Source organism: Mchenga conophoros, linkage group LG10 (assembly GCF_057382185.1).
Source record: "Mchenga conophoros isolate Kocher_MC1m ecotype Shallow Benthic linkage group LG10, M_conophoros_male_GT1.1, whole genome shotgun sequence".
Lineage (NCBI taxonomy): Eukaryota > Metazoa > Chordata > Actinopteri > Cichliformes > Cichlidae > Mchenga > Mchenga conophoros.
In genome coordinates, this window is record NC_140535.1 from 21,522,969 (window position 1) to 21,594,504 (window position 71,536).

Sequence of the window (71,536 nt, forward strand, 5' to 3'; positions counted from 1 at the left end):
TAGGTAACCCACGCATATCACTACATGCATGACCTTGATAAGGGGAACAAGCAGCCTTGAGAAGAACAGATTCTACCGACAACAATCTGGGAGAGCTGCACTCCCATCATATAACCACACACATTGTATAACCATGCTTGCACAGCACAATTACACTTTGTCACCAGATATAGTAATTTCTCATAGGTAATACAGCAACAAGCTTTATGAATATTCATGTGTGTAACCAATAAAAACAACCTGCAGAGGGAAAGCAAGTTGAAGTGGGTTGGAGACAACTGCTTCCCTCTCGCGAGTGGAAACTTGAGCTCTGTGTGACCTCGTTCCTGAGTGAGTTTCTGTTTATCCAGCAGTATCAGGGGTAAAGCTCTGACACCTGTGATATACACTATAGTGCCAGAAGTATTCATTCACCCATCTTAATCATTGAATCCAGGTGTTCAAATCACTTCCTTGGCCACAGGTGAATAACATCAGACACCAGGGCATGCAGACTGCTTCTACAAACATTTCAGGAAGATTGGATTGCTCTCAGTGAATTCCATAGTAGTAAAATGCTAGGATACCACCTGTGCAACAATCCATTCACAAAATTTCCTCACTACTAAATCTTCCACAGACAACTGTTAGTGGTATGATCGCAATCTCAAAGCAATTGGAATCGACAGCAACTTAGCCATGAAGCGGCAGTACTTTAACTCCTGCTCAGATTGCTGCATTTGGGCTCAAATGAGACTCAGGCTGAATACAGTTTTCCTGGCTTTATTGTTAAGCAGGAATTAGTTTACTGGAAGCAGATAAGTGGCTTAATTGAAAGGTCTCTCAGCAGAATTGCAACAAGGAGATCTGCCAGAGAAGAGAGGGGATAGTAGGAGTGGCCAAGGTGAGTATGAAAGGTAATATTTGTGATTTGGTTCTGGAGTCTTAGTTGCTGGCTTCTTGGATTGGTATCCTAAGGTGTGACTGGCTGGCAGGTGGAATTCCAGAGCTGCAGCGAGTACAACGGTAAAGAGTGGACTTGAGTGAATTAATAGAAAGTATTTTTCATTTACAGGTACAGAGAACCAAGACCTGGGAGACCATGTTTTACAGCCAGGTTTCAGACAGATAACCTGGGTACAGATGGCACAAACAGGAAAGAAACTGCCAAACATGCCATCATGACATGATCTTTGCTTTCAAAGTGCTCTCATTTGGTCATAGATGTGCAAACATAAAGAAGCACACTTCTCATTTATCATGTTCAAGAGAATGTTTTTCACTCAGATGAAATTATGATAAATGGACAAACTGTTCTGTTAGTAGTGTTTTATTCATAAGCTTTAGGTTTTAGGATTTTTAATCACTATGGCCTTTAGAAAATTAATGTGTGTTGCCCTGCACCCTCTGCTGCTAACATACATATTTGAAATTAGTTTGGATTTTGATCACACATTTTTGTATTGTGACTAGATCTTACCATCAGTTCATCACCACTTACTGACTTTTGTCCAGGTACTGAATTTCTTTTCATATTTTCAAACAACTTTAGTATTCATTTCTAATGTGAGGAAGATTGATACCCTTAAATATGATACAAAAACATGACTTATATCTTGCTGCAAGTTTATAATAGCTTTATTATAGTCCCCAAAATTTAGGTATCAAAACAATTTGTTAGATTGATGAAATGTTCCTTATTTTTTGGATGTTTGTCACACTTAAATGTTTCAGATCATCAAACAAATTTAAATATTAGTCAAAGATACCACAAGTAAACACAAAATGTAGTTTTTAATGGAAGGTGTTTATTATTAAGGGGTAAAAAAAATCCAAACCTACCTACATGGCCCTGTGTGGAAAAGCAATAAACTGACTGTGGTGTATCACATCTTTGGAAAGCTGTTCTTCTAACCACACCCAGGCCTGATTACTGCCACACCTGTTTCCAATCAAGAAATCACTCAAATAGGACCCGCCTGATAAAGCAGAGTAGATTGAAAGATTCTCAAAAGCCAGACATCAAGCTGTGATCCAAGGAAAATTAGGAACAAATAAGAAACAAAGTAAATGAGTCTGGAAACGGTTATAAAGCCATCTCTAAAGCTGTGAGACTCCTACTCTGTGGACTGACTAGACAAAAGTTTTTGGAACGTGCGTGTCCCATTACATCTGGCGTAAAAGTAACACAGCATTTCAGAAAAGGAACATCAAACAAAGAGTAAAATATGGTGGTGGTAGTATGATGATCTGGGACTGTTTTGCTGCCTCAGGACCTGCAGATGGATGGACCTGATGGTGGAAATGCAAAGGCTGCAAACCTGTAGACCAGGAGTTGTTTCTCCTACTGTTTAATTTATTTTTACTGCCAGTTTGATTAAGGGTGTGCAAAACTGTTGGTTAGGTTTAGAAGATTTTAGTTTGTCTCAAAATACAGGGATTATTAACACAAAACAGTCATGTCTTGGATTATTCTCACCTTCAAATCATCAAGTGTTGCTATACTGTTTCATTACATAAACATCTTTCCATTGTCTTAATTTTTTTTGCTAATATTTGATTGCTGTAATTATGACACTGACAATTTGTCAGTTTCTTTTAAATGCCTTTTTAATTTCATTTTAGCATGGTTTAGCTTTCTGTTTTAACTCGTTTCCAATAAACAAAATAACATAATGCACAGATAATTTCCACACCTGCATCATCAGATCTAGCAAACTTTCATTTATTGTATCACACAGCCTTAGCTGCTTTGAAAGCGCTTCCTCACGCTTAAATTGCTGTGTATATGCCTGACTCATAATCTATGAGAAGACAGATCAGACAGGACAGTCACACTGTTGTATTATCATTGTTATGAAATAATATACACAAAATAACTTGGTTACAAATCAGTGACAAAACTCATGAAACTGTAACATTTTGTCACTTCAAATTAAACATAACCCAACATTTTTTGATGTGAAATCATTCTTTAACACTGGATTTGAATCTCATTATAGAAAAATAAAAGACTAAATTACAAACACCCGCTCTCCCCCCAATAACAGATATCAAGCAAATGTGACGTTAATTGAGGACTTACAGCACAAATAAATAAGGTAAAAACAGAAAAAACAAAGCACTTAAGAACACTTCAAAGGAAAATACCATTTACACAATACCAAGGTTAGTGTAACGACCCCATGTTGAGCCCATAATTTAATCTCTCTGATAGGCTGGTCAAATAAACAAACACGATCAATGAGTACATCCAGCCGCTGCTTTTTTTCAGAATATAAAAGAAGTCTAAAGATCGCTGCATTAGTCTTCTACATGCGTATTATTATTAAACCTAATTTAAACGCTGTTAGATACCATACTGCATCTTTGGTGGTGGTGACGGTGAAGGCGTGGGTTTGTTTAACACTAACCCTGAGAAGTGTGTGATGTGGGGGGAAAAAAAAAAAGCCATCCATCTGCCACTCTGTCAAGGAATTAAGAGAAAGATATCAAAGTCACCCTAATACTAAGATCAAAAAGCACAACGACACCAAATAAAATCTTAGTGTCTTAAAGTGTAACAGCAAAAAATAAAATAACATAAAATTAAGGCACATCAGCAGTAAAGTACAAAATATAAAACCTTGAAATGGCAGAGCTCAAGATTTTACAGCATTTCTATTAAACAATACAGGCTCCTGTGTGATGATTTCATTGAAGGCATTTCACAAACCAAGTAAAAGAAACACGTAGGACCACCAAAGGAGTCTCCTGACTTGTAATGCGGCTCAAAGTCTCTTCTGTACATAAATTTATATTTCTGTCCATTTCTGTGTGCTTCAGGTACACTCGGGCAGATTTTTCTTTTCTTAAGTACTTAGAAGTAGGGCTGGGCCATATCATACCGTTCACGGTAATACCGGTGTAATTTTGGGCAACGATAGGAAAATGAAATATCGCGATAGAATATGGGTAAAACGCGCATGCGCAGTGCCTTTGTTTACATACGCACATGGCGGCGACGCAGAATGAGAAGAGCGAAAGTGGATCGTTAAATGAAACGGATGAACCAGAATTGGTTTGTAAAAATGCTGCAACTTCAGTGGTGTGGGACTGGTTTGGCTTTCATCCGTCAGATACACAACAAAGCACTATTTGCGGTAGAGCATGCTAGCGGGCCGTCGTTATTACCGTGTTGTTTGGAAAATACGGCACACTTAAAATCAATCCTTTGATTTTTCTGAAAATCGACAGCGCCCCTCATAATCCTGTGTGCCTTATGTATGAATTCTGGCTGTGTTTACTGACCTCGAAACGATTTTATGTGGTACACGGCGCTCAAAAATCTGTCAAATGTTTTAGTACGACTTTGCTAAGCTATGAACCCGCACTGCTTGATGGATTGTCGGAGCATTACGGCTATCGTAGGCAGGAGCCTCGCGGAGTGATACGTACTGTGTTTCAACATAATATTACCGTATTGTGTGTGTATAACCTCTTTTTAAGTTTTGTGGATATTATACATGGTTATGTTGCCGATATGTCGGCCAATTTCCACTGGAAATGCCTTTTGGTTAAACTGTCAGCAAGGAATTTGCATTTGCACTGTTACATTTTTATATAACTTTAATGATACTAACCCCATGTTTGCCTACTGGTGGTGGTCAGAGGGCCCGGTGGCGCCAGTGTCCGGCAGCCTCGCCTCTGTCAGTGCGCCCCAGCGCAGCTGTGGCTACAATGTAGCTTGCCATCGCCAGTGTGTGAATGTGTGTGTGAATGGGTGAATGACTGAATGTAGTGTGAAGCGCTTTGGGGTCCTTAGGGACTAGAAAAGCGCTATACAAATGCAGGCCATTTACCATTTAATGCACATAAAAAGCTGCTTGTTTAAGTGAAAATACATTATTAATGCAAAAAAACCCCATCAAAGTTGTGGAGTTGTAAAGTGTTTTGTCTAGTGTCAATTATATCGTCAGTTATATCGTTATCGCAAATTTTCAAATGTATATCGTGATAAATATTTTTGGTCATATTGCCCTGCTCTACTTAGAAGTACCTAATAAGAACACATACAACAACAGTAGCCAAATATCATTCTCAGTTCAACTCTAATTTATTACATTAATAAAAACCTTTCCATTTTTTCCTCTTTAGCTAATATAACTTAATGTTAATAACAGCGACTGAACATTAAGTTAGCCTAAAGTCAGATTACTGATGTCGACATATCAAATTAAACATGTTTAAAAGACTAAAATAATGTGAAACAACTTTTCACTTGTGGAAAGTTTTTCTCTGTTGCCTTTGTTTTGGCATTTCTTTCACTAAAACATCAACAAAAGTGGACACAAGTCTGGCATTTTATGCATGAATAGGTCAGCGATCTTTGTCAGCTCTCCTGAGCCAGACAGTAGGAGCAGAGAAGCATCCACTGGCAGCACCACCATGTATATATGTTCATGCCTTTTAAAACCAGGCATTTTAAGCAAGAGGAGGATCTGAGTGAGTGAGAAACCAGACGCACTACATCCTCGTATGACGGTATTTTGTCAGTCAGAAGGAAACCACACTGTAAATCACATGCATTTTATCATCTGTTACACTCTAAATGGGGACGTTATTTATAAAGCACAAAACAACCTTAGAAGCTAGAGTGAGACCATAACTTCATCACCAAAGTGTTTAGGTAATAAAATAAGATGAGCAGCAAGATTGTTTTTCATAGATTTCTATATATTGGGGCCAGAGCCTTTCGTTTACATACAGTCTACGTTCAGAGTGTTACTGAACAACAGTTGGTAAATCTGAACTCTAACCCATGCCTGAAGAATATCTTGCTTCTGTGGAAGGAACCCTGTTTACGACATTCATCGCAGCTGACATCACAACTGATCTGAACTTTGCCAACGTTGCAGCGTAATTTCTTTTTTAACACAATCCCAGTCTTAAAGTATTTTAAGGCACAAATGGATATCTCGACATTAAGCAGGCATAGTTCTGTATTTGACCACATTACAGCTAAGTATTCATTAAAACCAAACAAAAAGCATGAAATAAAAACTCCTCAGCAACATATCTTGAAGAAGCGCTCATCCAATAATGCACTCTTTCTAGATGCTGACATGCTGCAGGTGTTGCAGGTGGCAAAACTTAATCTAACAGTCTGCGCAGGAAGCCACACAAGTGTTAGTTAGTTCATTTCAAAGTCTTTCCAAAGAACATAGAGTTTCTGTCTGTTAGCTTCAGTCAGGTAAACGTTAACCAAACAGGCTGAGGAAGCAGAGCGTCACAGCAACTGCTCCCTCAATTTTAAAGGGCCAGGATCACACTTCTTCAAAGAAGGCCATCTGAGACATGTATGCAGAGTTTCTCTGCAAAACAAGAGAAGCATGAGCAATCATGGAGTAATCAGTAATTCTAAAAATACAAATGCAAACATTTTCAAGTATTTCATATTTGCCACATAAATGCTTTTGGCATTACAAAGTATTTACAACAGTAACTATTTACCAAGTCTGCTGATCCGGTATATCCTTAATTTAACTGAATCATCAGTATACGGCTGCATATTACATTCTGCTATCTTCAGGGCTAACTCGGTGAAACAGAAATGCGAGAATTCGAAGTGCAACGGTTTGTGTTACATGTTAAGATGCAATTTGAAATCATTTTCTTCTATGTGGTAAAATATTGACATAACAAAAGCAATTCCTTTGAAGATGTTTTCACATTAGTATAGTCAAAGGATTGAATTAAATATGAAAGAAAGCCAGGACGATGGATAACCTTTGAGTACAGTACCACTCCACTTTAAACCTTATTTGTCATCATTATAACATTTTCTTTAATCTAGACTTTTCTTAAATTCGTGTTCGAGAGATATTGTGGTGCTCTGGTTGTCCTTTGGATAATGAGATCTGAAATTCCAGCAGTGATTCAAGCTCAACAGGACAAACAGTAATTACCAGTGATGCAGTGAGTACACAGGCCAAATAAAAACTGAATTCAACTGAACTGATTGTGGTGGACTGCGTGTTTCTTGTAAACCTAGTTTATGCTGAAGAGTTTTTAAATTAGAACATTTATAAATGTGCTACAAATGAAAACAATCAATGACCTTAGGAGAGAATATAAGATAAAAATAAATGATAAACACAATCTGCTTTTTGCATGTTAATGTTAATCTAGAATTTTTGAAATTTTAAGAAATATTACCCCAAAAAATTACATTTTGCACTTAAACTGTCCAAAATTTCATTTTGAATGAAAAGGTTATGTTTGGATATCAGATGTTTGTTCACAACCTGATTAACCTCCTAGGACCTGGCATCCACATATGTGGGCATCACGTTTTGGGTTATTTAGACCAAAATACTCAATTTTGCTCTACAAGGGCCTGGTATCCACTTACAAGGACATTATACTGCTACTGTTCTATCAAATTTTTAAACGAATATCCTCATATGTGGCTCTCATTTTTCTTAAAAACAAAAATAAGGTAAAAAAAAAAAAAAAAAATCTGGTAATTCTTTGTTTTTACATTCATCAGGTCCCAATCAGCACAAATATCAAAGAAATTCAAAATGCATGCTGTGGAAGAGTTTGGGTCTTAGGATCATTAGTGGGCGTGAGCTGCAGTTACTGGTTTGGTTATACTAACACTCTGACACATAACTAAGCATCAATAAAACTAATGACATTACATGAATGGCTCATACGTACGTTGCTGTGAGCTATGTAGACGGGCTCTGGGATGTACCCCCTCGCCTCACTGTGCAGGTTGTAGAGGCTGGCCTGTTGCTGCTGCTGCTCCTCCAGCTTCAGAGACTCGATCTCAGACTTGAGCTCCTTCAGCTGGTCCTGAAGATGTTTGCTCTTCTCCATGTACTCCAGCCTGTATTTATGCATGCCACAGTATCATCAACAAACAGCCAAACTGTCACTCTAAAGTGCCGTTGCAGGGGATTTAAACCCCGGCTTACCTCTCTCTCTCAATCTCCATAGAGAGCCGTTTCATGTCAGAGTCCTTGAAGTCGAGGCGTGCAGGTGGTGACTCGCAGGCAAAGTCGGCTGCTTCAGGAGGAGCAGGAGGAGCAGGGGGAGCAGAATAAGCTGCTATGAGCTGGAAGACAAGCACACAGATGTCATTTAAGTATAAATATTCACAAAGGTAAAGCACATTACACTTTTAAAATCTGGGGTCACATGAGGGCAAAAACCAAAATAATTCACTGAATTATCATTATCAGAACATTCAGTTTTGTGTGTAATACCACTGCTATTTGAAATCCCTCATTTTGAGGAATAACACATAAAAGCATACAGCTTTCTCTATCTAACTTGGTTACTAACAAAGTCCATTTATAGTGAATGATATAAAACACATTAATGTTTTGTGGGTTTTTTCTCGTCAATTATCCACACTAATAAATATAAATCTGCAATACTAGTAACACCCACAGATTTCGCACCTCTTCTCTTGCCATTAAAAACATTCTGGGAGACATGAAATCGCTAACTTCAAGAAATAAATGAGGGAAGTTATAGAACAATGATAATCCTCCCTAAAAAAATAACTTTGAAGATCTCAAATTGATGGTCCATATTAAGCTCATAAATTACCTAGAGCAGCTAATCAATGGCCTTTGCAGCGTAATAACACGGAGATCAGAGCTTTTATAATGAAAACAAACTCCTTCAATCTACAAAAGAAATCCAGGCATCACAGAGATCAGAGAAGCAGTAGTGTGATCAACGTACAGGGTAGGTTGTTTTGGTGATCTCCAGCAGCTTCTGCTTGGCTCTCCTCTCAGCATCCTTTGCCTCAGTCAGGTCCTGTTTCAGGTGATCAGCTTCCTTCAACCTGGAATCAAAGATTTAGTCAGTTCAACTAAGAGTAAAGTAAATACATGTGATTATTATCAGAGCAGTACTTTTTTCTTTTCTTTTTACAACTTATTCTGAAACAAAAGGAACACAAATGAAGCATTATAGGCTTCTTATCAAAGACACGAAGATCATCATGTGTCTCTCGATGACATGACAATTGGGGGGCTTTTATCCTCCTATCGAAGTGATTTGCAGACCTATTTATGCATAGCACAGTTAGCACATTTATATATAGCAGTTTAGGTTTAGGTTGAGTTTAGGTGATTTCAGTAATTAAGTTTAAGGGATCATGTGCCTTTGAGTTTAACAATGCATGTTTAAACCCAGCCTTAATGTTATAACAGAATCAAGATAATGACAGAGCAACAGACCCAGTTTTTCTAACACATTCATTTTAGAAGTGAACCCCAATGCTGTTGGTGGTTGAGGAGGAATGCTGGGTTTTGAGAGGGAAGAAAACTGGATGGAATCAAAAGCATATCTCGGGTTTCCTGCATCTTTTTTTTTACTCATTTTGAAAATAGAATAAGTGGAAAACTCTTTTTAAAATTACCACCACATGCCAGCTTCGGCTAAATCTTTGCAGGTTTATGTGAAATATTTTTAGAGGACTTTTATTAATAGTGTTTCATTTATTTAGTTACCAGTTGAAATAAAAACTCAAATGATTTCAGACCTCCGCTCAGACTGCTCCACCAGTTTTACAGCCAGCTGCTCCGCCTCCCTCATCTTCTGCTCCATGAGCCTCTTCTCCTCCTTGGTCTTCATGGCTGTGACCTCTAACCTCTGCCTCTCTTGCTCAGCTTCTGCAGCTTTGTGGGCCAACAGCTTCGCTTCTTCCTCAGCAATCTGAGCTTTCTCTGCCAGCAGGTCTGCTGTCTCCTCAGATCGCAGCTGGACAAAATTTATTTAACATTTAATCCAAATTTTTACAAAGTTGCATAAGATAAACTCTGAAAATCCAACAGTTATCTCAGGTAAATGACAATATTCTCACCAGTGCCTCATTAGCCAGTCGTGCCTCATCCTGCAGCTGGAACAGCCGTCTTTCCATTTCCTCTTTTGCCCGTTCCGCTTCCTCCCTCATCTGTTTCTCCCGTGCCAGGATCTGGCGCTCCATCTACATGGCGGACCATTTAAAGTTTGTTAACCACAATAAAAGATTTATGATGGATCACTGTGAGCATCCTATCTAATGTGATGTTCCAGTGGAGTTGAGACCACAGACCTTCTTGCGGGCCTTTTCCTCTTTGGCTTGAGCTTTCATCTGCTGCACTTCAATTGAGTCCACCTTCCTCCTCCTCATAAACAAATCATGATTCCCAATGCACAACTGCAGGATCTAAGGAGTCAGGTGAAACATAATCAGCACAAACTTACGACATACAACATTTAACCTTTAAGTAGATGACATCACAAACACAGAGGCAAACCAACCAGCTTGTTGACACGCAGCTGAGATGAGTAGAACTTGAAAACATCTTTCTTCTTGTCCAGAGGTTTGATTGTGAACTGGAACAACATGAAAACAGAAAAACAAAACGAAACATGCAGATTAACCGAGAGCACAGTTTACAACAGATCAATATGAAAGAAAATATGACACTGAAAGAAAGCAGTTTCCAATATACAGCTGTAAGGCTGTAATAATATAACAAAAAGGCAGTTCAAAATCAAAACCAAATGTCACACAGGCACGTTTGTTAACATACAACTTAAGATGTACATGGAAAATGTTACAAAAATATAAATAAGAAAAGTTAATTATCTGCATATATTAAATAACAATGCCCCTTAAATAAAATGTTATTTTCTTGCATACCAAAGACTCACATTTGTGCAATCAAGAAAATGCAACGCTTGCATGCAAAAGTATGAAATGGAATAAAATGAGGAAAATTTTATCCTTTTTTCTAGCCAGTGAGTTTCTTTGTAAAAACTGGGAATAATTATAAAGATATATACATATAGATATAGATATATAAAAAACAACAACAACAAAACAGAGCAAGATGCCCTGTGACAGGTTACATTGTTAAGCTGTAACTGAAAAGCTTTTCATAAGGGTGTCTGGTAGCTGACACACAAAGATCATTTTTGGCCAGGCAGTTCATTGCTGGATAGCCAACTTTATGTTCCTTCCACCATTTGAGAGAATCAGCATCACAGTCTATGTTACAAGAAGCTTGCCAGTGATCTTTTCTTTTTAGTCGAATGTGCTACGGCTGCTCATCCGAGTATAATTTTAATGAAACATAAACAACATTGTCTCATCCCGCATCCTTTTTAATATGTCTTAAAAACTCAATATATTGTCCAGACTTACACTCAGCTAGTATTTAACGAGTGTTTCCAGGAAATCTGGTATATTTGCACAAACTATGGTTGAAAAGAAAAGGAAAATATTAAAATTAAGTGAATGTCTCTATTTAAAAAAATAAATAAATCATGATGTGATATTATAGAAATCTGTTCACTACTTTTATTACAAATTATAGCAGTAAGGAAGCTGACTAAATATTAACTGATAATTTATGGCAAAGGGGTGGGATTAAATAAGCGTTTACTTCTTCCCACTCCGTTTCAACATGTAAATTAATCAGAACGGTAGCTATATTGAAATGTATTGATTTTTTTTGTATATATTTTTTTTCTTTCTTATTTTCTTTTCTAAATGTACCTGTATATTGTTTACATGTTTGAAATAAATTACGAATCAAAGTGTCTGTTAGGACCCAAAACAAATTGCAAGAGGGTTTCTAGTGCAGCAAACCTTGTAACGGAATTCATATAGTAACAGCCAGCAACCCATGGAGGTTGCTGGCTGTTACTCACTGTTGATCACTTTCACTGTTACTGAATCTGTACTCACCAACTCTTCCCTAGGCCAGAATGACTGGATGACATTAAAATGTTGAAAATACAAATTTGTTGGAATAGGACCAAAGATGTGGAATACAATCCAAGCGTGCCCATGAATGCTGCATTTATGTTTTTAATGGATTCTCAGATACACAGACACAGTAATACAAAACAGCCATTTAAAAATACCCACAAGTGTTTCAATTCAGGTGGCAGGAACGTAATGAGAGGCAAAAAAATTGCAGACAAAATATATCAATCTAAGAGTATTTTAAGCATATTATTTTGGATGTGAGCATTATGCCCAGTTTGTCTGCAGGACAGCCCACTCCTTGCCCTTACCTCCTTTTCACTATAGGAGATATTACGGATGCCGCTCCAAGGAAAGGACTTGTTAGGGGCGAGTTTGCTGTTGGGGCTGTAGATGTGAAGACCCTGGGCATCAACTCCAAGTAGGAGGTTTGTGTCCCTCTTATTTTGCTGCCAATATATGTAGAAACACAAATGTTAACCCAAGAGACAGCAAAGTTAAATGTCAGATTCAAAAATGTGAAATCAAGTCATACTAATTCACACTCACAGTAATTTCAAAGTAGCTGACACCATACATCTCAAGATCCTGAGCAATCTTTAGGTATTCCATCTCAGCTTCATCTCTATATGGACGATGTGAAAATAAGAAAGGGGATCACACAATGATACACCGATTACACTTAAACTACATGATCTCGTGCAATCTTTTGCTAAAGGTGTTAATAAGTCTTCACATGCTGGTCTTCAGCAGCCCCCTGGGTCAGCTGTACCTGGCGAGGCCTCTGTGCTCGGCATACCAAGCTGTGATCTTCTCCTCCCACATGTCTGCTGTCATTTGGTACTGCATCACAACCTGGGATAAAGACACAGGATCACAGGGAAAATGTTAATACACTGAATGCACAGATGGTGTCTGACAAACTCGGCCAGAAATGACTGCTAACAAAAGAAAATAATTCTGGGAAGCACCAGTTTTCATAGGTCAAATCTGCACAGAGACCTGTATACTTACTGTTTTTGGCAAAAGCTCATCTTGTGCCAGGAAGCCTGGTTTATGGAAGTTTGTATCAAAGTCTCCATACTGAAAGGGAAACAACAGTAAACAACAAATCAAACATTAATGACACACAGAGGAAAATATTTATTCAGAGTTTGGTTGAATAACATAGGTCATTAGGATCTGTGCAGTAAATAAGTTGCCCTTTATCAAATTTTAGCCCTTTTGTATCTCATGAATGCACTGCTCTTCATGCTGTCCACATAACTAATCTGCATTATATTGATTTTGTTTCATATTTGCATGATGGTCTCCAGCAGCAAATGTACTCCAGGAAACTAATTATTTTCAGATAAAAGAAGGCCGAGCAACTGCTGGTTTAGTGAGAATTTGACCCTCCAAATTTTCTTACCTTAGCTTGGACGGCATATGATGCCAACAGAACTGAAGCTTCAGGGGAGCAGAATATCTCTTCATCTAATATCTGTTTTTTTACCTAAACAAGAGTTTGACAACATGTGTGAACATGTACTGAGCTACATAAAAGCTTCTTAGACGTGAGGTAAATGCTACACACAGGTCGAGTTAAAATTCAAAATAACCTAAAGGAAAGAAATTCACCTAAAGGTTTCACCACAAAGTTATCAGAGTACCTGTAAGAAGAAGAGGTGTTGAGTTATTTCTTGAACCAGCTCTTCTTCTACTTTTTCCGGGAAAAATTTAGCAAGGAAATTAAATGTTATGGGAGAGTCCTTAGGAACCTCCTGGTCCAAGACCTTGATGAAAGATGAAAAGGAAAAGTTATTATATTGTGTTTATACAACCATTCAAAAAAAGTTGGGGTATTGGGCAGAATACAGTGATCTGCAGATCCTATAAAGCCATATATGTTTTACAGAAGAACATAGAAAACATCATGTTCCATTCCACGGAAAACAAATTTCTCAACTCATTTAGAATTTCTCTCTTCCAGCATGAAGAAATATTTGCACGCTGAAATACAACGCTGACTGATCTAGCCAATATAAATGTCTTATTTAAGCAACCTGTATAACCTTCCAAATATCCAGGTGACCTCTTTTTCCGGGAAAGCCTTCCATAATTCCATACTTCATAGTAGAGTCCAGGTACTGCCTGGCTGCAGTTCACCAGCTGAAATCATTTGGTACTCCATGGTACAAAAAAATACGAAAAAGCTAGAATATTAACTAGAATATTAACTCTGACAAGAACGGGACAACATTCATCTCCCAGAAATCCAGCAGCGGCTCTCTTCCTGTTCCAGATTTTTACAGGCTGGTATTAAAAGAATAGTGCATGCTTCACAGTGGTAAACATGACCCTGTCCCAACTTTCCTAAAATGGGACATTTTTGCCGTTCAAAGATTTTATATGCATTTATAGTCTATTGTGAATAACATGTGGCTCTATGAGGTCTGTAAATTATTGCGCCATGTTTTTATTGACATTTTACACTCTTTTTTTTTTTTAATTGGGGGTTTATTTGTTTATTTTTGGATCTCAGAGCCAATCTCCTTAGAATTATTCCTTCACTTACCCGCTTGTCTGGTTTTAGCCAGGCATAGGTATCCTTTACTGTGTACCTAAGTCCAAAAAACCAGGTCTCCCTCAAACCAACAGTTCGACATACCAGGTCAAAGAGGTCTTTACCTTTCCACTTGACCTGAAAAGAAAAGAGTTAGAAAGATATGAGCAAGTGAAAATGCTCAAAGCAAGGGTATTTGCAGCTGGAGCCCTTTAACTGTCCTGTCTCAATATAAAGAAAAATGTAAGAATAATTATTATAAGAATGTTTCAATCCTGGTGTACTGGCAGGGCTCCCTGCAGTGTGTTATAGTGTAGGTGGGACACATCCCCAAGAATCTAATGTATCCTGTGAAATGTAATCTTTCACAGGACAAAAATGAGCTGTGGTTTAAAAAGATAACATATCAATGTTTGTGGGGGGAAAGCAGCGGTATTATTTCACACAGCAGAGGCCCCACATGAGTATAGCCATTGTTGACTGTCATTTACTTGCTCAATCAATCACAAGATAACGTGTGTCAGGATCTATAACTGCTGCTGATAAACTATCTCCTGGGTAAACCCACACATGAGGTTGCATGACATGCGTCTTAGATTACAGCAGTGCCCTTCACGTTTAAAACCAGTGAAAGGCCTCGTACAATTTTGCCCGATTTAACTTTTGCAAGGTGTGATGCATGGACTTTTCAAGCAATTCTTTACTGTTAATCTGGGGGTTCATTTTAAATGAGCCAAAGATTATATATAAAAATGTAATCACAGTTAATTATTATACTTCGACATATCATACAGGCTCGCATATATCCATACCTCGCAGCTAAACTCCATTTCAGCATCCATAGTGATAACTTTGACTTTAAAAGTCTTTGGCTGCTTCTTCTTTAATCCCAGGATAGACATTTTGAAGACGTTTCGGTCAAAAAGCTGTGGAAAAAAATTAACACAACAGATTATAGAGCTACAAATTACATTTAACAAGTGATACGATGAACCAACTCATGACTACATCATCAAGTAGCACGTTTTTAATGTAATTTACGGTGTTAAGCGCATGGAAGGAACTGCTTCTTGATCATGTTCTCTTTAGCATCCAAACGATAATTTAGTTTTTCCAGCGGTTTTAGAGATACGAAAAAAATTAATCAAAACAACATGCATTAAAAGGTTAGATGGGGCCATTACCGCTTAATAAAGTTTGAAACTTCTGGTGTCCAACAACTCTGAGAAGAGGCAGGGCTTTTGTGTGGGGAGAGCAATGCTAGGCTAACATTTACTACAACAAACAGCAGTTAGCTTCCCAGCTATGCCACGAAAACCGAGCAAAAAAAGTTGTAGAAAGAGCGAAACTTTTGAGAAACTCCCATGATGAAATACATCTAATTAAGCGAAATTCAGATGTTAAAGCTGATTCAAATAACACTTGGGAACAACTGTGCTAACTCTCTCGGTTTTAGGTGGGTTAGCTTTCTGTTAAAATCTAGGACGACTTTCCAGAAGATTTTTGTTTTGATTCCCAAACACTCTACAGGTGGGAACACGAATAGCAACTGTGGATAACGCTACTGCGCATGAGCAAGCGTGAGTTCAAAGGCCTCCTTCGGTGGTTGTTGGGAAATACTGGTTCCAGGCGTGGTGTGTGGCCGTGAATGCAGCAGCTAGCAAAGATCACATACTATAAAATAAAATGTATAGGAAAGAAAATAATCTGAAAGAATGTAAACGCCTCTTTATGGCGGAAAAAGAGCAGAGAAAGCTGCCTCTTTACCTGAAAGACTTTACTGAGGGAATAGCGTGCCCGCCCTTTTATACAGTCATTGGTTGCTTCCTGGTGTTGCTGCACAGGCTCTCGGTGTCCCCGATTCAGTTTGCAGCAGTAATCCTGTCTTTATTGTTGGAGTGTGAACGGAGAAAGAAGAAAGATCCAGGGAGACGACCGCTGGTAAACTGGCGCCCTGTCTCTGTATCTTGACACGTATACATATATGTATGTATGCAGCAGATTGTGTCTTCTGCAAGCCGAAAGAGCCCGTGTTATTTACTACATTGCAGAAGTTATAATAATACAATAAAAAATAATGATAATAATGTGCAGCTGTTGTGTTAATTGATTAATGATTCAGTCTGTTCAGACAAACGTATGCTGGTTTTAGTTTCCAAAATTGTTCATTTTTGCTCTTTAATTAGGCTAATGTGAAAGTAGTCAACAGATCTGTTGAGTAGACGAACAAATTAAATTTATGATGACTGACAGAGCAATTAAAATCTCAAAACCAAAAGTTAAATTTGCTAGAAAATGAACCAAAGAATGTACGCTGCCTATATATTAAGACTTTATCTTACATTACTGGTTGTAATGATTTTGCTTGACTATGTTTGTTTCTTCTCAGCAGGTGTGTATATAATGTCAGCTGTGGCTAACACATTTGAAAATGTGAAAGCAGTTATTCTATCAGCCCATAAAAACACAACATCAACGGACAAGGTCTCCTTTTACAACTCCTGGGCAGAGAACTATGATCAGGTGAGATAACCTTACCTTTTATATTTTACTAATACTTGCTGATTTTTATTATTAGCCACATCACTGCCTATATGGCTTGTTTTTCTATTCTAGTTCCTTGTAGTTTACATGCTTAAATGTTATCTGTATTGTTATAATTTTAGGCACTAGTGTTACATTTGTCACTCTGTTGTTTTGTATGGTATAACCTTTAGTCTACTGTAATTTTTTAGCAATGTTTGACACGTACTAATCTTTTGGATGGATATCTAATGGATAATAGTGAAAATATTGGTACTTTTTTCCAGGTCAATAAAAGAAATTGTTAGCACAGTGCAATTTTATTATAAGAAGAATATGCATCTGAAAATACAATGTTGTGAAATTTATCGTTACATATGTAATATAAAGTAAAAGAGTACAAATTACAGTTCTATAGGATTTATCTGATGGAACAATGTTATGTATGTGTTTCATACATAATTAATGGGTAACTGTTCATGTTTTTGAGTAGGATGTGGCTGTCCTGGATTACCGTGCACCAACTCTGGCAGCAAACTGCATCTCTTCCCATTTCAGTGGAGATCGTGAAGGTGCCGTCGTATTGGATGTGGCCTGTGGTACAGGACTGGTGGCCACACAGGTAAAATAGAAAAAGAACACATGGCCTCAGGGAGAAACTGTAAATCTGCAGTCTTAATGAAGTGATTTGCAATTTAATATCTGACAAATCCTTTTTTGAAAACATTGTTGATATTTGATCTTTTTCAGTCTTAATAAATGTCTAGAAATTTCTTATAATGTAGTGACCTTTTCTTTCTTGATTCTACAACTTAATAACTATGTGTCTGATAACAACCTAAACATGTTGCACAGTTGAAGAAACTTGGATTTGGAAAGTTTGTGGGGGTAGATGGAAGCAAAGCTATGTTGGAGTTGGCAAGACAGAGCGGTTTGTACCAGGATTTGAAGCAGATCATGCTGGGAGAGGAGCCACTGCCTATCCAGTGGGGTATTTAAAGCTTTATTATTATTTTATCCAAGTCATTAATTACTGTGTAATTAAATTTTCGGTTCTCAGGTAAGATGCTTTTAATTAGTGCTTGTGTGTCTCTATTTTTCAGAGCTATTTTAAAATTATCGCATTTCAAGTGATTGTTTTCACGTTTTTTTATTGTTATGAAATCTAAAATCATAATTTTAAAAAGTAAAAGAATTACTGTTATTGTCATATGATATTATTTATCTTTATATTTTATACAACACTTACCTGTTATTGCTTTCCTATGTCATTGTCATTCTCTGTACTCATATTAGGAAATTGTCCTTATTTCTGCTCAAGGTAATTTTTATATGTTGTTAAATTATAAATTTAATTGGCTCAAGAGTTGGCAGTTCATCCTGTAATCGGAAGGTTGCCGGTTCGAGCCCCGGCTCTGACAGTCTCGGTCGTTGTGTCCTTGGGCAAGACACTTCACCCGTTGCCTACTGGTGGTGGTCAGAGGGCCCAGTGGCACCAGTGTCCGGCAGCCTCGCTTCTGTCAGTGCGCCCCAGGGCAGCTGTGGCTACAATATAGCTTGTCATCACCAGTGTGTAAATGTGTGTGAATGGGTGGATGACTGAATGTAGTGTAAAGCGCTTTGGGGTCCATAGGGACTAAGTAAAGCGCTATACAAATACAGGCCACTTACCATTTATAAGGACATGCTTTCATGTTAAAAGATTATGCCCATGTTTTAAGTCCAAGCCTTATCCTTAAAGCACTAATTCCCCTTTTCTACCTTTTGCAGTAGATTCGTTTGATGTGGTTGTGATTGTTGGAGGACTAAGTTTTGGTCATGTCCCTCCTGCTGTGGTCAGAGATCTGTGCAAGTCCACCAAACCAGGTGTGAATATGTTTTTGTTGTTGTTGTTCCAGTGCTGTCTCACCTACAGTTTCCCATCACTTTACTGAAGATGAGCTCTCATCACTTACTGCACTATCATCTCTTTCCACCAGGTGGCTACATTTGCATGACTACCAGAAGTAACCAGGACAATCTGGAGTACAAAGGCTTTCTTGACTCTGAGCTCAGGCAGATGGAGAACGAGGGGCTTTGGACTTGTGTGGAGGTCACAGAGGTGGAAAACTGGGAGAGAGCTGTGTCGGAGCACGAGGATGGCTACATATCTGGCGCTGTATATCTCTACAAGAAACTATAATTATACATATATCACAAAAGTGTATGGTGGTTTAAAATCACACCAGCAAAGGTGCAAAATAGACTTATTAGAGAAGAAACAAAAACTGGATAAAATTGACGTAAGATTAAAAAGGAAGGCTTGATTTTTGCATTTGCAGAATTAAGTAGGCTCAAAGATGGAAAGCTGCTTTCAACCAAATGAGTATCTTGCAACTGAGTAACAGGTTTTTCCTTATTGAAAGTAAATGAACCATTTTCTAAATAAGTGGTTGTATAACTTGCGTCTGTAACTGTGTCTCTTGTGCATTAATATCTGCCATCCACTAATAAGTGAGTTTATGAGGTTACATTTTCTAATTCAGTGATTCAGTTGGCTCAGATGTTAGGTTATCCCCTTTGTGCTTAAAACTTTATTAACTTTATTTGCTATTTGTTTTAAATTTTAAAACTAATCAAGTCGATGAGAAATTGGACAATTATGCTTCTGTACACCACCACAGTGGATTTTATGTTAAGCAACCAAGATGAAGTGTAGATGTTTTACCAATGACATACAACCAGTGTTCATATCCTTGTGAGACCCAGCCTATCCATCTGTTCCATTCCATTCATCCAGTAGTGGACACAAATCACAAAAAAAGTTAAACTAAACCTTTTTTTTCCTCTTTTCCTCCTTTCTTTTTTATCCTCCTCCTCTGGAGGATAAAACATGGATTCTTCAGACCTGATTCTTAGTCTAGAAAGCTAGAAAGACTTAATTTCATTCACCCAAGGACTAACAATATATTTAAATGTTCTTTTCAAATGTTACATTGTATTAGACTAAAGACAAACAAAAGAATGCAATAAAAATGTAAGTGTGAGCCTAGAGTGTATGAATTGTCTATAGAGCAAAAAAAAAAAGACATGCAGGCATCCATCACACACAGAGAGAAGGGGCAGGTAGAAGGTGGGGGAGCCAGAGACGAAGAAAAGGACAACAGGTGGCAGTGTAAGCAAGCTCGAACCATACCGCATTTTGTGAAGGACAAAACAGCAATGTGTATGAAATGTTTAAAAAAAAAAAAAAAAAAAACACGTTTAAAGTGTCACTCAGTATTCCTGCTGGTCCATTTATGCAGAAAATTTCACATCTTTGTCTCTGATATAGCAGTGCTGCTCTGCATGCACTATCTGCGTGCACTATCCATCTGTAGGCTCTGGCTGGATGACTGCTTATCAGTCACCCATTTTGTTATTGGTCATATTTCTCTCTGGGTTTATCGCAGTGCATTATGAGCTGAAGAGATCTTTGGAATAAAAAGCAAATAACATATAAGTCATTTGCTACCTTTTGCCCTAATAGTAAGTCCTAATTTTGCTCTTTCTCTTGGGTGTGTGGATGTTTAATTGTTCGACAATGTCAAGGCTGTGAAATTGTCTGCTGGCTGTCAGGTTTTGCATGATGCAAAGTTGATTTAAGGTCAGTTTACATATGTAGATTATCTTGTTTTCAATCACACTTTCCTTCACCTCTGCAGAATTTTGTGATGTGGTTAAGATTTCTTGAGCTCTTAGTTTTAGTCACATTTCTGTTGCTGTCATGAGAAAGCTGTGCAATGCCAACAGACCTGGTAAAATCCAGTTTAGCCACTTTTTGTTTTTTGTTTTAATCATACTGAATTTTCAGCACTTTCATGCAAATGTTGCTTGAGGGAAAATCTGTAATACAAAATATGATCACTCCTAATCATGTTTCCTGCTTTCTGCAGAAAAAGGTTACCAGGTTACCTTCCGTTACCACCAGATAGATACATTTGCATGGCCTACTGAAATCACCATGACGATCGTCAATGCAAAACCATGTGAGCTGAAGCTGAGGAGTAAGAAGAGCTCTGGGAAGGCAAGAGGATGGGTGCTTATCTGGTGATGTGTAGAGTAGTGCAATGCTTTTGTAGTACAGTGTAGATTATACAAGTGAAGTCATATCAGGTCTTAAAACATGCTTTAAGACATGCTTGCAACAGGCATAACCTTAGAGAAAGCTTTTGTACATGACACAACATGACAGATGCATATTTCTATTTAAGGAACTGCATTTTGGGCAGCTCAAAATATCACTAAGTAATTAAAACAACATGCATGATCACATGATACGAGCATGATTCACTGAAACTAAATGTTGAATCCTCAACAAACACACAATGCTTCCTCTTTTAACACTGCACACCTGCCTGTAACTTTACCTTCTGCCAAACCAGTTTGTCCTGTGGCTTTTAATTGCCAGGAACAGTACTGAGAGTCCAGGGGGATTCTAAAAGGCCCTTTTCCACCTCGTGCCTCACATTATGTAAAAATTAGCTGGATACTTTTCAGATCAGCTCACAGTCATTTATTGAACAGCAAATGCAAAAGTATCAGTCAACATAGTGCAATGACATTTCACTGTGCCAAATGGCATGATCATTAAAATAACAAAATAACAAAACTTTGTATTTTCAATAATTGAATTTCTTCATAGAGATATTCACCAAAGAGCGCATTCAATAATGTAATGCTTTCAATTAATGTATAATATATAATGTGTATGTGTCTAATAAAATATGTGTCTACTCGAAGGTAAAACCCTGCTGCCCATTTTAAACGAGAACTTTAAAAGTCTGAGGTAAACATAAAAAAAAAATATATATATATATATCTGGTAGCAAATTAATGTTTCACATTTACAGTAACAGAGTTTAAATAGGAATTTGTTAGAAGTTAATTTGTCGCATTCTTCACACATTTCTTTGGCATGTTGATAAATGTACTCCTGAACTTTTCTATCTCATCCTTTAAAAAGGAAGCATCATGGAGTATATTTATACCCAAATAAAGTCAGTACACACTCACAAACAAAGAAAAGGCAACTTATAAATAGCAGTATAGTAAACTGTCTTTTGTGCCAACATAAGTACACATATTTAATTATATGTAATTATATTATAAGTATGTCTTTGGTGGATTTGAGGATAAATCTTCCCCGTCACTCTTAACTGATAAGGTGTCCATTTCTGCTTCTTTCAGCTGAGACTTTGTAGATGGTACATCACTGTGTTTCGATTTTGTCGAGTCTGCCTTTTTCAGTTGTGACTTTGTTGAAGGTTCCCATGATTTCTCTGACTCCTCTTTTGAGCCCTGCTCAGACATATACTGATAGGATGGAGGCCTTGGGTACTGCTGGGGCTTTGAAGTCACTCCCTCATAGCCATGAGGCCTGGGGTAGTCCACTCCAACAGGCAGTGACTTTGCTGATGGCGCCCTGCTGCGATGAGAACCCCCCAGGTTGGACCCGTTGTAGGAGCGAACCACCTGGTAACGCACAGACGTCCTCTTCTCTGTGTCATGGGCTTTTATGGGGCGTGCGGAGCTGATGAATAAACCGCCTCCCAGAACAAGCAAAACAGATGCTCCCCAGCCAATGTAAAGACAGGCACCAATCTCCCTCTTCTGAGCATCACTGTAGGCACTGTAGAAGTTCTTCACTAAAGCCCCAGCCACCCAAGATGTAGGAATCAAACAGAACAGACCTGCAGCCATCAACATTGCTCCTGCCACAACAGCCACCTTGCCCTTTGCCCCATTTCCAGTTTCATCCAAGAAGCGGGTGCACTTTCCTCCAACAAAGGCCATAATAAGTCCTGCTGCACCTACAGTGATTGAAATGACAGTGAGAGCTCTGGCAGCCTGCATGTCACCACTGAGGGCAAGGAGGGACTCGTAAGGTTTACACTGCATCTGACCTGTGCTTTGGACCACGCAGGCCATCCAAATACCCTCCCAGAAAATCTGGGAGGTGACGATGGAGGTGCCCACAAAGGACGAGACCCTCCACATTGGCAGTAAGCAGATGACAATGACCCCTGCCCAACCGAGGAGGCAGAGGCCACTAGCAAACATCTGCATCCCCATCGAGGCCATAATGTAGGTCTGGAGAAAAAAAAATCTTTTTTGTAAAATCCTTGCAGAGTTTTAAAAGGTGACTTGCTGCGTTTCTTGATTTCTGCTGAGTCTCTTTTGCATTTGCTTGTCTTTTCCTCTGGTTGCTCTTCTCTTGTATCTTTCTGTGAGTGTTTCTTTGTCAGTCCTTCTCAACATGTGCGTACTGTGCGTACTTTTTCTTGCTACTGTTGCAGTGTTGTAAACTATGTATGTCAGGAGAGCCTAGTCTGTTGCAGTTGTTGTCCTGCCTACAGTTTTTTGCTACTGGGATCGAGGCGTGTCTTACTTAAGCCTCACTTCATTTGTTTACAGCATATGTCCCTCCCCTTTTGTACCATGCCTTTCTGCCTCTTCCTTCTTTACTTTTTACTTAAGCACCTGAGAGCATTCGTTCTTTTTTGTCACCTGAGCAGATGCCTATGTGGTACTGAACAGGTGTAGACAGTGCCACACCTACTCTGTAGAAAAAATAAAGGACTGGAAGTTGACAGAGAGAGAGAGAGAGAGAGAGAGAAAGAAAATGAATAGGCAATGACATCACCCTCGCTCATTATCTTTGCCTCATGAGAACATTTTGTAAACAACAGCTATGAAGTAGGCAGAAGAGACAGGTATAAACCAACGCCTACCAATGGTCTGTTCTGATGTTAATCTGTCACATACAATACCTCTGCGAAAATGTTGCATTTGATTACCAGGTGATTTAATTTGATTAAGAACTTAATACATGTGTTAGGTCAGAGGCCTCTTCACGCAGCTAATGTATTTGAATAATGTGCGCATGCAGAGTATGTGAAACAGAAGGAGGGTGGAAAGTTTCCTGGGAGAGGACAGGACAGAAGTTTCACTTGAATAGCACACAGTGCAGAAAAACCTGTTCGAAATATGCAAAACCCCCGTACCACACAAGAGAACACACACTTATGTAAACTTGTGTGGCAGAAAATGAAACCTTTTTATCAAGCTCGAAATCATTTTTAATCTCTATGACTTATAAAGGTTAGACTTTACAGGGGCTATAAATTATTTTCGGAATTAATTTTATGGTTAAGCCTGATACAACACAGTGCATTTAATTTGAAATCTTTTTAAGGTTTACCTATTTGAACAGAGATATTTTGTGTAGATAAGCTCATGTATTGTAATTTGTACCACTGTGAATGACTTTTCCCCCCTTGTTTCCTCAGAAACAGAAACTATGCACGGTTTTAATGATTAAGCTGATTCAGGAAAACACATTTGAACATTCTTTGAGTCTAACTGTCCTGGCCTTGCCAGTCCCCTAGACATCATAGAGGACGCGGGTAAGAGCTTGATGATGCCCAAGCTAATGTACATTATGGACAACACCTTTCACCCCCTGCATACAACTGTGGAGTCCCTGTGCAGCTCCTTCAGCAGTAGATTGTTACTACCGTGGTGTAAGATGAAGAGCTATCACAGGTGCTTCAACAGAGCGCACAATACCCACACAGGATACGTACTTTTTAAGTGTATTACATGTGTATTACTATCGGTCCCACTGCACATTATGTACATATAAAAAATTGGGGTATATGTTACTGTATATACTACATATCTACATAGTATAGTAGTTTTTGCAAATTTGCAAATTAAAAAAAAAAATTCTAGTATATTTTTAATTCACTTTTTCTTTCTGTCCCTTGTGCTACTGTAACAAGGAAATTTCCTTCGTGTGGGACTAAATAAAGTCTCTTCCTATGTATAATTAGCTCAACTTTATATCTACTGTCTGAGACAATAAGGATTTTAAAGGAACTGAAACACTGGTTTAATGTGCGTTCACTAAAAATGCTACACATTTTTTTTTTTTATGTTTTTTAACATCAGATACAAAGAGCCAAGTTTTCAGTGCTGTATTTAAGAATATTTTTTATCCTGATTTTGGTGTTTAATTCAGAAATCCACAAAACTAAATAAAGAAATGAACACATACTAAATAGCATTACATAAATGCTAGCATCCAGTGTCTGTTTTTCAGGCTCTTTGATGAGAAGGAAATGTCCCAAAACCAGTTTGTAAAGATTCTTTCAAGGACACTCGCAAAACCAGATCTTCTGTTTTAATTTCTTTACTGTTTGTCACTAGTGTGACTCATCTTATGATGAAATTAAAAAAAAAAAAACACAAGCAATGTCACATGCACATTTAATACAATTTTATTGACATACAGTCATCCATAATACATATATATATGTATATATATATATATATATATATATATATATATATATATATATATGTATCCATCAGTATTCCACTAGTTTAACAGAGAAAGCAGTCAAAAAATGAGGTCTAGAGTTACAAGGGTGTTAATACGGATTTACAATGGTTTTAATTAAACAAGCATCAGATTTCAGACATAACCCTGAAAGAAAGTATCCCATATTGATATAAAAAAGAACAGAAAATAAAAATGTAAAAAAATCTCTGGTGGTAGAAAACATAAAAACAACAGATATATTCAAAAACAGGCTGAAAATACTGTATGTGTGTATATTTTGAAGAAAAAAAGCTTAAGTTACACAGTCTCACTCTAAACATTTCGACTTATTTTAATCACAGACATTGTAATTCTAAAAGGTGGACTCTTTAAGATATCCAGCAGAATGCTCGCTATCTAAACATATTCCTTATGACTATCAATAGAGCGAGCCTTGGAGTACCTAACGTCATAATCAGTGGCATTGTTGGGGGGACAAGAGCTACAGAGCAGGCCCCCTCCCAGGATCAGAACCCCTGCAGTTCCCCAGCCGATGTACAGAGATGCTCCCAGCTCTCTCTTCTGTGCAGCAATCAGGGTAGGGTTGTAGAAATCACGAATGACGGTGTTAGCGGTCCAGCAGACTGGAATAAGCACCAAGAGGCCGGCAATGATGAAGACAATTCCAGCAGCTACTGCCACTCTGCTCTTTTGCACTTCGTCTTCGACAAAATTTGTGCACTTGCCTCCAACCACCGCAAGCAGAATCCCAAAAACTCCAGCGATGATGGCGATGACAGTGAGTGCTCTGGCAGCCTGCAGGTCTTGAGCTAATTCTAGCATAGAATCATAGACCTTGCACTGCATCTGGCCTGTACTCTGGGTCACACAGTTCATCCACAGACCCTCCCAGATGACCTGAGAAGTGACGATGTTGGCACCAATGAAAGCGGTGACTCGCCATTGTGGGAGTCCACAGGTGATGATCGACCCAAGAAAGCCGATGACTCCCAAAAATAAACCAACAAGCTGTCCACAACCAGCAACCATGTTGATCCTGTCAAAGAAAAAAGATTGAGCGTCCTTGAGAGCTTTGTGTGTGAAACAAAAGTTCAGCAGGTAGTTGTTTCAGCTGATCACTCAGAGAAGAAGCTGACTGTGAGTTCCTTGCTCAGTGGTTAAAATTTTAAAGGAGGTGACAGAGGAGGTGTTTTTCTAGTGCTGTATGCAAGGTCAAACAGGTTTGTGAAGAAATGTCACCCAACCAGCTTTTTTCAACACTTGTAGAAAAGATAGCAGTTTCATGTGCATAACAAAGGCCAATATAATGGGAAAAAAACACCAAAAAACACCAAAACGAGTTACACAGAAATACAGACTGCCACCAATGTCATCAATTTATTATTTTCTGTGAAACAATAAAATGAATATTTTGAACTGGCATATTTATGAGAACACTATTCACTTGGGTGATACTAAATACCAAACAGGGATTTACCAAATGAACAATGCTAGAAAAATGATGCACATGACTTTCAGAGTGAGCTCATTGTCAACCGATACCTGTAGCTCATAGGTTAATAGATGTCAATAGATGTAGGTGTTTCTACACTGAAACTGTCTGTTCTTGTGACTGAGTGAGATGAAAAATTGCATTTATCGAGCTCAGCTGTGCTTTAAAGAGTGCTTTAAAGTGTATCTATGAATCACACACACTTACAGCCGAATCCCTTAGGGTTGCCATACAAGGTCCTGACCTCCTTAGGTTGGAGGACCCAAAACACCCCCAAAAAACAAATGTCATACAGTACCAAATCTACATTTGTGGAAAGAAAATTAGAAGCTTTTGATTTCCCTTTATGGAATTGTATGAAAAATAGACTTGCTAATTAGTAAGGAAAAATAGATGGTTTGAATGCCATTTCATTCTTTTCTTTTTTTTCTTAATACATTTATAATATAATATTTTGTCATGAAATCAATATCCTTAGTATCCTTATTTTCCTATTATATTGTTTTATGTACTTTAATAATGAAGGCTTGTGGAGCAAGGCCACTATTGACTCACAAAGTGCTCACCCAGACTAAAAAACAGGAAGTTTTAGTGCACAGGCATATTAATAGATAAAGACACAGAAAAGAGAAACTTTCCATATAAGCAATGTTTGAAACAGTGTGTGACGTGTGTCACGTCTGAAGTACAGAAATAATACCATATAAGACAAATGTTGAGCTAAAAATGTTAGAGCTCTTGCAACTGGCGTTTGAGCTGTGCAGGGGTCTCTCTTCCGGAAGATGATTGAATAAAAAGAAATATAAATGTTTTAACACACTATGAGTCAGTTTTCTCTGTTCTATCATGGGGACAAAAGAATCTGGGTTAATATTTGGTGTTTCCGCTCGGTTCGTCATGCAACAGAGAGAACAAATGTGGCCGAAGGTTGGATCTGATATGAGGCGAACAGGAGACCAGTCTAAAAAGATTTAAAGGTAGGCACAAACCTGTTAAATAAGCAAATTTGTGCAAATGGGCTGAATTATAAATTATCTGGTCGCTGAGTAGGTGATCTTAACTATCAAATTGGCTCAGTAGTGGTAAAACTGAATTCTTGAGAATAAAGTAAAATTTTGAAGTAATGAAAAGCTTTGACGTAAGAATAATGAAACTTTGAGAAAAAGACAGTACTGAGATAAAAGTAACATGAGATGTTATGAGGAAATAAGAGAGAAAAGAGACCAATGTGTGATTAAAGAATAAGAGAATATAAGAGTTATTGGTCAGTTTATGGTTCAACAAGCGTTAGTCATGGAGTTGAAGAACTTCCCCCTTTGTAAAGACGTTTACTAAGATTTTACTCAGGTGTCGCTGCTGAGATTTGTGGCCTCAGGATCAGAAGATCATTTTAAGATACACTTATTTGTGAGTAAAAAGAGTAATTTTGGACGAGGAAGCCCGACAGAAAACACCTGGTTCTGTCAGGATGTTTAAGTGACACAGAATTTCAGAAAATCGAGTCAGAAATGGTTTTGTGGCTCTTGGTAAACTGATTTTGAAGGAAAATCAGTGTTTATTGTGCTGAAGTAACAGATCCAGTGCAGTCTGAAGGGAAGAATCAGCTGTACAATTCTGAGTGTGCAGCGTTGTTGATATTAACCCAACTATGAACATGTGGATGAACATCACAATGGACATTTACAGAATGCAGAAAATGACAGCAGATGTGAACTACAAGAGGGACCTGTTTGTATCACGATGGAAGAAATGGAAAAAACGCAGGCCAGTTTTTGCTTTTGCTTTAGATTTTGACTTTGTTAACTACTAGAAGACTAGAGGAAATATTAGTTACATTAATGGAAACAAAAACGCACTCCCTACATTTATTTATTTACTTTTCTTTCCTTTTTCTTTTTCCTTATGTATTTTTTATTTATTTGTTTGTTGTTTCCTGTTTTGCTTCTTTTTCTTTTCTTCTTCTTCTTTCATTCTTATTGTATGGATATTTCAGTTGTTTAAATATAGACAAAAAAGAAAAAATATATGTACTGACAGATAGCTGAAGTTGATGGTATTATATAGTGATTCCAAAAATGTCAATAAAAAAATAAAAAATAACAGATCTGGCGTGGTCTGAGGAAAAGAAATAAATCGGTGAATGGTTGATATACTTACATGAATTTTGGTGGATCTGCTGAGGTCCAGAAGAATAATCAATGCGGACTGTGTTGGTTTGGATGTTGATAAATGATCCAGGAAGAATTGCACTGGGTCTGTGTGTGTGTTGTTGCTGAGTAACAACATGTGCAGTTAAAAATTGGGCGCTGTTCCTTCCTCTTTTTAGTTTCAAAACACGAAGGGTTTTGGTTTCATTTTAAGGTTGGATTATGAATTACTGTGTGAGGAACGGTTTCACTTTTGACTAGGGAAATAATATGCTTACTTTTGGGTCTATGAAAATTGAATTACAGTGGGAAGGGGATCTTCTGAAGGCGCAGGTTGTTTGCTACTGTGAGACAGTGGAGAGAACTTACGAAGTTACCTTCTTTCACCAAGTAAGAGTGGAAGATCTCGTAACATTCTGGTGGAGATGCCGGGGTAAAAAGAGTGAGCTCGGACGAGGAAGTCCGAGAAAAAGACACCTTGAGTTGAGCAATGTGTTTAACTGACTCAGGATTTTAGAGAATCGAGTCAGTTGTGGTCTTGAGTTTTAATGGTAAATTAAATTTGAAGGAATTGATTTTAAAGGAAAATCAATGTTTACCATGTTGAAGTAATTCTGAAGATATTACTAGATGTGCTGTGACACAAGTGAAGAATCAGTTGTGTACATGAGGATACACAATTGTGTTGATATTGATGGATCGGCTGCGGTCCATCTGATAAGTTAATGCTGGGTGCACTGAGACAAGAAACTGTTTTTAAATCATCACTGGCAGCAGTGATATGTGCTGAAGATTACTGGACCCGTTGAGGTCCATTTGATGAAGTTCTTGGGCAGATAAATGACAGAAACAGTTTTCAAGTGTGCAGAGAATTTAAAAAAAACCCCGAACTTGCAGGTTCTCCGTAGTCGGCGCACTGTGTGGACTTATATCAGAGTTATAAGACCAAAGGTTACACACACAGTTCTTGGGTGTGAGTTACTTCCTCTTTTAATTTTAAACTGTGACACAGGTGTTCATTGAACTAGAACTTCAGCAGTGAATGAGACAGGATTTAGATTAGGTCTAGTTCTGGTAAAGTAAAAGATTATGTTCAAAGTTTTATGCCCTGGAGGCCAAGAGTTGTATATAGAGAAGAACATGACTTAGAAAAAGACATTTAAGGTCACATTTTGTCTAAGATGGGGAGAATTGTCCCATATGAGTTTATTTCTCTTCTCTTTTAAGAGGACATACGCACTTAACTGGGTGCGGTCTACTTCCTCTTTCTGATTCTAAAAAGCATGTTTGATAAAATACTCTTAGGAAAGCGTATTTTGAGTGATTCTAAGTGTGTGAATGTTGTGAGTACTGGATTTGAGTGATTCTGTGTGATTTGTACAAAATAATAAATAAGTAATAATAACACTACGTAGGTTCATAGCAGAGTGCGGGAAAAAGAGTCTGAGAGAAGAGAGTGTGTGTGTGTGCGTCAAACAGCAAGTCTGAATATAGCTTGTGAGCTGGTGAGAGACGTTGCAACATGAAAACAGAGGAATTAGAGACTGAATGTCTTAAGAAAAAGTAATAAAATGATATTAATTACATGTTTTAGTGTGTCAATACAGGTGGACTCTTCTCAACCTAAACACATGGGTACAGCGGCAAAAGGATAGATTAACAGAATTGGGATGAGAAACAGGCCAGGCTTTGGCTTAAAATTTTTACAGTTTGATCTCTCAAACCATTCTGAATTGAGCTGTTAGGAGAAGATCTCTGTCTGTTTTTATGCTTATATCTTATATCTTACCCTGGGTGTGTTTAATAAAATTAAAAGTGTTGCGCACACACATAAAGAGCATTGAGATTAAGTAAATAAAGATTAAGTAAGGGTAATATAAAGACTAGAGCCCAGAACATGATATGGTGAAACAACTTTGAATGATAAAAGGAACATTAGATGAACACAGTAGATTAGCGGGTTGTGTAGCAGAGAGAGGCTTTTTGTTTTCTATCCTTTACAGGTGAAAATTTCATGACCACAGCGACCACAGGGGTCGCGAGAATCCTGGAAGCCCGAGAACGAATGGAACCAACCAGAGAAAGGAGAAGAACAGAGCACAAAGACACCTAGTTGTTTACATTGCAAAGAAGATCAAAAGCTTGTTAGACACAGGTTATAATGGGAGCATGAAAGTAATGAGAGGGACTTTAGGAATAGTTGCAGGATTTTTAAATCAAATTCAAATTCAAATTTTATTTGTCACGTACACAGTCATACACAGTACGATATGTAGTGAAATGCTTGGACAACTGCTCGTGACCTAAAGAAAACAAAAAAGGAAAAGGCTATGAATAAGATAGGAAATAAATATGAAAAATTAAAAAGGGTAAATTTAACTAGGAAGGAATAGAATATAAATTAAGGTTAAAAATGAAATAACTGTACAACACACTGGGAAAGAATAAGATAAAATATATAAATTAAATTGAAAATAAAATAACTGTACAACAAAATACACAATACACAATATAGAACTATATAAGAATGTATGAACAAAATACACAAGAAGTATAAATAAATATATACACAATAACAGCAGCATATACACAATAATAGCAGCAGTGATTTAAGTGATGAAGTGAAAACAATGTCCAGAATGTCCAGTGTGTGTGTAAGAACTATATGTGTGGGTCAGTACTGTGTGGTGGTGTGATTGTGATTGAGAGACCGTATCGCCTTCGGGAAGAAGCTCCTCCTCAGTCTCTCTGTGTTGGTCTTCAGGGAGCGGAATCGCTTTCCTGACCTCAACAGAGAGAACAGTCTGTTGTTGGGATGGCTGAGGTCCTTCACGATCTTCCTGGCCTTAGTCCAGCACCGCCTGCTGTAGATTGAGTGCAGGTCAGGGAGCTTGGAGCGGATGGTGCGCTCAGCTGACCGCACAACCCTCTGTAGAGCTCGTCTGTCCTGCATGGTGCTGTTCCCAAACCAGGGTAAGATGTTTCCCGTCAGGATGCTCTCTATGGTGCACGAGTAAAAGTTCCTGAGCACCTTGGAGGGCAGTTGGAAGTCTCTCAAGCGTCTGAGGTGGTAGAGACGCTGACGGGCCTTTTTCACCACGGAGTTGATGTGACAGGACCATGACAGGTCCTGCGTGATGTGAACTCCGAGGTATTTGAAGCTGTCCACTCTCTCCACTGGGCATTCGTTGATGACGGGGGTCTGGTAGTTCCTCTCCTGCTTAGTGCTGAAGTCCACTATCAGCTCCTTTGTCTTACTGACGTTTAGAAGGAGGTTGTTCCTCTGGCACCAGTTCTCCAGATTCCTAATCTCCTTCAGGTAGGCCGTCTCGTTGTTATCAGAGATCAGGCCCACCACGACGGTGTCGTCAGCAAACTTGATGATGGTGGTGGAGCTGGTAGTGGCCACGCAGTCATATGTGTACAGAGAGTACAGCAGGGGGCTCAGAACACACCCCTGGGGGGCTCCAGTGCTGAGAGTGGTGGAGGCTGAGACATGTCCGCCCATCCTTACTGCCTGTGGTCTGTCAGTTAGGAAGTTGGAGATCCACTGACACATAGATGGGCTGAGTCCCAGATGCTCCAGCTTGGTGGTGAGTGTGGAGGGAATTATGGTGTTAAATGCAGAGCTGTAGTCTATGAAGAGCATTTTAACATAATTCCCCCTTCTAGTGTCCAAGTGAGTGAGTGATGTGTGGAGGAGATGAGAGATGGCATCGTCTGTGGAACGATTTGGACGGTAAGCGAACTGTAGTGGGTCCAGTGTGTCTGGTAGTGAAGAAATGATGAAGTCTCTGACCAGGCGTTCAAAGCACTTCATCACTACTGAGGTGAGGGCTACAGGGCGATAGTCATTGAGAGAAGCAGGGTGGGGTTTCTTCGGGACAGGAACAATGATGGACTCTTTGAAGCATGTGGGGATCACCGACTGAGATAAAGAGATGTTGAATATCTCAGTGAACACAGGAGCTAGCTGGTATGCGCAGTCTCTTAGGATACGACCTGGGATGCCGTCTGGTCCTGCTGCTTTCCTGGTGTTCACTCTCTTGAAGGCTCTCCTTACTTCATGCTCGGAGATGACGAGCACGTTTCCGGTGCTGGCAGTATCTTCCTGTCTGCAGCCGTTAGCGCCGCTAGCATTAGCATCGTTGGAGTCCTTAGCTGCAGCCTCGAAGCGAGCATAGAAAGTGTTCAGCTCGTCTGCCAGAGTCACGGCCGCGTTCGTCATACCGGTTGTTGGTGCTTTATAGTCCGTTATTGTCCTTAGTCCCCGCCACAGGCTCCTAGAGTCACTCTGTTGGAGTTGTGACTCTAGTTTCCTCCCGTAGCGCTGCTTCGCCTCTTTCACCGCCCTCCGCACGTTATATGATGCGGCTTTGTACGGGTTCATGTCCCCCGTCGTGAGTCCCGTGTTGTAGGCAGCGGTGCGGGATCTCAGAGCGTCGCGGATGGTTTTATCCACCCACGGCTTCTGGTTGGGAAACGTTGTGATAGTCTTTGTCTCCACGGTATCATCCGCTAGTTTCCCGATGAATCCCACAACCGCTTCCGTAAACACGTTGACATCATCGTCGGAGCTGTTTCTGAACATGCCCCAGTCTGCGTCATCGAGTGCGTCCTGTAACGCGGCCACTGATTGATCCGTCCAGCGCGCGACCTTCCTCTGAACCGGAACTTCCTGTTTCAGCCTTTGTTTGTATTTTGGCATGAGGAAGATGGCGGCGTGATCAGATTTGCCAAACGGAGGGCGGGATTGTGCCTTGTAGCCGTCCTTGACCGTAGTGTAGCAGTGGTCCAGTGTCCTTTCACCCCTGGTGGGGCAGGTGATGTGTTGATAAAAGTTCGGCGCTGCGCGTTTGAGGTTGGCGCTATTAAAGTCCCCCGTCACAATAAGCGCAGCGTCCCGGTGTTGTGTCTGGTGCTGTGTGAGTGCCTCATGCAGCTCGCATAAGGCGGTGACCGTGTCCGCTTGTGGTGGAATATAAACGGCACTTATAATGACCGATGTAAATTCCCGAGGTAGATAAAAAGGACGACACATGATGGACAGTAGTTCCAGATTTGGTGTGCAGGAGCGTGTGAGAGGAACAACGTTCGCACTGTTGCACCAGTTGTTGTTCACCATTAAACACACGCCGCCTCCCCTTGACTTCCCCGAGTCCCGTGTCCTGTCCATGCGGTGAACCGAGAAGAACTCGGCCGGCTGGATGGCGTGGTCCGGCACCGCTGGGTTCAGCCATGTCTCGGTGAAGCAGAGGAGATTGCAGTCCCGAATGTCTCTCTGGAACTTTATCCTGGCCCTGAGGTCGTCAAGCTTGTTCTCCAGTGACTGGACGTTGGCGAGCAGGATGCTAGGCAGAGGTGTGCGGTGTGCACGAGCTCTCAGCCTGTTCCTGACGCCGGCTCGCTTCCCTCTAGGCCGCCGCTTCCCTTTGTTCTCCCTCAAGATCTCACTCGGCCAGCTCGGATCCGGTGTTAAAAACTTCGAATTGTGAGTACATTGTATACCAATAGAAACAAGAGTGTCACTGTCATACCTAATGTACCCAATGGTGATGATTTTGCCGATTTAGAAACTAAGAAAACTAACTTAAAAAGCAAAGACAAAGAAAAAGTGGTCGGAGCAGTCGTGACGGCAGCCGACCTCACCGGCGCCATCTTTATCTTTATCTTTTATGTTATGTAAATTGCCCAAACACAGTGTTCAGGCTGGATATGTGCTACCCGTTAAAGCGGGCGAAGAAACCAGGCCTAAGTTTTAAAGATGAAATAACTCTATAGAGGATGTTTCCAAAGGTTGACAAAATAATCTAGGACCTTTTACCAGAAAAGCTAATTGTATCTTTTGGAGTTTACAGTGTGCACTGAGGGAAGTCAGGAGTGGTTTTAAACTAGTTGAAAAGGGGGTGTAGGAAGTAGATTTAGGGCAGCTCACAGCCCGGCGTAAATGTAAGGTGCTGTCACACAGCTTGATTTATTTGTTTGATTTATTTTTATGACAAAAATAATAAGGAAACATTGAAAACATACAACCCGTTGAGGGGACAGATAGGGTTGGGCAATTGAAAGGTTTTGTTTTATTTAGCATAATTTCTTTTGTTATATTTTAGCTTTTAACATGGAACACGCCTCTCTGGAGCTTCTCTCCTGATGCTACCCCGCCAAAAACCCATCTCCATGGAGACTGTGTCAGCTCCCAAACAGACAAATACAAACTAAAAGCGAGCAAACAAACAAACAAACCATCACAGCTCTTCACAACTTAAACATAAACAATCACAAAGAAAGATCAATACATACATCTGAACTAAAGAGTAAAACAGTGAAATGTGGATTATTAAATATTAGGTTTCTCTCCTCAAAGTCTCTGTTATCTCACCCCAACCGGTCGCAGCAGATGGCCCCGCCCCTCCCTGAGCCTGGTTCTGCCGGAGGTTTCTTCCTGTTAAAAGGGAGTTTTTCCTTCCCGCTATCGCCAAAGTGCTTGCTCACAGGGGGTCATATGATTGTTGGGTTTTTCTCTATACCTATTAAGCGCCTTGAGGCGACTTTTGTTGTGATTTGGCGCTATATAAATAAAATTGAATTGGATTGAATTGAAGTAAACTTAATGGGATAAATTACAAAGGAGCTGAAAGGTCAAATAAAATGCAATTTAAGAAAACAACAGCAAATAGAAAAAAAACGATGCAATAGAATAGAAAACACAACTTAACCGAATAGAATATCATAGAAATTGTAAAAAACAATCTCACAAAACACAATAGCTGTTAGTCATCATATTGGAAGAGTAGAGAAACCATTTGATGTGAATGAACTTGCTGCTTGTGGAATCGAAACGTCTGACCCCACAAATGATCCCTTGCACCACATATGCAGGTTACATGTATTGACAAATGAGAGCTTGTCTTTTGCAATTTAGCTTTCTGAAGTAGCTTTCTATGTATTTCCTCTAGGCCAAATTATTAAGCGCTATAAATATATCTCCTATCATCTCTATGCTGACGACATCCAACTATACTGTTCCTTCAAAATGTCTCAGTTTTATAAATTGTCTAATTTAAGTAATTGTCTGACAGAAATCAACAAATGGTTATATGACAATTTTCTCCAACTAAACTCTGATAAAACAGAAACTCTAATTATTGCTCCAGACCATATGGTCCCAGAAATTAGACAGCATATCAGCTTCTTAGACCCTTACGTAAAATCAAGCCTTAGAAATCTCGGTGTCTTATTTGACAGCTCGATGTCGCTCGAGCAGCATTCTAAGCAGCTAGTCCGAAACTGTTTTTATCATTTACGGAATATTTCTAAACTCAGACTAATGGTATCAAAGCTTGAACTTGAGATGATTATTCATGCTTTTATTTCTTCTCGTTTAGACTATTGTAATGGCCTTTTTACTTGTTTTAACAAATCAGCCTTAAATCGTCTTCAGACTGTGCAGAATGCTGCAGCACGTCTCTTAACAGGCACCAAGAGAAGATCGCATATCACTCCAGTCTTGGCCTCCCTTCACTGGTTGCCCGTAAATTTTAGGTTTCAGTTTAAAATTTTAGTTCTAACCTTTAGGGCCCTGCATGGTCAGGCTCCTCAATATTTATCTGACCTGCTGAAATCACATACATCTTCTCGGGCTTTAAGGTCATTAGATCAGAGACTGCTGGTGGTACCACGCACTCGTTTTAAAACTCGTGGTGATCGGGCCTTTCAGACTGTGGCACCACGGTTGTGGAATTCTCTCCCACTGTCTCTTCGCTGCACGGACTCCATTGATTCTTTTAAGAAACAGCTGAAGACATTTTTATTTAGAAAAGCATTTGATTAATTTCTTCTTATGCTGTTTTTATAGTTTTATTGTTTTACATTGTTTTACTTACTGTTATATTGTTTTTATATTCCCATTTTCTGTGTTGTAAAGCACTTTGTGATTTTTATCTGTGAAAAGCGCTATATAAATAAATTTTACTTACTTACTTACTTACATAACAAAAGAATTCCTAAAATGTAAATATAGTCTTCAAAGATGTTGTTTGTGAGCCATCTGTAAATATAAAATGAATATCCAAACACTTCTAAGCTACAAATGGAAATGGTTTATATAGAGTGTGCAGTGTCTGAGAGAAACTTATGTTCTCTAATTTAAAGTTTAAGAAAATAATGAAGAATAGAAATAAATTCTGGACTTATCACAGAAAGTACAAATATGCAGTGAATATATCAGTTTCTTAAGATAGAATATACCTTTTAAAGTTGTACCGCTTTAAATTTCTGCTCTGCATGAATATGTTCTTTAAAACAAACACAATTACCTGCATACATTTTTGTTACATCTGCTAATTATCTCATGCAACTAGTACCTCAGGCATTCTCTTGCTTAACCCCTGCAAAACATAAAGGCAGACTATGGACTACACAGTTAAATGTGCTAAACATTTTAGAGGAGTTGTAGCCAAAAATTTCAGTTGAGTGCAATTAACTGTTGACATATATGATGAAAATAGAGCTTCAAAGGATGAAATCACCAAGACTGAATGTTGTGGGCCGGAGAAAGCATCCAAAATGAAACGTCTTTAAGAAACACTTTTCTTTCCTAGCTCCTTATATGGACTCAACAGTTAACTCTCTACTCTCTACCACATATCAGCGTCTCTCGGGGAAGCAGAGTGTGCCTTTATCAGGACAAGCTGCACAATAACAGAGTGCTGAACCACGTGCATGCTAACATGACTGATTAACACTTTCAAAACAAGAAGTCAGTTTTTGGCTATCAAGCACATTACAGACACATGTCCAACTACTTCAGAAAGCTAAATTGCAAAAGACAAGCTCTCATTTGTCAAAAACTGCCTCATAAATTGCAACGAAACATTGGGAGACTGGACAAGGTAGTGTCTAGTATATAGTAATGTATTTATATAACATAATTACAGCAAAAATTTATGTCATTAGGTTTTTAGAGTAAAACACTGGTTGTAGCTGAGCTGAGGTAGTCTCGAAAGCTGGTGTCCAAATCAGGACAGTGAGCAAAAGAGAGACCTGCTTCAGAAAGACCTGCAGAGTGAGTGTTCATAGGCAAGCTCACTGGGCCCAAGTAGCCTATAGCTCATGCAACAAATCAGCTCCTGTAGAATAAAGCATGACATAAAAAACAAAAATGGAGATACCTAGTTCCTATGGGTCATTGCAATGTAGCCTACAGGAAAAACTGATGTTAGTATGAAACTAAAAAACATGCCTGGAAAGTGTTAGGAATGAATACTTGCATTTTACTCATCATGAGAAAGAGACTACATTGTCTTTGTCATGCGTTCCATTATTTCAGGGCTATTGTCTCACTTGGCTTCCTGCAAAATTAAGCCCAAGTCACACTAAAGCGACATCATCTAACGTGTGAGCTCAGTGGTCTTTCTCTCTTTGTATAATGCATGTGAAAAATGACAGCATACAGATTGTTTTTCTAAAGCAAGAGTCGGTGATGACACAATATTCTGTGTGAAAACCAGTTTCACTGCAGTTGTATATAGCGTGAGAAATACAACCACATAAACCGACCAAGACCAAAACTTTTTTGTCAGGCTCAAAACAATGTTTTTATCATTTGGCCTTCTTTAAAAAAATATTTCTTTTTATTTGGCTTTTTATTGTGCTTTTCTTTCACGGGACTCGGGTTTCTCCTCTCCTCGTCCATGTCTTTTTCTCCAGTCTCTCTCTCTTTCAGTTCAGGTTCTGTTTGATTTTTGAAGGTTGGTTAATCAGCTCGTGTTTTGGTGTTTTGGTGTTTAGTTTGTGTCTGCACCCTTAGTCTCAAGCCCACGTGTCCTTGTCTAAATCTTGGTGTTCACGCTGCTTGTAGTTTTATTTTGATAACCTTTGTCTCATATGGATGGTGTACAGTTTTTATTCCTGACGTATTCCCTTGTGTTTCCACTTCCCTAATCACCCTTCAGTGAATTTATTGTCTCTTTTTTTCTCTGTCCTTTGACAGAACGTCTGTTCTCCTGCACTTATGTCTGCAAGTTCCTAATAGTTCAGGTTTCTAGTGTTTTACCAAGTTTAGGTTTTCTGTTTAGTTGCTTATTTCAGTTTTGTGTTCTTATTATTGCACTTTTTTTGACAACCGGCCTGAATAAACGACTGGTCTTCAATTAACTCCTTCCTGCCTGCAGACGTCAGCATTTGGGTTCTCTCTCTGCCCCACATGACTGGACTTATAGACAAAAGGTATTTCCTCATACCTTTTGCACCGAATTAGGAGTACACTGGAGGTTGTTGCACAGAACTTCCATATACCCTGAAAGAACATCTGAGACACAGTGACATTGGATTCAAAGGGATCCACTTCATACAATAATTCAGTGGCTCTCCACTGTGGGAGAGCACAGATGAGGATGTTCCCCACAAAGCTGATGGTGGCCAAGGCCAAGCCTAGAAGCGGCATTAGACCAGTAGTCATAATGAAACTCTGTCGATCAATTCAAAGTGGAAAGCTTCTGTTCTCTTGAGTACTGTAATTTAATTATGAGGAAAGTGCTAAGCAGGAAGTGATCTATATATGTGTGGGCGTTTTTTTGTTCTTAAAGGAGAAGCTCTCTCTCACACACACACACACACACACACACACACACACACACACACACACACACACACACACTTATTGTAAAATTTAAAGGTACTACATTTGTTTTTCTTTTGCTTTTTTTAAAAATAATTTTATGTGTGCTTGCACTAATTTGTACATTATAGATTTGGTGGTGATATATTTTTTATACAGCAATGGTGTAATTTCTGTAGTAAATTATCATATTGGAAAACATGCTTAAAAGCCAGCAAAAACTGCAGAAAAATATTTTAAAAAGCAAAACCTAATAACTTAACGACACCAGTTTATATGGCAGACATAGAGTACTACAGTATGTAAACTGAGGAAGAATAACCTGGACCAGAAGTTGCTGCTGGCCTTTTACGACTCCTCATTGGAGAGCGTGCTCTCCTACTGCCTGGGACTGAGAACAGGAAGGCTGCACAGTGGGTAATTAACACTGCCCAAATTAAATCATTAACTGCCCTATGCCACCCCTGGCAGCCATCGCCAGGACCTCTTGTCTCAGGAAAACCAGGGCCATCACAGGTGACCTCTTGCACCCTGCTCACCATGTGTTTAACCTGCTGCGCTCTGGTCGGTGCCTCAGGCAAATCTGGTCCCACACCTCCAGTGTGATGGCTGTGTGCAAGCAGGCAGCAAGAGAGGACCCAAAATGCAAGACTCACAAAAGCAGAAGTAAGTCAAAATACTCAGCTTTATTGCTGGGAAGACACTGAACAAAAAACTAACTAAACAGGTTGGCAGGCTGGCAAACAGAACACAGTGGAAGTGAGGGTACGACGTGACAACGAGCAGGGGAAGATGCAGACACTAAATACAAGAGGGGAACGGAGCTAAGAGGAAACAGCTGGGAGACACGGCTGATGCTGATTACACTGACGAGACAGGGAGAGCACAAAGCTGAACGCACACACAGACAGACAGAGAGATCCAGACGAGACACGGAACTAAACAGACGCAGACGCAGCCGCAGCCGCAGACGCAGACGCAGACTCATGAGCAGACAAAATAACACCATGGACAGACAGAAGGAACACAGAGAAGAGGAAGCACAGAATAAACATTGGGAAACTAAATAACAAAACCTAAAAACAAGAACTCAGGAAGTACTACCAAAACTAGGAAACTGAAATACTAGGACAGAAACCAAAACAAACAGTCATACTTCGTAATAAAATCAAAAGTAAAAGTACAAAACCCAAAACACACAACACAAAACACCTATCCAGACTCAAAAACAGCTTCTTCCCCTGGGCCATTCAGACTGTTAACAAACACTATCCTCCCCACACCCCACCCCTACCATGTTGTTTATTCCTGCTGTCCTACTATTTATATTTTATTCCTGCACAGAATAAAATATATATTCCTGGTGTGGAGCACACACAACTTCATTATAGAGAAAAGGACATTAAAGAAACAATGCTGGGCATCCTCTGCACATGGTTGTAAACAATCAGAGGAGCCTATTCAGCGACAGGTTGCTTCTCCCAAAGTCAAAAACTAACAGACTTAAAAACCTCTTTGTCCCACACGCCATCAGACTGTTTAACTCCTCACTGGAGGGGAGAGGGAGGGGAAACAGGGGGACTAAGGAGGGTGGGAACAACTGAGCTGTAGTGCTTTTTTACACTGTGCAATATTTGTTTTTTCTTATATTCAGCTGTGCAATAATCACTGTGCAACATACTCAAATGTGCAATTCTATTTATCCATATTGTATATTCTATATTTATATATGTGTATATATGGTGTATTTATGCTTATATCCTTACTCTCATTCCCCTTATGGTATCTGTGACATGCAACTTCTGTCGGTGCTGTGCTACTGGAAACTGAATTTCCCGGAGGAACCCACCCGAGGGATTAATAAAGTTTAATCTAATCTAATCTAATCTAATCATATAAAATGACAATAAAGGGTTATTCTATTCTATTCTACAGATTCAGATAATGGACTTTCTCAAACTTGTGTGAATATCTTAAAAATGCTTGTAAAAACTTTGGCCCCATGAAAGAGAGAATAACCTTCCTCTTAAAAGAGCAAAACATTCACTTCTTGGACTGTTTTATTGTTGACTAAGCTGTTCATGAATATATGTGTGCATTTTCATTATGGTTAAATTCCATATTAAGTGCACTTGGCTGGTATCACTACATACATCAGTCCATTGAAGTAGTGGATTTTACTATAGCTGTTTTCACAGAAAATAGGCACAATGTTGTCTCTGTGCTCCATGTTAGCTCTGTCCCCCCTGTCAGCTATGTCTCCTTGTCAAGTCTCTGTGTATGTCTTCTGTTTCCTGTTTTGTTTTGATACTTCCTTGTCCTGTGCTCATTACATTCAGTTTTGCTTCCTCCCGGTCTCCTTATGTCAGATTAGTTCTAGCTGTGTTTTCAAACCAATAAAGCAGAGTTTTTAAAAACACTGTCTGTCATATGCAGCCTACAGGAAATTAATGATGTAAATGTGAAACAAACTTTAAGCATGCATGGAAAATATGCTTCTTTTTTATTCTTTTTGAGACAGGCCGTGTTGTGTGTGCTAGCATCAGTGTTGGTCAAGTTACTTGAAAAAAGTAATCAGTAACTAATTACTGATTACTCCCCCCAAAAAGTAATCCCGTTACTTTACTGATTACTTATTTTCAAAAGTAATTAATTACTTAGTTACTTAGTTACTTTTTAAAAACACGATTTACAACCTGAAGAGGTGATAAAGTGATAGATCTTTCAGCCCAATTCTACTTTTTCTACATAATCCATCATACAAAATGTAATCAAATGGAAAAGTCTCTTTTTTTAACTTGTTTTATCAGTTTTAATCTTTTAACTTTATGCATCAAGCAAAACATTTAATTATATGCAACATTCTCTGACTTGAATAAATTAGTTTAACATTTAAACCTATTTTCTGCACATTCCAGCACATAAAATAAAATATTTTTTGTGTTTTCACTCACTCTTTCAAACAGATGCAAGTAAAACACAGCAGAAAATAAATAAAGTCAAAGACTCAGCGGTCCTTTTGCTCTATTTTCACCTGTAAAGCAGGAGCAGGGTAGGCGGAGGGTTACCCTGGTGTAGGTGTGCTGCGGTCAGTTGAAGAATCCGCGCGAGTGTCTCTGTGAGTTTCCCATCACGTCGTAGCTACTGGGTGCTTGCTCGGAAGTTTAGGGGTTTTTTTCGCTGTAAAAAGAAGTTTTCTTCCCACGCACGATGGACGCTAATGTTTTTGTCACTTTTTATGGAATCAAACTCAAAGTAAGGTCAGTACTTCCACACTTTAAACGCTGCACGCACATACTCTCTCCCGCACTCGATATATTATCCATTGTTGATCTGCACACAGCTGCTGTCACCAACGTCGCACTTGCTTACGTCACTGTCATGAGACATTCTCGCAAAAAAAATCACGGTTTTAGTAACGCAGTAACGCAGCGTTCCTACGGGAAAGTAACGGTAATCTAATTACCGATTTTGCAATAGTAATCCCTTACTTTACTCGTTACTTGAAAAAAGTAATCAGATTACAGTAACGCGTTACAAGTAACGCGTTACTGCCCATCTCTGGCTAGCATACAGTTGTCCCAGGCAAGAGTAGGACCCAAACGCAAACTCGCAGAGACAAAAAGTAAACATGCCAGGACTCGCTGGCAAGCTGGAAACCCGTGCCAGCCCCCTGTATGCAGATTGCAGTGCGGCAACCCACATAGACAATTGGCTGCCTGGGATCCTGTGACGCTCCATGAAGCAATTAGTGGCTGATTGTGCTGAAGATTCTTCACACTGTGGGCTGCTGCCGAGGACTGAACATGCAGTTTGTCCCCCTTGCCTCTCTTTTTGTACTTTGCTTGTTAATCTCTATGGTTGAACTTAGCTGGAGCAGATTTTTGTGGTGTTACTGCTTGTCACGTTAGCCTTAGTTAGCTTTAGTTAGCTTTAGTTTTTCACTCCCGTGTGTGTGTTAGTTAATTATGTGCTGATTATATGCCCAGTGGTCTGCTGAATGCAGCCCTATCGTTTTTCTGTTTGAATTTTGCAATAAAACCTTTATTTCACTTAGTTTCCCGTGTGAGGGCTTATGTATGTTACTCCTCCCTGTCCCCTAGCAGAGGGCATCGTAACACAGAGCACTGTTATGAGTGGAGGACTGTAGCAGCGCACACAAGAGGAATTCATGAGTCAACAGACTGAAATTAGCTACCCCATAAAAGTGGTCACCTTTAAGAAGAAATAAGTCAAAACCTTACTAAATTAGAGAAATTTTGTGTTAGTATCTTTCCCAAGGAAAATGCAAAATGCATGCAGACTGAGAGCAGCCAGGGATCAAACCACCAACTTTCCAGTTAGTAGAATTTGGAATATTGATATCAAAATTAATTATAAAAATACAACACACATTACAAATAAGTGCAGTTTATACAACAATACAGCATGTGTGGTTGCCTGCATGTGTTTTCCAGAATCCATTTTGTGGTCTTCAATTAACTGTGTGTTTAGTTCTTGGGAATAATAGATATATGTATCAGCTTCCTGGTATGGATGCTGGCGAAGTCGGAGCGTACAGACAGACCAAATTTTCACTCATAAGAGTCTGAGGAATGTTTTTCAATTGGAGCTTGGGATTTACCCTCCGGCATGCAATTCTGTGAAACCAGCCATCTAGAATGAAATATTCAGCAGAAGTCTACAGATCATTGGAGAGCATGTACACAGACCTTCAGCACGCTGTATGAAAGGTGGAGTTTGCTAACTAGATGTGGGGTGAGCAATTCCTTTGCTTTCTGTGTCTGCTGTTTTAAGGTACCAAAACGCTCAGGATGACCACATGACTTAAGGCACAGAAAAGTGCAATAGTCACTAAGACAATAGCACAAGGCTACACCTTTTTCCCTGTCTGTTTTCACTTCCTTAAACACCCTTCAGTGGATTTATTCTCTGTTTTCCTCTGTCCTTTAACAGAACGCCTGTTCTCCTGCACCACTCCAGGGCTTGCTTTTAGCATGGGGGAATCAAACTGCAAACACCCGGTGAGCATAATCTCAATAGGGAGAAACAGTCCACAACTTTTACATGCTGGCCCATGTCACGGGTGTGGGGGTGTGGGGAGGTGGGGTGGGGTGTCAATACATAGACTAAAGACATTTCCACTACACCACCAACACATTAAGCATCAAACCTTTTAGTCGGGCTCAAAACAGGGGCGGAGCGTGGGGGTGGCTTACTGGGCTTAAGCCCGGGTTGTTTTGTCAGAAGCCCGGGGTATTTTGGAGTGTAATTTTTTCATAGTTAGATGCCTGGCTGACAACTGTATAAAACAAAAAGTACACACAATATTCGAAGCACATAGTGCACACTGTGGGAATTTACGACTGTGCGTGAATCCCCCCCTGATATTGGTATGATCCGAGCTCGGGCACTAAGCGACTGAGCGAGGGGGCGGGGCAGCTGCTGCCAGCAGTGAGTGCGCTGTTGGAGAAACGGAGCCAGCCATACTAAGGAGAGCTTAAGTTTGACCAGGTACCAAAGCAAATCATTCGTACCGTACAAATAATGTAAATATGACGGTGCATCACGAAAGATTGATATCAAACTGATCACTTGACCAATATTACGTTACTTGCTCTTCAAGTGAATCAACAAATGGCGAAATGAAAAGCCGAACAAATGCTATTTTTTTAGAGAGTCTTAGCTTACGTGTGTTTATTTCATATTTTCAGTTCTTACCCTCCCCGACTAAATCGGTTTCAGTTATGTACTGAAATATAAGAATGGACATTCGAGGCTTCTTTCAAAGAAAAAACTCAGGTAAATGTTATTTTATATATTATGCTTTGTATGTTGTTCAGTATATTTCTATGCAAAACAAGAGGGATTTCAGTACACAGCAGGATATTCACATTTGTAACCAGATATTTACATACACTTTAGGGAGAAAACATGAAACATTTTTACTGTACAACATCAATTTAGATTAAACTTTTGTTTTAGATAAATATTGAAATATCTTTTGAATTAGTTAAATGTCAGAATAAAGAGAGACAGAGCTGTCTATTTTTTATCACTTTGATCAATTTTAGGAGTACATATACACTAAGTTTGTTAATTAATAAGAAAACTCCAGATGATTCCATTCTGAGCTGAAGAAGCTTCTGATAGGTTCGTAGAGTCCATGTGAGTAAATTGGTGGCACAGCTGTGGATGCATATAAGGCAAAACACAGAGCCTGTTTTTTTGACATGGGAAAATCAAGAGATGTCAACCAAAACACCAGGAAGACAACTGTGGAGCTTCATAAGTGTGGCTCAATTTTGAATACAATTTGGTGCCATTTGCAATTAAGAAATACAGACAGTTTCTCTCTTTACTCTTAAAGTTAACAAATATGTTTTTTATATTTATCAATCTAAAAAAATAAACATTTAGTCTGATTTGATCTTACAATTAAAAAAGTGTTTGTGTTTTGATCTGAAGAGTACATAAATATCTGGTTTCAACTGTATATTTGATGATTGTCAGCACAAAGAGGGAGAGAGAGGAACAGAGAGGGAGATGCAGAATGAGGACAGAACAGAGATGAACAAGAGCAGGTGAGACACACATGTTAGTCAAATGATTGTTTACCAAAAGTATCACCGTATCATAGGTCCTCATGTATCTTGTACCTAGTGTTTCTTTTTAGGTTTGCTATTTTTCAAATTCTACATTTATTAAGTTATGCAGGCTTGTTTGCACAACAAGGCTAAATAATTATATAAACTTTTCTAAATCTAAATAGTGGACTTTGGTAGAATTAAAAAAATAAGTGTAGTGCAGGTCTATGATGATTTTTAGTGCTACTATCATCTAGTTCTGATTCTGGTTCTGTCTTGGTTAAATCCTCGGTAGTCCTGATTTTGAACTCTTGTAGTCCTGTTTTAATTCCGGATCAGTTCTGGGTCTGGTTGAATTGGGGTTTAGTCCTCATGTCTTGATACAGCCCCGATTGTGTTCTGCCTTGCTGCTTAATTAAAAAACTAGTTTAAGGTGTCCTGCACATGTGATATATATTTTTCCCTATATGAAGTCATTCTTTTTTGAACAAAACTCAAAACAGAGCCTATTAATCTTTCAGTCATTTCTCACCCAACCCCCCCCCCCCCCCCCCCCCCCCCCGCCAAAAAAAAAAAAAATCCCACATGCATACTACCCTTTAGGGCTAAGCCCCGGGTGTTTCAAATGTCTGGCTCCGCCTCTGGCTCAAAATAATGTCCTTTCTGGTTTTATCTTACGCCTGTTTACTGGCACACACAGTGTGCTCTCATAATCTCTCATCATTTATCTCATAATGAATAAAGCAAAGCATTTCAAACACTTCCTGGGCATGTTTAAAGTTTCATATTTACATCAATTTTTTTCTGTAAATCATTTACAAACTGGGATCAGGCTGATCAATTTTGTGCCAGACAAAAGGAAAATGAGGATATGCAAAGACACTTTTTTCCTACCATTGTTGTGCAGCACATTATTATTATTATTAGTATTATTAGTATTAGTATTAGTATTCTTTTGGCTTACTGCTTTATTCAACACACTTTATTTATTGAATGTTATATCAACAGTTTGACATAGGACAACAAAAAAACATCCCAAGCCCCCGACCCGGAGAGAAGTCAGGAGGGACATACATGAATAGTTAATAATTATAATAAATAATCAGGTATATTTCTGATTTCTTCCAAATAACCTCATTTGCCACCTGTTGAGCTGTTGACATTGTTCACATACAAACCCTAAAAACTATGTTGCATCTCTGTGAACCCACTCACACTTTCCATTGAAAAAGAGTAGGCAATGACACGTCTTTTAACCTTATAAGGATTAATCTTTTAGCTATCACTGTACCAAAGGCAATGGCATCCAGCCTGTATTTTGTGTTCATGACATTGTTTGTCAAGCCTGACATGTATTGTCTTTTACACATTAAAAAAACAAAACAAACAAACAAACAAACATTTTTTTGTTTGGCTTCTTTTAGAAAAACAGCCAACATAAAGACATCTTTACCAGAGCCAGAATCCAGGAAAAGGTCACAAACATGTAGCAACACATCTGAAAGCATATTGATTTGCTCTCCTGATATTTATACTGCAGTATTGATATTTTAACCTTTAAACAAAACGTTAAATGACCCAAACCCCAAAACATGATCTCATGCTCTAATGAACAGACATTTTAATTTGACAATTTTACTGTTACAATACAATCAACCAAAATAAATAGATAAAGAAAAAATACTGCTAATCATCAACATTGAACCAGTTTAATAAAGAAAAAGTCAAAGATCAGATCTGGATTTAAGCCACACAATCATCTTTTATATTAGTTTTGAATGCACATGCTTTTTAGTTTTACAAAGATCATAGAAAAAAGGGAAAATTGTGTCCACAAGTTTATAGTAAACAGCATAAACAATAAACATGAAAAAAAAAAGTGTCTATAATGGTATAAAATACAACAAAATATATCAAGAATCAATTTACATCCTAAAATTACCAATATTTCTGCCTATTAGATTTTAGACTTTTTTATTCTACTCATTCAGCCTTTGTTGGCGTACTTAATGTTTTAGTCATTTCTATCTCGGCAGATAAAGGAGCTGCAGAGGAGGCCTCCTCCCAGGAACAGAAGTGCTGTGGTGATCCAGCCAATATAAAGTGAGGCTCCCAGTTCCAGAGTGCCATGGGGCAGAAAGCTGTTGAAATTATTCTGGATGGTGGCGGTGGTGGTCCAGCAGAAGTATTTCCCGCAAACATTATTTAGTATTATTTGTGGTTAAAAACTTTAATGACAAAATTATTCAACAAAACAACTTTTGAAATTTCTCCAGTCTAAACTAAATCCTTTTGGTAGTTACTGTTTGACACAACAGATGTGTTGAAGTAAAACTGACACTTTGTCAACTCTGACTTGTCATCTATGATTAGATGTAACACATATAAAACTTTAAAAAACCCAACCGCTTAATTGTCGTTTTTAATGTATAATTTTTAAACTTTTTAAACTTTGGCAGTGTGGTCTTTGTTAACAGTTTTTTAATCATCTTGTCGTTTTATTTTTCAATGCAAAACTCGACAATGTTCAGTTTTTGCAAACTCATTCTTACTATGTTTATTAAGCTGCTTTAATGTTAAAAAAGGCACAAAAAATACATATTATTTTGCATGCTCTGAAATATTCATTTTCTTTTGATATAAATTTCACTTGTATACAATCACACACAAAAAAATATTTTTATTCAAAAAGCATATGTAAAAACAATTTCATGATCATCAATATTGAATCAATTTAATAAAGAGATGATAGTCAAAGATAAAACATAGACTTACAATGCATAGATTTCATAGCGGTTTTAAATGGACATGGTTATGACTTTACACAGATCCCTGAAAAAGTCAAATCTGTCTCCAAACTTATGAGCAACAAAAACAATAAATGAAAAGAAAAATACAAAAGGTGGTTATAATGATTATAATAGATTCAGAGTCAAGTTACACAGTCAAACTGCAAATATTTCTTCATATTTGAATCTGATTTTATACTTTGTTAATCTACTCATTCAAATGACAAACTTAAGGGGAAAACTTTCATAAAACTTTTTTCTTATTTCCAAAAAATGCTCGATGTATAAAAATAAGCCTTATTTAAAAAGCAATAAGGCCTTGCTTACACAATGTAAGAGTTGGAGTAATGTTTTACTCAGTTCCATTTCTGCGGAAAAAGGAGCTGCAGACGAGGCCTCCTCCCAGGAACAGAAGTACAGTAGTGAACCAGCCAATGTAGGCCGAGGCTCCTAACTCCATCTTTTTAAGTACATCGCGATCAGGATCATTAAAAAACAGGGTAGGATGAAAATGATCATTGATGGTGTTGGTTGTCCAGCTAACTGGGATGAGAACAAAGAAGCCTGCAATGAGGAAGGCAATTCCAGAAGTCAGAGCCATTTTCCTCCTTTGCCTTTCGTCTGGCACAAAGTTCATACAATTTCTCCCAGCCACACCAAGCAGGATCCCAAGGAGCTCAGTGAAAATGGCAGTGATGATGAGTCCTCTAGCAGCCTTCATGTCTGCAGGTAACGGTATATACTCGTACCCCATGCAATGCGTTTCATCCCCTGGTGAGATCACACATCTCTCCCATAAACCATCCACCAAGGATATGATAATTTTGGAATTTTTGAAGGCTGTCAAGATTCTCCATGTGGGGAGAGCACAGCTAATGATGCTCCCCAGAAAGCCGATGCAGGCCAAAGCCAGGCCTAGAAGCTGTCTTTCGCAAGCCACCATAATGAAGCTCTGTGACTTTCTTCAAGGAGGAAAGATGATGTGTTCAAAGGAGGTTCGGTAATTTATCTGAAGAGCTCAGAAGGAAGTGGTTATCATTTGGTTATAGTACTCAGAATTTGACTGTGGCTTCCTCTGTACCTGTTCACACTTTTAAAGGAGATGACAGATTTTATTGTTGCCTCTGAGTTGAAACTGATTTCTAAAGAAGGTGACACATAATGACAAAAAACAGCACACAGAAAAACTTAACCCAAAATAAATAATTTGAAAAATGCAGGTAATATTTGGTTGGATCGTACTAAATATGCATCATCAAAACTGAAAAATGCCACATCTCAGTGACAATTATAGTTTTAGTGTTAACTTTTTTCAAGTTTGTCATAAATTTCTAAATGATTAAAAAGTAACTAACTAAGCGATTTCAGTGCAAATAAAAAAATCCTAAATTTGTTCATTATCACTGAAATTTGTGAGATTTATTCACAGTAAATGGTAATATAGAGTTTCCAGGAAGAATGTATGGCTGTGGTCCATTGGAGTGTCTGGGGTTTTTCCACCCATGGTTGCTGGTCTCCTGTCCATACCTCATCCCCCTACTTAAACCTGTGCAACCTGCTTTTTCTCACCAGTTTGTTATGCGCTCCATGGTGGTAACTAGGCAGTTCCTCAGTAAAAACATTTTCTGTTCATTCCCTGGTGGCTTCCTCACCCGCTTGCCTGCCCTCCGGCGTGCCACTACACCTCAAACACACTGAAAATTTCCACAGACATCCCCTCCTCAGAGCCTTCAAAGCCTTGACCTGCAAAGCAAGGAGCATAAACTCACCAGCAAGAGACTCTCAGTTGACTGCTCCTTATCCATACAATAACTCCCTCTCCATCTTTTACAGGATCCCTTTCTGTCTCTCTGTCTCTCCCTATGACCCCCCTCTGTGATCCAGTTCCCTAGGGCTGCCCTTCTCAGCTCCAGTCACCACTTCCCCGTAGCCATTTCTAATCTGTCTCACAACCTCTGGTACATGTATTCCATTACTCCCCAACACTGCATGTGACTGATGCAAGCCAGATCCTTTTAATTAGCAAAATTGTGATTGATAGTTAAAAATTATTGTTGAGGGGCACAGGCATAACTCCACACACATATACATTCAAAAGGGTGCAGGTGCTCAAGCCCCTTCTGCACACCATGCCATGCCACCCCTGCCCCCCTCCACATGCGCTTGCACCTGGGCCTTGTTTTTTTATGGGCGGAAACATGTATACTTTGCAGAAACAACCCTACAAACCAGTGACCACAAGTACAACATGGAATCAAACCTTTTACCACATGCTCAGAACAAGTGTTAATCTTTTTAATTTCTTTTGGTTTTTTCCTCCTTGTTTGTGTTGTTAAATATTAATTCTTGTAATTTTATTGTAATCGTTATGTTTATGTTTGACTGAGCGTTTTCTTCTTTTGTTTGCCCCCTGAATTCCCCTCTGTGTCTCTCTACGTCAGTGTGGTTTTGGTCCCTCTGTCTGTTTGCTTCATTTATTTTAAATGTTAGACCCATATGTGGGTTTCATATTTAGTGTTTTAGTGTCTAGTAGGTTTCTATGGTGGGATTCTTTGTCAGGTTGGCAATATTTTCTCATGCTGGTGTAAAACACTGTGGAAAAAAAGTTAAGGAAGAAATGAGTATTTTTGAAAAGTCATCTTTTTTTGATGGAAGTATTTTAATATTACTGCCAGACATCACTGAGGTGATAATTCAGTCACGTATTGGCTAAATAGCTTGTTTATTCCCTTCATTCATCACTGATTTTTATCTAAAAGTTTTTATTAATGCAGAGTGTTACAGCCCGGAGCCTCAGAGGGAGTGAGACTGCCTTTTTCTTCAAGCAAATCCAAGCATGCCAGGACTCGCTGACGAATGGCATCTGGAAACCCGTGCCAGCCCCCTGTATGCAGATTGCAGTGCGGCAACCCACATAGACAATTGGCTGCCTGGGATCCTGTGACGCTCCAAGAAGCAATTAGTGGCTGATTGTGCTGAAGATTCTTCACACTGTGGGCTGCTGCCGAGGACTGAACATCCAGTTTGTCCCCCTTGCAGTAACACCACCCCTTTTTGTGGTGTTACTGCTTGTCACGTTAGCCTTAGTTTGCTTTAGTTTTTCACTCCCATGTGCATGTTAGTTGTGTGCTGATTATATGCCCAGTGGTCTGCTGAATGCAGCCCTGTCAGTTTTCTGTTTGAATTTTGCAATAAAACCTTTATTTCACTTAGTTTTCCGTGTGAGGGCTTATATATGTTACTCCTCCCTGTCCCCTAGCAGAGGGGGTCGTAACACAGATCACTGTTATGAGTGGAGGACTGTAGCAGCGCACACAAAAGGAATTCATGAGTCAACACACTGAAATTAGCTACCCCATAAAAGTGAAGAAATAAGTCAAAACCTTACTACCACAGGTGTACAGGACTTAAGGCTAGAGATGGACCGATCCGATATTACGTATCGGTATTGGTCCGATACTGACCTAAATTACTGGATCGGATATCGGAGAAAAATAAAAAATGTAATCCGATCCATTAAATATCACGAAAGCACCTCACAAAACTTGCAACACTCTGTAACTCACCTCAGAACGTTAGCACGTCGGAGCAGTATGCATCACGTGATAGAGCGGCTGTGGCATGCGGGACCTGTCGGTGGTCTGGATAGCATTTGGAGCTTCGCTAGCAACCCGGCATTTCATCTCCGACAAAGTTATCCCCGAGAGAAGTAAAGCAAGTGTGTAAGTCCATCTCTGAATGTTTGTAAAGCATTCCTGCGTTAAGCTTAACAAGCGACTGCCTCTCGCTCTCCGACTGCTACTTCAATCGTGAAACTGCTTAAATGATCAGCTGATCGGCTTTTCTGTCGCGAGTCCGTCTCTCTTGTTTGTTTTTGGTCCCCTTTGCGCCAGAAAGAGGAAACCAGCGGTTGAACAACAGCAGCATGTTTAAGCTTGATAAGCTGTTGTTAGAATTTATTTAATATTACTTTCTATACCAGGATCTTTTTCTACGTAGCTGATGGCTGGTAACTGTGCAGGGGCGGATCTAGCAAAGTTTAGCCAGGGGGGCCGATAGGGCATTAACTGGAAAAGGGGGCACAAAGACATACTTTTCTTTCTTATTCTCATTTAAAATGTCGAGCTTTTAATAAATAATTATCTGACACCCAAAGTTTTAATTTGATGTAAAATGAATAGAAGTCAATTACTGTATATAGTGACTATTAAGTCTAATATATATACCCTAGTAAGCTATAGTACTTTTTCCTTTGGGAAGGTACCATCTGTGCAGTCTGCAATTTTGTTGAAGAAAGATGTTGAATCTATTTAATATTTCTTGAAAAATAATTGATTTCTGTGCATTTTTTTTCACACTGCATCAAATTAAGGTTGATTACGTTGATTAAGCATCATGAGGTGGCGCGTGAGGGGTGGTTCCCTATTTTTTATTTATTTATTTTTGTTGTTGCTGGGAGTTGGAACCCTATTAGTTAGGTTGCTTAATATTTACGCTAAGTACTCTTTAAAATACCAGAATAGGGAGGATGGTGTAGGTCTAAGTTTATTAGATTGATCAGTATTGCTGAACTATGAAATATTTTTTTTGTATACAGGTATAACAGAATAGCTTTAGTGTAGTTGTTGTTTTAAACTTGAGTATGAACTTGCAGACTTGCAAAATGCAGCAAGATATTTTAAAAAACAGTTTTGTTGATTAAAAGAAACTATATCGGATTCATATCGGTATCGGCAGATATCCAAATTTATGATATCGGTATCGGTATCGGACATAAAAAAGTGGTATCGTGCCATCTCTATGGTCACGTTTAGGTAAATTAATTTATACTGAAGCTATTTTACTTTAAATGCAAGTGATATTTTCATTTGAAAATACCCTAAATTAACTAGTGTGTTGTTCAGTTGGTTGAGATGGTATCTGATTAAACAAGTGTTATGAGATAAAATGCAAAGATTGGTAGAGCGGGTCACCTACTCACCGGAAGGTTGGTGGTTCGATCCCAGGCTTGGGCAAGATACTAAGCCCATGTTACCCTCTGATGCATCGATCGAAGTGTGAATGTAGGTAAATGTTAAATAGAAGCACTAAAATCAAACCTTAGATAAAGTGCTTGTGTGAATGGGTATGATTGGGTCAATGCACGAGTGTTATAAAGCGCTTTGAGTGCTCAGTGAGAGTAGAAAAGCGCTATATAAGAACAAGTCCATTTACCATCTTGCTACTTCTGTCTCCTCATTTGATCTATCATTCTCCACTTGCTGTCCATCTGAGAACAATGCACAATTTGCAATTGCATCAATCTATTATTTAATCATCCACACTTAATAACTTTTGCATCTAATCCATAATAAAGTAATAATAGAAAAAGGCTAAAGAACCAAAATATTGTTTTTATTATCGTTTTCATACTTGAATACCTCTGCAATGCAACAACCAGTACATATGTTATTGTACTCTTTTTAATTCAGCTGGTGAGGAATCCACTGCCTCACACAGCTCCTTTTGTCACAGTTTCCTCCTCATGACCTTACAGGGCATGTCTGGATAATGTTATATCATGAGTAAAAATTTAAAGAAAACCTATACACATACAACACACACACACACACACACACACACACACACACACACATACAGTGACATTTGATACCTTCTGCAGAATACTGTATATACTACGGCCACAAGTTTGCATCATGGTGCTGATCCAGAATCCTTTGCTTAATATGTATTCATAGTGCTATAATAATAAAGTCGTTAAAATAAAAAATAAAGTAATAAATATAAAATAATGTATTTACGACAATTCAATTTGTTTGAATATCCACTCTGTGCAGGCAGAAGCTTTTTAAATGTTTAAACTGTAGAGATACAATAAATTTGCTGCTGTAAAATCAGCATTTTGTCATATGTGAAATATAAATCTAATATAATCTGTTTTTTAAATTATTTTCTTTAAAATATAGTGGGTTTTTGAATATGGTCATTTTAATCATTCATAATTATGTGGATATGCATATTAGATAGCTTTTAGTGAAATATAAGCCCTCCAGAAAGGCAGTGAAAAGCCCTGTAACTTACTTTACAATGAAATATATTCCCTAAAACAGTGGAAAGAGCTACAGACCCATGACACCCTTACTCTGTTAGCTACCAGCTAATGACCAGCACATGCATGCAGTTATTAAAAGAACAGATAATGTTTGTTGCACTGTTGCACACACAGCATGCCCATTTGTTTCAATTCGTCAGTTGTCACCAGATAATTTACCAAAGTGTACATAATAACCTAATACTCCTGTATGCAACAGACTATAGTGTACGCTGTACACCCTATTTACTGTTTTTTGTTGCAACAGTCTGCGTTGCAGGCAGCAAAAGATGCACGTGTTATTTGCAAGTTCGCTCTGCCGTCAAGGGTGAGAATTGATTGATTGCTATCATGTGACTGATGCAAGCCAGATCCTTTTATTTAGCAAAATTGTGATTAATAGTTAAATGTTATTGTTGAGGGCCACAGGCAGGACTCCACACGCACACACACATTTCTTTTCTTTTTTTTGATAGCCTCTTGGGCACCTAAGAGGAAAGAAGCAGGTGCTCAAGCCCCCTCTGCCCCCCTGCATCTGCCTGAATTATATAGTATCTTGGTGGTGCGATAACGAGTGGCAGTGGCAGTTTTAAATAAGACTGGAAACTTTGCGATTATAGAAATATGTTACACTAAGGTATTGCAGTACATAGGAGCCAGACTTACTAACGCTTTGCGCCAGTACATATAAAATAAAATAAAATATTGTTGGTATTTTAAAATAAACAATGCAGTGACAAGATTGCGTGCAAGAGATGGAACTTAGAAATTTCTGACTGACCCTGTGACATGCATTTCTGGGACTTAATTTCTCAATGTACAAAATATGGAGGGGGGGTATATACGATAAATCAAATCCGCAAACCGATTTACTAAATTTGATACTAAATGAACTGAGTGATTTAGAAAACAGTGCACAACACCTGTGAACTTTATTTGGGGATTGTTACCACACGCTATTTTTCCCTCTTTATTAAATCTGACCCTCGGTATAGTCTTAAATATCAGACTATTAAATATTGCCCCATTTCAAACATGTGAATACAAACTCATTAAACTTCATTTGTAACTACCTTTTTCTTCTGGTACCTGATGTCCAACTGCCGAAGCATTACTGAGGTTAATAACGCGGTGCAGGTACACATTCTCTCCTGACCGTAGATGCCACTGGCATGGACAAGCCGCTACGCTGATGTGAGGGAAAGAGAGATGCCAAGTGACTATCCTATCAATCTACACTGGTACTTGCAACGTTTTGCTGCCCTACGGCTGTCGCATTTGACAGAGTTCTGATGGTCTCTGCTGAGACTAATATATTGTTAAGTAATTTCCTTCTTCACTGTCCTGTTCAGGAAACACCTCCCTGTTCAGCTAGTGTGTGAGAGCGTTTCAGTAATAATTTCTCTATTGGCACCTTATACCAACCACACACACAGCACAGAGGAACAGTTACCTGGAAGACCCTCCATCACCTTCAGCTCTCGGCCTGGACACAAAAAGGACAAGAACTCAGCAAGGTCTCACACATACACACACGCACACAGGAGAAATTATACTTTAAGTGTATACTTTAATTATACTTGTTAAATCCTTTAACAATTAATCAAGCAACCATTTGGAAACAAAAAAAAAACAAACAAAAGTTAAAAAAAGGCTTGATCAAATAAAAATTGCAAAATGAAGCCCACCTCAGACACACACACCCATATACATTAAAATTATTAAAACCCCCAATTAGGGACTCAAACGCAGTTGCTGTGCAAGCAGCAGGACAAACCAAAGCAAAGTAAATTGAAACAAAACAGAAGCAGGGCATCCCGCAGAGCGGCAGCAGCTATAATATCTGTAAAATGACAAATTGCGTTTAGTGGAACACCACTTTCAATTCAAAGCCGGAAAGGGCAGCTTATACATACCTGGCCCGCTAAACTACTGTACCTGGACCATAGAGGAGCGCTTCCTGACGCAGCAGCAACAGGTGACCCAACATCCCAGTGATTTCTACCTTACAAATAGCCCACATCAGGATAGTTTAGTCCCAAGGCTAATAACACTGTGAACAATGCAATACATACCTCTTCTATTGTTTATTCTTGTAGTGTGCGCACCTGGGAAGGAGTAGTAAATTTTCCAGCCCAACAGCAACAGGAGATGCCACAGCAAGAGGCCTCTAAGTGAGCAACCAACTTCTATACTTCTAATTCATTTAGTAAAAGGACTAGATGTTACAGTCCCTGATAATGCATTGCTTTAAATGGCGAGAATCTTGAGGGTTGGCTGTTATGAGGAAAGGCAGCCCAGAAACTTTGCTAGCAGCACATATCGTTGTGTGCCTCAACTTTCGGTCTTTTACCCAAGCTAATCTGTCATTTTTTGTGGGGGGATTAGAGATCTGATCTAGATTATCATATCAAGATTTGGGACATATCGCCAGTAGCGGACCTTGGATTCATTGGGTGTTTAGTCCATTATCATTAGACACCCTCATCCAAGGAGGCCCTGCCAGGGTTGATCAGGCCCCGGGGGGTTTTACTGGTTTATGCTAAATTCTTGTTTCTCTTCTTCTTTCTTCTCTTTAGTTTTCTGCAGTTTATTTTCTCCCATCTATTCACTGCAACTGAGAAATAATAGTTACCTCTTTAGCATTTATGGAGCCTCACTTCTTCAAAGCCATAGAAAAGGTGATAGAGAGAAGTAAGACAAAAGGGACAAGATAGGAGAGAGCAGAGAGGAGAGCCGGAATATTTTCTTTTCTCTCGCAGCTAGCTGACTGCTTTAGCTGCCCAAGTGATGTCAGCCCTTTTTAACCATAGCCAGTGACTGGTCCTCTCAGCAGTGTTAGCTAATTCTCTTATAGCCTGTCCTCTGATCCCAATCTCTCTAAGCAGTTTTGTGTTGTACTGGCAACAAAGCCCCTGCACCCCACTTCCACCAGGTGCACCTTGATCTTCCAGCCTCTGTCCTCTGCCTCAGCTGCCAAGTTGGCATACCGCAGCTTCAACGCTTCCTCAATTGCTTCCTCCCATGGTACCGTCAGCTCAATGACGTACACAAGTTTTTGGGAGTTAGACCAAAGGACAAAGATGGTCACAGAGTTGTTGTTACGATCTCTGTGGGAAAAATTAGCCTCTGATCCAAGTCCACTTGCATCTGCCAATCCCTGGCAACCTTCACCGGGCCCAGGTCTGGGGTTGAGGGGCTTGTCCTCGGCTTGTCTCCTTCCCGCACAAATGTTGATAAAAACTGACGCTCCTCTTGGTTCGTGAAAGGTTGAGCGTTGATGGATTTTCTATTGCACTCAACTTTCTCAGCTAGACACCTGAGAACCTGGTTGTGTCTCCATGTGTATCTGCGGAAGGCTAGTCCTACAACCGACCAAGATGTGCTTGAGTGTTGCTGGGACTGTACACAGGGGGCAGGATGGGTCCTTTCCAAACCACAGCTGCAGATTTATTGGGGAAGGTAGCACATCGTATGTCGCGTAGATGATGAAACTTAGTCTATTAAACTCCATGCCCCAGATTTCACTCCATGAGAGTTTCCTCTTTTCCACACTCTCCCAATTCATCCAGCGACCCTGCTTGACCACTGCCACGGCTCTGGCATGTCTGGCTGTTTCTTCCTGTCGACGCACCTCCTCCACCACCATTTTTCGACGTTCGATTACAGATGCCTCTTGCCACCGAGGTGTTACTGCGCCAAGACCAAATCCTCCTCTGCCCTGTTGGACGTGACCCACCACGCTACGATGCCGAAGAGCGGATTTCGCCTGTAGCACAGATGTGGCTGGGGTCTACTTCCTCCCCGTTGCTAGGGTGGGAGCAGTGCCTCTCACTATGGGATCCCGGGAGTCCGTGAGTGACATCTCAAGCCTCACTTTTGCACATAACCCCCTAACTCCTCAACCAGGCTAGGGATAGGCAATGACAATATCCCGTCGCTGTAGAGTCCAACGCTGCTGAGGCATTTGGGAAGTCCAAGCCACTTCTTAACGTCGGAGCTCACTAGGCTCTCTAGTCGATTGGCATGATTGAGTGAGACCTCGTACATTGTCAGTGGCCACAGTAGTCTGGGTAATAACCGAAACTGGAAGCACCAGAGCTTCAGTTTCCCTGGGAGTGCAGTGTTGTTAATCTGCTTGAGGTCATCAGCCAAATTCTGCCTAGTTATTCTAGCTGCCATGTATCATTGAGGTCTGCATTATACCACCGTCCGAGGCTCTTTATGGGCTTCTCTAAGACTGTTGGAATTGGTTCTCCACTGATATAGACTCAAAAACAGCTTCTTCCCCTGGGCCTTTCAGACTGTTAACAAACACTATCTTGCCCACAACCTACCCCTGCCCATGCACCAACCAATCTGAGCCATGATCTGAGTAACCCTTATCACTCAGGCCACTCACACACAGACTCTACTCAGTCCTTTGCGCTGCTTCCAAACACTCTGCAACCCATTCTCTAATGTGCGCCTTTCTCTTGTTTTCTAATTATTCCTCCTGTATGTACATTTCTCCTGTTTGTTGTTTATTCCTGCTGTCTTACTATTTATATTTTATATTATATTTTATATAAAATACACATTCCTGGTGTTGAGTAGTGATGGGTCGTTCGCGAACGAAATGGCTCTTACGTCTTTGACGTGAACGACGCGAGCCGGCTCCTTATCGCGAGCCGTCACGTGGGTTTTTTTTTTTTCTTTCTCTCTGCCTCTCTCTCGCACTTTTTTTCCGCTTCACTCTGCACGCGAGCTGAGCAGAGGGGGGAGGGGCGGTAGTTACACTCAGTAGCACAGGAACAGAGGAAGAGAGAAAGAGAGCCAGGGACAACAACGTAGCATTAGAAAGGTATAGTAATCATCCACAACTATTTTCAGTTGCAGATGATAAAGGATTCAGAAAGTTTATTCATGCAGGTCCATATGACAGAGAATATGCATGTTCTTTTTGTTTTCATATTTTAATTTATATTTAATTGTGCTGTGGTTTGTAGTGTTTTGTGTTATTTCACTTTAAATTTGTAAAAGGAAAAAGCTGAAAATTTAAATAGTTAAAAGTTGAAATGTGAATAGTTGATTTTTGTATTATATGATTTATTTATTACATTTTATGTGGAGTGAATAAATAAAAGTATATTTACGGTGGCCCCTACAGACAAAGCACATACAAACTTCAAATCACGTACGAACTCTGAAGCACATACAAATCCTGAAGCACGTACAAACTCCAAAACACCTAAAAACACGTACAAACTCCGAAGCACGTAAAAACTCAGAAGCACATAAAAACTCCAAAGCACGTACAAAAGACAACAGAAGTGCTCCAGGATGCTAGGCGCAGTGTTCAGCTTTTGTTACCTAGTGGCTACACAAGCCAGCAAGTACCAACAACCGGATTTGGTGTGTGGTAGTAACAGGTAAATGAACTTTTTTTTAAATTATTTGAATATATATGAGTGTCTGTGTATAAATACACAAACAATACACACATGCTTTCAATTGTGTAATTTAAGTGATCTAGTAGCTCTGCTTTGGAAGTTCAGTTCATGCTAGAAATGTGTTTTGGAGTTTGTACGTGTTTTGTCTCTAGGGGCCACCTCATATATTTATATATAAACATATATAAATAAAACCACTTTTTTTTTACGTTAGTAATTCCTTTTGTGCATAATTTTATATTATTGTTAATAATAAATTAATTAAAGCAACAAAACAACCCGAAGAGCCGGTTCGGAGCCGAAAGAGCCGGATCTTTTTAGTGAGCCGAACCGAAAGAGCCGGATCTCTAAAAAGAGCCGGAAATGCCATCACTAGTGTTGAGCACACACAATTTCATTATATGTGTAAAATGACTATAAAGGGTTATTCTATTCTATTCTATTCTACAGGGTGGGCCATTTATATGGATACACCGTAATAAAATGGGAATAGTTGGTGATATTAAAGTCCTGTTTGTGGCACATTAGTACATGTGAGGGAGCAAACTCCTCAAGATGGGTGGTGACCAGGGGCGTAGATTTTGTTTTGGCATTGGTGGGGACGAATGATTCAGTTTTTTTTTCCTTTTTGTCTTTGCTTCTTGATAACAAAAGGAGAAATGTACTTGCCTACATATGCTATTCTACATGCTTTTAAACCATTTAAAATTACAATTGATAGTTTTATATGTGAGTTATATAATGCTAAATTACAATTAAACAAATGACTAAGTATTTTAGGCTTTAGTTTACTTCAGCCATATTCAATATAAATCAGGTATCATACAAAAATAAAAATAACTTCAAATTCAGCAGGGCTGGACTGGGACAAAATATCGGCATTTTGACTAGTGACCGGCCCACCATGGTATTATAGGAAAAGTCATAAATCCTTTAAAGCCTTTATAATAAGCTTAAACCTACACCACCTTCCCTATTCTGGTATTCTGAACAGTAACACCTAATCTATAATTACATATACCTATAACTAAAAGGGTTGCCAACTCCCAGCAAAAAAAGAAAAGAAAAAAAGTAGGGAACCACTCCCCCACCCTCTGCCTCAAGATGCTTAACTAACAAAACTGATTTAAATTTTTTTTTTTTTTTTGCCTGTCCTGTTTGGCTCTTTTGCCATCAGAATTATTGTCTAAAGGCAAAGAAAGATGCCCAACGGATTTACTTTACCAAATTGACCATCCCAGCCTTGCCGTAATGGTCCATTTGGTTCACCTTTTATTGTTTATTTTATTTTCACTTGCTGAATACGGGACAGACTTGACTGGGGGAAAGAAGGGGAGAAAGAAAGAGGGAAAGAGAAACAGCTGAGAAGAGGGACGGGGGAGAAGGGCAAAAAACAAAAACCAACAGAATGGGCATTATGATTTAAATTTAATGCACGCATAAAACAAATGCACATAAATCTATTATTTTTCTCCAGTAATTAAATAGATTCAACAGCTTTCTTCAACAGAATTGCAGACTGCACAGATGGTACCTTAACAAAGTAAAGAATACTATAACTTACTAGGGTATATACTAACTAGACTTAATATTTACTGAATACAATAATGGATTTCTATACATTTTACATCAGATGAAAATGTTGGTTGAAAGATTCAGATAATTATTTGTTAAAAGCGAGACATTTTAAATGAGAATAAGAAAGAGAAGTATGTCTTTGTGCCCCCCTCTCCCTGTTAATGCCCAACCTGCCCCCCTGGCAAAACTTTGCTAGATCCGCACCTGCACAGTTACCAGCTGTCAGCTACATAAAAAAGGATCCTGGTGTTATTTGTCTCTCAGAAACAGTTCATAACTTCCCTTCAACTCATTCATGTCACCTAAAAGGTAAACCTGTTTCTCCATCACCTGTTCAGCTCTGATGATTCAGTAAGGACATCTCCTGGTTTCATCTTCATGTTTCCCTCTCACCACATATCCAAACCGACATCATAACCAGCAGCTTTACAGCTGTGGCTCCAGCAAACATCAGCTGATACTAGAAATTAATATTAAATAAATTCTAACAACAGCTGATCAAGCTTAAACGTGCTGCTGTTGTTTAGCGCAAAGTGGGCGATAAACAAACGAGAGAAAAGCTGATCAGCTGATCATTGATCAGTTTCATGATTGAATTAGCAACTTTCTAGCTGAAATAGTACGGGACAAATCCCGTTCCTTTTCACCTTAACTTTAAAGTTTGACTTCCTCGGCTGTAATTGGTCCAGCCCAGAGTCGATCATGACCAACTAGCCAATCCACCACCGTTCATTTATACCGTTAAAAAAAGAAAAGGAAGAAAACCCCATTGGCCCATAAAAATGAAAAATCACTAGCGGCCCACCCGGTATGCCCGATGGCCAGTCCAGCCCTGAAATACAGTCATGACAATAAACGAATATGAGTTCAAGAACATCTCTGATACATTAGCACTAAGGGAACACTGAATGACCTCGTGGTTTAAGTCCATCTAAGATTACCACAAAGTAAAAGATCTCTCAGCAAATTATGCAACATTTTAGCCACACTATTGCCCCGATCAAATCAATGAGCTACTGTTACAGCAACAGACATTATTACTACTGGTGTCCCACACAACAACTCAATGTCCACTATGTGAAGGAGCCTAACACATGCCTGCTCCTCTCGTTAACTGAGATAAACTGCTGGCATATTGGTTTTACATCTATACTGTCCAGTCTCTCCTGGTGGACATTGTAATGTTGGGTTATAATATTATTTTATGCCTAATTAAAGATTGTGAATTATTATGTAGTTTTAGTTTGCATTATTCTCCTGAATTAGAAGAAGCTGATAACTATTGCATTTGTTAGACTGATTTGCATTACCTTAGACTGCTGATTTATTGTGAATGAATGATGTTGTTTTATGATGCATTATACTGCTAAGTTATAAGAAATACTGTTCGCAGAAAGTCATCGTCTTATTTGTCTGATTAGAAGAGAACAGAACATACTGGAGTTTCCTGCTCCATCTCAGCAAGAGCAGATAAACCGGGAGCCAAGGTCGTAGCTTAGGCGCCGTGTGAGAGAGAATGTGAATGTTTAGGCTTTTATGATAAGGTGGGAGCACCAGAGGCTATAAGAGTTTGAGCAATGCTCCACCATTTTGAGATCTGAGGCTGTCTGCATACGGTGTCAATCTCCCACGCGTGTGATCATTAAAATCATTGTTTGACTGAACCCGACCGGACCAGTGTTGTTCTTTTGGTTTTTCATCTTGTCTCCATCCCCAATAATTTGAATCCATAACATTTTGGGGGCTCGTCCTGTGGTATTGGGGTGGAAGTTAGAGGTTTGGACGGTCCAAGGTTGTCGAACGGACAGGCACAAGCCAGTGGTCTGACGTGAGTGTGCATAAGCCGGCTTATTCAAAGGTAAGGCACTACCTGTTGAATTATTTCCAAAGTGTGCCAAATTGGATATGACAAAATTAAAGTCTACTCACTGAAATTACTGGTAGAGGGTCTGTTTTGATTTTGATGAGGATCCGCGTGTGTCTAATGCAGTTAAAGTCGGTTAAGAGTATTAAATGAAGTTGAAAAAGTATGGAAATGCTGGGTTAGAGTCCCAAGGAATTGAGTTAGAGTCTCAAGTAGTTTGGTAGGGAATTAGGCATGTTGTTGGTTAAAGTCCAAATTGGTTATAAGTGTTGACCTGTGGAATTATAAGTGAGGGAAACGGCTCCATTGAACACTAGGTTGCACTTGCCTTAGTCAGACTCTTGCTTTAGGGTGTTGGCTGTTGTTTCAAAGTGTTATAAATTATTATAGGACGGCAGTCGGAAACTGCTAAGAAGCGCAATTGCTCAGAGGTAACGCTTGCCGGGGGTGAGGACGCTCATTGCCTGTCCTCTTTGAGGGATAGTCAGTTGGTTACTGTGGAGCCTGGGGCACTCCAGAACAACTAAGTGGTTTCACCACTTCACCGTCGGAAACGGTGTTTTGTGCTTTTTTGGACACAGTTAAATTGAGTTAGGGACTTTAGAAATTAGGCCAGAAACTGTTCTGGAGGAAACAGATACTGGGTAATCGGCTGCAAAAAAGTTAACTTTCTTCGGTTGGACCTGTTATGGTAAATTTGTCGAAATTGGTTAGGTGCTAAATCTGTCAGGCCTGTCAGTGTTTGTAAATATAAGACGTCTTTGTAATATAAAGTAATAGAGCTTTTGGTGAGACTGTGTGTGACGCAGCGCACTGCAGCGCTGCAGAGCTATTTTTAGACGGTGTGTGAACATGCAAATGAGCCGGCGGCTGGGAGGAGAAAGGAGCATTTTCACTTCCTGCTCAGAGTGTGTTTGAGCTTTACGAGCATAAGTTATAATTACTGCGGAAAGTCTGTAAATAAGTTGCTGGTTTTGTTTGTCATGATAATATAAATGGCTTTTGATTTATGACTGTGAATATGTGCTTCATAAATCCAACATTGACACTGTGTGTGTACATGCTGCTGTGACGCGCACAGACGACTTTTGCTTCCTGTTTGGCGTGTTATAGAGCTTTATAATTATGAGTTGCAAACAATGATACATGCCTGTAATTAAAACGCTGATTTTGCTGATTATAATATTACAAATAAGGTTTTGAATAACTACGGTGAATGTTTGATGTTTGGCTGGGTTTTGATATAGAACAGGCAAATCGTGCATGTGTAAGACGGCACTTCAGTCGGCAGAGTGAGTGAGTGATAAATACAGCTGTGATTTGTTTCAGTTTTGTGGTGTGAAGTATGTTGGGTTTTAAAACTGAAGTAGAGAGAGGTGTGTGGGGAGGCTGGCATGTCGTCTGCGCTGTAAAGGTGGGCGTGTTGCCTGCTGGTCTATTTAACAGTGATGAAAATGATATTAAACAAATCTCTTAGTGTGTTAATACAGGTGGCTACGGGCCTGGACCAACTGCCCCCACAAGCACAGCGGCCGAAGCAAAATTATAGTAATGGAAACCACACTCAGCAAGAATCAGCAGCTGTGGAAAAGACAGCAGCTAGGAGAGAATTAGAGGAGAAATTAAGAGAAGTTTCTAACACATAAAATTGGGGCCAACAAACTTGTGGAGGTTGGGAAAGCGCCCGGAGCATCACAACAAAAGGTGAAACAAAAACACACACATGCAATGAAGAAACAGCTTACATTCATGAACACGTGGAGAGTTTCCACCAAGGTTAAAGCAGCGAAACTTAGCATACACCTGTTGTTAAATGATAAAGGTTATCCACTACTAACGAATAAACTCTCTGGGTTGCAGGACAACAACTTAACTTCAAAAAAAAGACACTGGTCTGACCAACCAGTGAGGACATGACAAATGTAGTGAGTAAAAGAGTCAAATTGTGACATGTTTCCTGCTGATTGATTAATACAAGTGATTACTGAATGAAAGACAACTCAATTTTTGGGGTTTTAAACATGATCTTAAGGATTTTAACATGAACCTGTGTTGTCCTGTCAGCTTGGTGGGTTATGTGTTAATTATATGTTATATATATTATATTATATGGTGAGAAAAAACAAAAAAAAGGGGGGGGGGAAGGCTAACACAGGGCCTGGCCCCGTTGTTTCTCCCCTCTCTGAATAACACAGCCAATACAACATTTCATGACAACATCACCCGTTCGCCCGTTTTTGTTTTGTTTTTGTTTTGTTTTTTCTCTTTATGCTTGATTACAGGCTGCTTTGTCGGCCCGGAAAGCCGAGGCTGACCTGGACTCCTGCTCCCCTCCACCATCGTTGCTCACTCCTCTACCATCTTTGATGTGACCCTGACCAAATGCTACAGCAGCTGGACCCACAACAACAACTTGAAAATGTCAACAGTGCTGCAGGAAAACGATCTCATGCAGCAGAGACAGAGAGCGTTAAATTCAAGGCCCGTTTCGCTACACGGGGAGATTTCCGTCAGCGTCTCTTCTTTTTGAGAAGACTGAGAAAGGCCCGGCATCCTGAGCAGCTGCATCACTGTCTGGTTCGGGAACAGCACCATGCCGGACAGACGAGCTCTACAGAGGGTTGTGCAATCAGCTGAGCGCACCATCCGCTCCGAGCACCCTGACCTGCACTCAATCTACAGCAGGAGGTGCTGGACCAAGGCCAGGAAGATCGTGAAGGACCTCAGCCATCCCAACAACAGACTGTTCTCTCTGTTGAGGTCAGGAAAGCGATTCCGCTCCCGGAAGACCAACACAGAGACACTGAGGAGGAGCTTCTTCCCGCAGGCGACAAGGTCACGAGCAGTTGTCTAAGCATCTCACTGCATATCGTACTGTGTATGGCCGTGTACGTGACAAATAAAAATCTGAATTTGGAAAACGAGGCATTCGCAGAGCCACCAGCATTGTGGCTGATCGGACACACCCCTCTCACACACTCTTCACACTCCTGCCACTTGGAAAAAGACAGCTTCAGCTGACAGAGCTGTGACGAGACGCGCATTAAGTCCTGATGAAAAGTGAGGCCGAGCAAAGGAATGCTGACCTTAACAACTCTGCATTAAAACTGTGCAGGACAGTGATGGACCAACACGGATGATCGGGCAGCAAAAAGGGCGTGCCAGAGACAGGAGGAGTAACTGAGGTCAGGAGGCACCTCAGAATGGACAAAAGCACAAGACGAAAATGAGCTGAAGGCACAGGTGTCGGGCTCGGCCAGGAGCTGACCTCTGAGAAGAGCCGAACAGCAGAGCCGCAAAAGGCCGTGGAGCAAAGTAAGGAAAACATCAATGGACGTCAATCTGACTTGTACGGAAAAGACTCTGAGGTTTCTGCCCTCGGTGGGAGTTCAAGGCATCGGAGCAGAAACTGAGCATGGCTCAGGAGGAGCTGGCTGACAATCGAACCCATCAGTCAGGCTTGGAGTCCCAGACACAGGACTTGAAATCAGAAATCAGGCCGGAGCTCGCTGGAACAGGAGGTCACCAAACCTGACGAAAAAGTTCCAACAGCAGGAGCAAGCCATGAAGGAGCTACAGAAGCAAAAGGGTCAAGTTAAGGAGGAGCGGAACGAGGAGAAGATGCAGGACACTGGAGAAATGGACTGCCTTAATTGGGTGCAGAACCAGTATGGACAGAACTTTGAGCAGCAGCACCAATGGATGCAAACAGACTGAAATGGAGGGGGGGCAGGATCCCAGGGCACGCTTCAGGCCGCGGTTTACCCAGAACACCAGAACAGGAAAGTGATGAACGCAAACACACACACAAACACACACATCTACATGCACTGACTCGGAACGAAGAGAAACACACACATGAGCACATATGCACTCATTGATTGAGTGAGAAATGATACATACACACACGCTGATGCAATGAAGAATGCTTTACTAACAAATGCTGCACACAAACATGCGAATACAGAATCTGTTACAACAACAAGAAGCCATTGATTGTTTATTGGTTAAATGCATTACATGTCACCCAGAGTGCGTTTGTGTAGATTTGGGGGACAAGGTCTAAGGCGGTTTGGTTATGAAAACAATGTCTGTGCGTGATGTCTGTTTATGGCTTAATTATACATGAAGGTAAGTGTAAATGGTTATTTGTCTCTATCTGATAACCTATCACTTCAGGGTTGTTTCCCAGCCCTGCTGTAACCAGGATAAAGATAGGAGGATAGTAGTTGTTGTAGACCCTTTCAATTTTTATGGTAACTATGATGTAGACTTTGTTGAACCGCATGCAATGTGAAGACGACATGTAGTATTTAAGTGACCAAGGTGTGGTTTGGCTTGTTGTAAGTATATTTCATGATCATATGGCTCTGGATGGACCAGTTACCAGGGCATGGAAGGAGGACAGACTCATTAAATGAAGAGAAGGAAATTTCTGGGATTGGAAATCCTCTGGGTGAGTGGTTGACTAAAAGCATGCATAAAATAAAAGCTATTTTTCATTATTGATTGGTAATAGATTGATAATTAGCCACATTTACAGCTGTATTGACTTGTTGTGGACACGGTCTACTTCATGTTTAAGCACTCTAATTAACAGATTGAAAATAGTGATATTAAAGGAAGAGCATGCAGTGCCACCCCGTCAGACGCCAGTGCCGGTGGAGCTCAGTGATGAATCAGGTGAGCTGCATTCATGGCTGAAGCAAAACTAAGCTTCCCCTGCTTCCAGGGAAAAATGGGGGGAAATAAAATTTAAAAGAGGCTGGTAAAAGATACATTTATATACGTTGATATGTGAGGTAAAAGGGATAAAAAGGGGGTTTTACTGTGATTTCAGCATCAGCATTATTATTGCACCAGAATCATATAACAAGCATTGCATTAATGATTTATTGAAGCTTTTGACATTGTACTAACTTTTGTGTTCCAGTGATGGTTATAACCTGAGGTTAACCTTCTATTTACAGGTGTCAGGATAATCATATGATCTTTCATTGCAGGTGTAACCATGATCATTTTTATACATATTGCAGTTTGTTGCTCATTATAGAGTTATGCTCAAGTTAACAAAGGGTTAAAAGCTACAGTCAGCGCGAGGTCTGGCTGATCTATTGAGGGGAAAGGCTTTGAGCATAGAAGGCCGCACGCGCTTACATCACACTGTTATCATGTTATTCTTTGTGATCTTTTTTCATTTATATCCTTTGCTAAGTTTTGAGTAGTGGCAGTTAATTAAACGACATACATTTACTTTTATATACCTGATTTAGAACATTACCCACAGATCAACTTAACAGTCTGCAAAGCCTTGTAGCTGCAATATTGTGTCTCCATAAGGGACAGTTGGCTCCAGGAGATAAGGGGGAGTCAGTGCCTGTCCTCGAGAAAAAGAAAATATTCCTTTGCTGTGTCAAAAAGTAGTCAACGAGTTCATATTCAAGTGAAGTTCATATTAATGCAGGTTTTGTTTCTTGGTCATTCTAAGGACGCAGGCTCTGGGTGGAGCCAGGAGTTAAACAGATCTAACATGTCAATTAAATTGATTTCATTCCCTAACACAGGATGACAGCACTGGAGCAATGACACTGGATAGGGGAAGGTCTCATACTTTCTAAGATATGAGGTCACTAACCTTTTAATTTTCTAGCTCCGTTGGTTTGACACATGGGAATGTGTCAAAAAAGGGGGGGAGTTGAGTATTAACATCAAACAAGGGTTATATGAACATTTCTATGACTTCATTTGTGTTTTAATAACTTAGGTTTGGTAAATTTAAGCTAATAGTGACCCTAAAGGTTTTATAAATCATTTTTTCCAGGGTTAAGCGTTAATCATTGAAATGAACTGAATTTTTTGGGGGGGGCAAATGTTAAAAATGGCTAATTTGTTTTTGATGCCTTTTGTTAAAATGAGTGGTTCTAATAATTTTCTTACACACCTTGCAAATGTGCTTATAATGAGTTGGCACTCGATCTTTTGAAGGTCATAAGCTTCGTTCGGCGTGATGGTCCGGATTGATAAAGTGTAGGAAAATGCCTTGAGTGCAGAGGGCTGAATGCAAACACGCTTACACACACATAGGATATGATTAGAATAAGTCCCTGGGACATTCTCAGTGTTCTACACCAATTCTGAATCTCTGGAAGGTCAATAGATAACAACATTAGATTAGTAGGGCTAGGCAGGGAGGTGTTTTGGTTTTCTGTCTCTTACAGAGAAAGGAACAGACACCAGACGAGGTCACAGATATACGAGGATCCTTTGCAGCGGAGACAGACACAGTGATGGCCGAGATACCAACTGGGTCCAAGTGTCATGGCGTTTGGGCTCCGATTAGTCACCTGAAAGGATGGATCCCATAAACACAGCGATAACCATGAAGGGGTTGGCGGAAATCCAGGAACACCAGACCAACGAGGTTCAAGAGGCTCTTGGGCAAAAGGGGGACACGTTCCTGTTCCTTTTTCTGGAGGATACACCGGACCCGAGGATACACAGATTGTTGTTTGAAATCGGGGCAGAATAATCCCCTGATCTGTGCAACGACTGAAGGGTTGTCTAACCCCTGAGGTTGAAGAAAGAAGAGCAAAGGACCACCCAACTGGACGACACTGGTGGCTGCAGCAATAAAATAAAGGTCAAAAGCTCCTTGGACAAAGGTTCTAGTCTGAGTACGTCTGAAGGGTATAAGGTAGCACCAAAATAAAGCTGTGGGAGACCTGGGGAGTGTCATCTGTACCTGCTACTGTTGTAATAATAGTTTTTCTTGTATCTGAACCGCGCAAACACAGAGGTCATCTCACAAATGGTTCGCCCAACAGAGGGACAAAGGGCCTGAGGAGTGAGTCGGAATGGACCCGGCCACACTGGATTGCAGGGTGTAGGTGAGCTCTGGAGAATCCAGAGCTCAACAGAGGGAATTGTAAAATTGTAATGTTGGGTAATAATATTATTTTATGCCTAATTAAAGATTGCGAATTATTATGTAGTTTTAGTTTGCATTATTCTCCTGAATTAGAAGAAGCTGATAACTATTGCATTTGTTAGACTGATTTGCATTACCTTAGACTGCTGATTTATTGTGAATGAATGATGTTGTTTTATGATGCATTATACTGCTAAGTTATAAGAAATACTGTTCGCAGAAAGTCATCGTCTTATTTGTCTGATTAGAAGAGAACAGAACATACTGGAGTTTCCTGCTCCATCTCAGCAAGAGCAGATAAACCGGGAGCCAAGGTCGTAGCTTAGGCGCCATGTGAGAGAGAATGTGAATGTTTAGGCTTTTATGATAAGGTGGGAGCACCAGAGGCTATAAGAGTTTGAGCAATGCTCCACCATTTTGAGATCTGAGGCTGTCTGCATACGGTGTCAATCTCCCACGCGTGTGATCATTAAAATCATTGTTTGACTGAACCCGACCGGACCAGTGTTGTTCTTTTGGTTTTTCATCTTGTCTCCATCCCCAATAATTTGAATCCATAACAACATACAGCAGCATTGTTTAATCTCATTCGAGTCACTGTTGACTTTAGCCATGTTTTTAGTCTTCTGAGAGCACTGAAGCTTCTTTCAGCCTCAACTGAGGATACTGGGATGACTAAAAGCAGCCTGACAATTGTCATGATAATAAATACTAGTTAATCTATAGCACCAAATCATCAGTCAGTCACCTGTGACCTCGCCTCTTCACCTCTGTCCGAGCTACAACATGGCAGAGCTGCCTCTGTCACCTGATAAATAACAGTGAGACATT

At 39.6% G+C, this 71,536-nt stretch overlaps 5 protein-coding genes across 9 annotated transcripts; 1 reads left to right on the plus strand and 4 right to left on the minus strand.

Moving 5' to 3' along the window:
* Positions 1 to 2,815: 2,815 nt before the first annotated feature.
* On the minus strand, positions 2,816 to 15,850 carry nf2b (NF2, moesin-ezrin-radixin like (MERLIN) tumor suppressor b). Its single transcript, XM_085289289.1, has 17 exons — positions 15,473 to 15,850; positions 15,101 to 15,214; positions 14,301 to 14,426; positions 13,396 to 13,518; positions 13,155 to 13,238; positions 12,758 to 12,826; positions 12,516 to 12,598; positions 12,293 to 12,368; positions 12,055 to 12,192; positions 10,288 to 10,362; positions 10,079 to 10,192; positions 9,848 to 9,970; positions 9,527 to 9,744; positions 8,722 to 8,824; positions 7,944 to 8,083; positions 7,684 to 7,855; positions 2,816 to 6,332 (listed from the first exon to the last, which is right to left on the minus strand). Exons 2-17 carry the CDS (start codon positions 15,188 to 15,190, stop codon positions 6,285 to 6,287), a joined length of 1,782 nt encoding a protein of 593 aa, XP_085145415.1. The 5' UTR covers positions 15,191 to 15,214; positions 15,473 to 15,850; the 3' UTR covers positions 2,816 to 6,284.
* Positions 15,851 to 15,908: 58 nt separating this feature from the next.
* On the plus strand, positions 15,909 to 19,239 carry mettl27 (methyltransferase like 27). Of its 4 annotated transcripts, none has more exons than XM_085289299.1 (6): positions 15,909 to 16,274; positions 16,678 to 16,811; positions 17,305 to 17,433; positions 17,667 to 17,802; positions 18,582 to 18,677; positions 18,791 to 19,239. In XM_085289299.1, the coding sequence occupies exons 2-6, from the start codon at positions 16,692 to 16,694 to the stop codon at positions 18,991 to 18,993; spliced, it is 684 nt and encodes a 227-aa protein (XP_085145425.1). In that variant the 5' UTR covers positions 15,909 to 16,274; positions 16,678 to 16,691; the 3' UTR covers positions 18,994 to 19,239. The 4 variants fall into 4 exon arrangements, with proteins under 4 accessions (XP_085145425.1, XP_085145424.1, XP_085145423.1 ...); XM_085289298.1 differs by having other exon boundaries at positions 16,681 to 16,811; XM_085289297.1 differs by having other exon boundaries at positions 15,909 to 16,229.
* Positions 19,240 to 21,322: 2,083 nt separating this feature from the next.
* Positions 21,323 to 23,171, minus strand: LOC146565870 (claudin-4-like). Its single transcript, XM_085289294.1, has one exon. The coding sequence runs from the start codon at positions 22,911 to 22,913 to the stop codon at positions 21,936 to 21,938; it is 978 nt and encodes a 325-aa protein (XP_085145420.1). The 5' UTR covers positions 22,914 to 23,171; the 3' UTR covers positions 21,323 to 21,935.
* Positions 23,172 to 25,203: 2,032 nt separating this feature from the next.
* LOC146565871 (claudin-4-like) lies at positions 25,204 to 26,321 on the minus strand. The gene has a single exon (XM_085289305.1). The coding sequence runs from the start codon at positions 26,206 to 26,208 to the stop codon at positions 25,576 to 25,578; it is 633 nt and encodes a 210-aa protein (XP_085145431.1). The 5' UTR covers positions 26,209 to 26,321; the 3' UTR covers positions 25,204 to 25,575.
* Positions 26,322 to 48,037: 21,716 nt separating this feature from the next.
* LOC146565872 (claudin-4-like) lies at positions 48,038 to 49,755 on the minus strand. Of its 2 annotated transcripts, XM_085289308.1 has the most exons (2): positions 49,310 to 49,755; positions 48,038 to 48,164 (listed from the first exon to the last, which is right to left on the minus strand). In XM_085289308.1, exons 1-2 carry the CDS (start codon positions 49,753 to 49,755, stop codon positions 48,038 to 48,040), a joined length of 573 nt encoding a protein of 190 aa, XP_085145434.1. The 2 variants fall into 2 exon arrangements, with proteins under 2 accessions (XP_085145434.1, XP_085145433.1); XM_085289307.1 differs by lacking the exon at positions 48,038 to 48,164 and having other exon boundaries at positions 49,165 to 49,755.
* Between the last annotated feature and the right edge of the window lie 21,781 nt (positions 49,756 to 71,536).

What these genes read in the sequence shown, in the direction of transcription:
- LOC146565871 (XM_085289305.1), bottom strand. Translation starts at nt 26,208, where the DNA reads ATGGTTGCTGGTTGTGGACAGCTTGTTGGTTTATTTTTGGGAGTCATC.
- nf2b (XM_085289289.1), bottom strand. Translation starts at nt 15,190, where the DNA reads ATGTCTATCCTGGGATTAAAGAAGAAGCAGCCAAAGACTTTTAAAGTC. An exon ending in AAATGGAGTTTAGCTGCGAG is followed by an intron (nt 14,427 to 15,100) that starts GTATGGATATAT and finishes TTTTCTTTTCAG; the next exon opens with GTCAAGTGGAAAGGTAAAGA. An exon ending in GTGGAGCAGTCTGAGCGGAG is followed by an intron (nt 8,825 to 9,526) that starts GTCTGAAATCAT and finishes CTTTGATTCCAG; the next exon opens with GTTGAAGGAAGCTGATCACC.
- mettl27 (XM_085289299.1), top strand. Translation starts at nt 16,692, where the DNA reads ATGTCAGCTGTGGCTAACACATTTGAAAATGTGAAAGCAGTTATTCTA. An exon ending in GCCACTGCCTATCCAGTGGG is followed by an intron (nt 17,803 to 18,581) that starts GTATTTAAAGCT and finishes TACCTTTTGCAG; the next exon opens with TAGATTCGTTTGATGTGGTT. An exon ending in GTGCAAGTCCACCAAACCAG is followed by an intron (nt 18,678 to 18,790) that starts GTGTGAATATGT and finishes TCTTTCCACCAG; the next exon opens with GTGGCTACATTTGCATGACT.
- LOC146565872 (XM_085289307.1), bottom strand. Translation starts at nt 49,755, where the DNA reads ATGGTGGCTTGCGAAAGACAGCTTCTAGGCCTGGCTTTGGCCTGCATC.
- LOC146565870 (XM_085289294.1), bottom strand. Translation starts at nt 22,913, where the DNA reads ATGGCCTCGATGGGGATGCAGATGTTTGCTAGTGGCCTCTGCCTCCTC.